Raw genomic sequence first — 72,089 nt, 5'->3', positions numbered from 1 at the left:
GGATATAAACATCATTTAAAGCATTAAGAAGTTCAGAGAATTGAGTGAAGGTATCATCAGGAACCTTATTATAAAGGAGAATAATATTCCATTCCACCCTGTGCCCCCTAAAAACCAATAAGTCACGGATAACCTTATTTGGCTTTTCCACACGTTGGAAAACTAGAGAAAAGACAGCTTTCAAGGGAGAGTCATCGAGCCACTTATGATGCCAAAAGGAAATACTACCATTCCCCAAAGACCATCGAATGTCCCTATGAATTAAGGATTTACAATAGGTAAATCCAACCCACATCTGAAATCTATCCTCCCCATACTTTGCTGCAATAACTTTGTACCATAGTTGATCTTTAAACTTAAGGCTCCTCCACCACCACTTGCACAAGAGAGCCTGGTTGATCAACTTGATTTTCCTTAAACCCAAACCACCTTCTTTTTTAGGTGTGTAAACCATAGCCCATCAAAGGAGATGGAATTTTTTGGAGTCACCCACCGAGCCCCAAAGAAAATTAAGCGTAAGAAACTCAATTTTACGAGCTACCAATGCTGGAATCTGTAAAACAACATCTGATAGATAGGAAGGTTGGATAAACAATCTTTAATAGGAAGGTTGGATAAACAAGCTTTAATCAAAGTAATCCTTCCCTCCAAAGAAAAATATTTATATTTCCATAAATCAAGCTTCGTTTGAATCATTTGAATGACCTTATCCCACATCGCCAAAGGCAACCGACCATCCAAGATAGGCAGACCAAGGTAAATTATAGGGAATTGTTCAACTTTGGACCCTAATACCTATGCCAAATCCTTAACCAATAATTCATCACAATTAATACCAATCATCACTGTTTTCTCAAATTCAACTTCATCCCCAAAAGTCACTTCACAATAATTTTAAAATAGTGCAATATTGGAAACATGATTCACCCTAGTCTCACAGAATAGTAATGTATCATCGACATATTAAAGGAGAGAGATGCATGGACCATTATTTAGCAACTGGAAGCCCACGAAATGTCCTCTAGACACAACATTGCGGATAAACATGTTAAAAACTCTGCATAGATAGTAAAGAGGAATGGGGAAAGAGGATCACCTTGTCAAATGCCCCTAGAAGCTTTAAAGACGCCCGTCGAACTACCATTATACAAAACAGAAAAATGAGCCTAGGAGAGGCAACCAAAAATCCAGTACCTCCATTTGTCCCCAAAACCCATATTCATCATAATATCTAAAAGCACACTCCATTCAACTCTATCGTATGCTTTTTCCATATCCAACTTAATCACTAAACCAGGAATTCCATTTAAAATACGAGATTGAATACATTCCTAAGCTACCATAACACTATCAGTGATCAACCTATGCTTAATAAAGGCTAATTGAGGGCCATAAATAATGTGAGGTAACACAGCCTTAAGACGCACCGCCATCACCTTGGCTACAATCTTATAGAGACTTGTCAAAAAACTAATCGGTCTGATATCACCTAAGCTAACAATAACAGATATTTTAGGAATAAGAGGAATAATCACACCTTCGAATAGCTCACCTCTCAAAAGGAAACCTCTATCCATCTCCAGCAACTCAGTACTTATAAGATTCTAGAAAGTATGGAAAAAGATCAAAGGAAACCCATCTGGCCCAGGGGCCTTATCTCATGGTAAAAAAAACATCGCTCTTTTGAGTTCTTCTATGGAGACTTCCCCTTTCAAAAAGGTAACCAAATGAGAAGGAAGAACATTGAAACCCACCCTATCAAGCTTTGGGGTGACCTTGATCTCAAAGGAAAAAGCCTTTTGAAAGTGATTAACGATAGCATTGGCCATCAGCTCACTATTCTCAGGATCAATACCCTGAATCACCAAACCATAAACATTATTCCGACGGGTATGAGCATGGTCCATAGCATGAAAAAAATCTGTATTCAAATTCCCTTCCTTCAGCCACTTAACACGGGAACGCTGCTTCCAATACACTTCTTCGACTCTCCTAAGTTCTTCTAACTCCTTACAACAACAGCCCTACCCCTTCTGACAACACTCCAGTATTTTGTACCTCCAAATCAATCAACTCAATCTTGCTAAGAGTTTCCTCAATGTTACCCCTGATATGAATACAAGTAGCAATTTTCCAGGCCAACAACCTAGTTTGATATTGAGCAACTTCTTATGAAGCTGAAAGTCAAGAGAACCAATAGAGATAGAATTCTCCCAAGTTCTCTTAACTAGTTCAATCACATCTTTTTCGTGTAGCCAACCAATCTCCATCATAAATGGAATGAGTCCGTTAAAGACCTTCTTAGTACACAAAAAGATAAGGGTATGGTCAGAAGAAAGCTGAGGCAAGGCCTTGACTATAGCTAAAGGGAGTTTTTCGGACCATTCTCCAGAAATCAGAAACCTGTCAAATTTGGACATAAAAAGATTTACCACACTCCCATTGATCCAAGTAAAAGCAGAACCATAGATTGGTAAGTCAATCAAAGCATGAGCCTCAATAAATGATTAAAGACATGCATCGAATGTGTCATCCCCCCATCGATATTACTATCATCCGGCCATATTGTAAAATTAAAATCCCCTCCAAGACAAGTAGGATATTCAAAAGGTTGAAGAACTTCTGACATTTCATTGATAAAAACATCATTAGGAACAACAACATGGGGACCATAAACATTCATCGAACCCCACTTGAAGTCAGAAAAAGGCCCCAAAAATCCCGTAAATACAAAATTCGTTTTAAGCACCACAGAAAAGGATTATAAAACTGTAGGATCCCAAAGAATCCACAGCCCCCTAAAAGCACCCACAGCATCATTCCCCACAAAATTCACCAAACTTCCTTGACACCAGACAAACTGGGACCAGGGAGTTTAGTTTCCTGGAGAATTAAGATAGAAGGTTTGTACTTATAAACTATAAATAAGGCATATTTTTTCCTTTTGAGGTCTCCCAAACCTCGAACATTCCAAGAGATAATATTCATAAGAAAGAGGGGGCAGAAGAAGAACTTGGGCCATCCTTGAACGAGCCAAAATAGGCATCTTCCAAGAGCATGGCTTCTTCAAGACTCTCACCAAACAGTCCTCCATCACCCAAACTGGTTGACAGTTACCGGAAAAACCTTTTCCGGTAAAGGCAAATCATTCTTACACTGCTTTTGTCGATGGTGGACCACCTTCCAATAATCCTCAGCAGAAGGCTTAGCAGTTTTGATGGTCATCCCACACTTCTTAGCAGAAACCTAAATCACAAAGGAATCATGGCCGACAATCAATCTAACAACTTTTAGAAGGGAAACCCCTCTTAGCTTCCATATACGGACCCTGATCATTATCAAATCAGCCCCAACAAACACATTTATATCAATATCACAGAATTCACGCAACAACTAGCCACCTTATGTATATTATCCATAATCCACACATGGAAAGGAATTCCAGAAAGATAAACCCAAAGACTCTCTTTATGAACGTAAGACGAATGAGAAGATGACTTCCAACGATCCAAAGATAAAAGCTTACCACAGATTCGAACAAAATGATTACCCAGAGCAAACTCAATATCATCATTGGAGCGTAACAAGAATACAATCCTATTATCATCCAAAATTTTAACCATAGGGGTGTAAGAAAGACCCCAACCCCATCTAGCCCAATCACTCAACCCAAAGATATCAGTTGAAGGGGGTGAGAAGGAACCCAAAACAGGGAAACGAGCATCATCAAAGAGATCAGAACTCAAATTGAAATTGACATTTACCACTGGATCATTCAAACAAACATCCACACCATCCTCTATCTCTCCCACAAACGCTTCTTCTCTACATCCCCCTCCAACCTCCACAACACCTACCTTTTCTACCTTCTCTAATGACGCGTGAGGTGCTATCTCCATACCTTGATCCTCCACCTTTCGTTAAATCATAATATACTTTATCAATCAATTTTTCCTTCTCTCTCTACTGCTCCACCATCTTGCTTTTAGATGTCTCCAAAACTCTCTCTCTCTCTAACAATCCTCCTACCTTAACTTTAATGTAATGTAACAATTCTTTCAAGTTTACTATAGAAAACCCAAAACAAAACCACAGATCGCTAAGAATCCTTGGAAAAACCCTTAAGTCACGGCTACTGTATTGAGGAAGATAACCCGAACTGCTTTGCCCAAAACAAACCCTTAAGTCATAACTACTGCATTGAGGAATATAATCCTACAGATCTACTGCTTGACCCGCTGTAAATACTCAGAATTACATGTATATCAACGAGAAGTATTTGCAGCCATAATCAAAGAAAATAACTCATTAATCTCTCTCTCTCTAGCTCTCTCTATGTTAGAGCTTCTCTTCTATCACATTTTTCCCATCCTCTTAGATCCTCTATTTGAAAACCCAGCACATTTTTTCCTTCTCTCACATTATGTATCTATTTCATCCAATTTCTTCTAGATGAAAGGGCATTTAAAGAGAGACCATCTCCAATGTAAGAAGTGGTTGGAAAAGAAAGGTTGTAATCTATCATTGGTTTGTTTTGAATCTTGTTTAGTTAATGTTCCCTCAAATACATGGTGGATTGATAATAAGCTTCCACTCTTACTTGTAACACCATGCATGTACTCATCAGTAGTCAAAGACTTATTAATAGGAAATAGAGGCTTGTGATGGTATATGGAGTCAAAAGCAGAAATAAAGGCCACAAGAGTAGTTAGATTAATTCTAGATGATGGATTTATATTAGACCTAAAGATATTATTTATGCGCCAACTGTTAGGCATAATAGTATATCAATACCAAAATTAAATATTTGTGGTATTAATTTTAATTTTGGCAATAGAAATTTCTCTGTATTTCATGATAAGCATGTTGTGCATTTTGGAAAATTATATGATGGTCTCTATAATTTGAATTTGGATTTTGTTTGTGCTTAATTTCTTTTATCCTTGCATGTGTGTGGTGTGAATCATGAAAATGTGAATGAAAATTCGTCTATTTTGTGGCATAGAAGGCCATGGCACATCTCAAGAGAAAAGCTTCAAAGATTAGTCCATGAAGGAGTATTGGATGCACAAGATTTTACATATTATGATATTTGTATAGATTGCATTAAGGGCAAAACTACAAAATCCCGAAAGAAAAGGGCAAGTAGAAGTTCTAAATTGTCAGAGCTGATTCATGCGTATATTTGTGGCCTTTTTAGTTTCACTCTAGCTTGGGGTTAACGTAAGTACTTTATTACATTTAGATGATTTTTCTCTTTTGATTATATATATCTTATTCGTGAAAAAGAAAAGCATTAAATGTATTTAAAATTCATAAGGCAAAAGTGGAAAATTAGTTGGGAAGGAAGATACGGATTGTTAGAGTTGGTAGAGATGGCAAGTATTATGGCAGAATTGATAAGTCTGGTAGGAGCCCTAGTCCTTTTGCCATCTTTTTGTAAGAACATATTATAAGTGCTCAATATACTGCCTCCAACACACTAGAGAAAAAATAGGGTAGCTGAAAGGAAAAATCAGACATTAAAAGACTTGGTAAGGAGTATGATTTGTAACTCAAATTTGTTAGTTTTTCTATGGGGAGAAGCCCTGAAAATTGTTGTTTATATATTGAATCTTATTCTTACTAAAGTTATGATAAATACCCCATTTAAGCTGTGGACTTGTAATAAGCCTAGTCTAAGATAATTGTGTGTGGGGGGATTCCCTGCAGAAGCTGAATTTTATAACCCTTTTAAAAAGAAATTAGATTCAAAGATTATAAGTTGTTACTTCATTGGCTATCTTAAGGGATCTAAGGAGTTCATATTTTATTGCCCATAGTAGAGTATTAGAATAGTACATATTTGAAATGTCATATTCTTAGAGGAGTGGGACATTAGTGGGAAAGAATAGCATAAGAAGTTTGTTTTGAGGAAGAGAGAGCTCTAATACTCATGCCAATCACACAAGATGATGTTATTATTCCCCCACTGATTGTTCAAATTGATCCATTAGTTGAAAACCCAAACATTGATAAACAAGTACAGAAGAGGTTGTAGCAAAACCTATTGGTGAATCACAGCTGAGAAGATCACATAGAGAAAGGAGATCCATATAACAATTTAGTTTATTTACAGGAGTGTGATTTTGACATTGGTTTAAAGAATGATCACATAAGTTTTGTGGATGCCTTGGATAGTTTACATTCTACTTAGTGGATGGAGGCCATGTTTGATGAGTTGAAGTCTATGAAATAAAACCAAGTGTGAGAATTAGTAGAATTGCTTGAAGGCACTAAACTAATTGGGTGCAAGCAGGTGCTAAAGACCAAATGAGACAATAAGGGTAATGTTAAGATATCCAAGGATAGATTAATCGCAAAAGACTTTACACAAAATTAAGCAATAAATTATAAGGAAACTTTCTCTTGAGTATCAAATAAGGTTCTTTTAGGATTATTATGGCACTTATAGTGTATTTTGATATTGAATTACACCAGATGGATGAAAGGACAACTTTTTTGAATGGTGAGCTTACATGAGGAATTCTACACGAAGCAACCAGAAGGGTTAGAAATAAAGGAACAAGATCGCTTAGTTTGAAGCTAAAAAAATCCATTTATGAACTCAAATAGGTGTCAAGGCAATGGTAACTAAAATTTGACTGTATTGTTCGATCTTTTGGGTTTGTGCATAATCTTGTGGACAAATGCATTTACCCCAAGTTTAGTGGGAGCAAATTCATTATTTTGGTTCTACATGTAGATGACATTCTTCTGGCTAGCAATAATATTCACATGTTGCGTGAAACAAAGATTTTTTATCTAAGATCTTTGAGATAAAAGACTTGGGTGAAGGTTCATGTGTGAATGTCATAAAAATTCTCGAGATAGACCTCGAGTTGTTTTGGTATTATCATAAAAGGCACATATAAGAGGGTGCTCAAAAGGTGTATTATGCATAATTGTTCTCTAGGTGTACCACCTATTATTAAGGGTGATAAAGTCAACAAATTATAATGTCTTAAAATAACTTAGAAATGATTAGGATGAATAATATTCATTATGCATCAACTGTGGGAAGTTTAAAGTATGCTCAGGTTTGCACCCGTCTCGATATAGGTTTTGTTGTTAGTGTATTGAGTACATCTCAGAGTTACCTCAAGCTAGAATATTAGAAAGCGGTTAAGAAAGTAATGAGGTATCTATAAGGGACAAAGAATGTTATGCTCACATATAGAAATTTTGATCATCTTGATGTGAATGGATATTCAGATCCAGATTTTGCTACATGTTTAGATAATAGGAAGTCAACATCAAGTTATATCTTCATGATGACTGATGGAGCTATTTCATGGCAGAGTAAGAAGTAGTAAGTCGTAGATTCATCAATTATAGAAGCCAAATCTATACCTTGCTATAGGGCCACCAAGTAAGCCATCTGGCTAGGGAATTTTATGTCGGGGCTTCGGGTTGTGGATTCTATTTCTAAGCCTTTGAGAATTTTTTGTGATAATTCCGCTATAGTTTTCTTCTCTAAAACAACAAGAATTTGAACAATTCCAAACATATAAAAAATAAGTTTCTTGTTGGAAGGAATAAGGTAAGGGGACTTGTACTGTTCATTGAGCACATCAGTACCAAACTGATGATTACTTATCCATTGACCAAGGGCTCGATTCCCAAATTGTTTGCAGAGCAGGTTGCTTGTATGGTTTAAGAGATATGTGGGACGCACTTGGTTTAAGAGTAAAATTGCTAGCATACAATATGTAACGCACATTTAGTTTGGTTTATATATATTTGATGCATCAAAGTTTCTGTTTTAGTATGTGTATATATAAGGATAACGGGATATAAAGTTTTGGACTGCTTTTAGTTGGGATATGGGCGTGACCATATCATAAGGTATTTATCCGCAATAAGACACCCACCATAAAGGTTACATGTTAGAGACCATAGAGAGTAATGGTGCATGTATTGTAACCATGAAACGACAATTTGTATAAAATACAATTAGCCTTCATCATTTGATATTAGTAGTTTCACTCATCAATTTCTTAATTTTGAGAGCGCGCATAAGTTGAGGATGTATTTTCAACCATAATTATTGTTAGACCAAGTGAGAGAAGTAAGAAAATATTCCTAATTTCATGATTTAACAACATATAAGGGTAATAGTGTCCACAATTTACGTGAGATAGTTATCTAATATAAAGATAAGGATCATAGGTAACTACCAACCCCCATATCTCTTAATGATAACAGTCCTATGATGTGGAACGGTTAAGAAAAGAAAAGAATTTTTTTTTTTTTTTTTGTAATGGTCTCATATCTTGCTCAAACTTCATAAGGAAGTTCCCTATCAAGCTTGAAGGAAAAAAGACGTGAAGCCCACTTTACTCGTTTAGAGATTAGGACCAATAGTCGTTTTTTTTTACTAGATCATGGCAGGTATGCTTAGATCTATTAATTTATATTCTCTTTTTTCAGTAATCATAAATAACAAGCCAAAAAAGATTTACACATTTTTCAATTTCTTAAATATGAAAATATGTGGTTTACTTTACAGAAAGAGCAAGATAGGGACACAGAGTGATAACCTAGAAAGATAAGAGTTCTAGGTTTTCTACGGGTGGAGAGAGAGAGATCTTTTATTCTTAAGAGAGATCTTATATCCTTAACAAAGTTTCTCTTCACTAAAATGGCATTTTTGTCCTAGTATTTTCCAAAAATTATTATGTGTCTTTATAGGAAAAGCATATTATTGTGGAATTTATGTTTGCTCCAAAACCTTGGGTTCCTTGTTGGGCCCGTTACAACTTGGGAGTCCAATGAACATTTCCCCTATCATATATAAAACCATTTATTTAATTTACATGGGAGGGAAAAGTTAAACAATGGATTGAATGACTGGGTTCCAACCAAGCTTAAATCTATCTTAAGTTTATTCTACTTTATAGTAATAGAGCTTAGATAGTTCAACTACCCCCCAATTATTCTCTTCAATGGGCAATCTATCAAATCTAAAAACTTTGGTCAACTTTTAATAAACCAAATCCAATCTAGGCATAACATGGAGAGAACAATGAGATGCGCTTTGATGTTTAATTATAGTTTATACCACTCTACTTTGACCCTCCTTCCCTAAACTAATCTTTCCTGTCGGGTACTCATTTTCAAATGAACCCTAGTGCTATTAAAACATGATGTAGGTTCTATAAGGCCTAGGCTTTATGAAAACAAAGTAAAACCTCATCTCGAATTATTGTCCGGAACGCACTTTGTGTATCGGATATTATATGATGGTTGTGACATCAATTACCAACACCGACTATTAAATTTGAAGCTAAAAAAATGACACATATCTTGAGGATCCGTAAACACTTATTTTTAGGCAAAATAGATGGTATATATAATTTACTGTGATATAAACTATTTTTAGGGCTCGATTCTTAATTTTTTCACACTCATTTTGGTAAAAGCCAAGATGATGGATTTGAAGGTCTTCTGGCTCAAGAACTATATTTTTTTAAGGAGTTTTAAGTTGAGGCTTTACTTCTTTTGATAGAGTTGTAACCTTATCAAAACATTTATCTTAAAAAAATGGAACCATTATTTTGAGTTTTAAGTGGCGACTTTGGAAAAATAAATATAATTCCTTTTGAAAGTTTCCTTGTAATTTCTAAAAAGTTTTTGAGGTGCATCCATATTTCTACATTTTAAAGTTGCAACCTTATATATAAATTTTTTCCTTCTAAGAATGGATAGTACAAGGTCCAACCAGTTTCCCTTGTTTTAAGATGAAGCACAATCTCTCATTTGAATGGTGACATGAGACAGTATTCATTGGGGCGTCAGGTTACCATACAATTGCCCTTAGTATTTGAAGAGCATATGGAAGCTATTAAAATAATCATAGTTTGAAGAGGCTGCTAATCTTAATGCAATCTAGCATAGTAAGATTCAACCATAAGGCTGATTATTGTGACTCAACCTATATTTTAATAATAGAGGTTAGGATATAACCCATGATTCAAGGTTCTCCGGACCCCACCACATGCTTCTTCATTTTATATAGGAGTAGGTACCATGAGGTGGATTTACGTAGGTTTTTTTCTTTTTATTGTTTTTTTATATTTGAGTTTTCCAATCATCAGAATAGTATTATATGCTATAATTAATTATTATAATAAGTTTGTACTGTTCGGGATGTGGTCATACCAGCACTAATGCATTGGATCCTATCAAAAACTCTGTAGCTGAACAAGGTGGAGTTGTACTTGGAAGGGGGATCTAGAAGGTGACATCCAATTTGGACTTAGCACAAGATTGGAAGGGAAAGTATTTTAATTAAACTCATGTTTGGAAAAAGTAAATGGGCGGTACAATAATGTTGAAATATGAAACACCAAAGTACCAAGCTAATGCTCTTGTATTTATTCATGCATTATAGTAATGGACACAAGAATGAATCATTTTTGCAATTGCAAATTGGCAATCACCTTGTCTTGTCCAAGCCATTTTCTTCAAGAGCATATAGCTTTGGTGGGGCATTCCCTAGGATTTGGGCAATCAATGATGATACTATATGCATCCCTTTTAATCAGCACCAAGCAAGCATAATGAGGGGTTGATAAGTATATTATAACCCAAGGTGGAGACCATTACAGCTATAAAAGCCAACGACCCATCCACCACTCTCAAGAAGGAATTGTTCATGATTGACTATGAATGAAATACATGGATTAGATAGAACACAAGGATGTTCCTATGGTCGAATGGGGAGAGGACAAGTGGCATCTCGATGAACGCATAAACCAGACAGTAAGCCAAATTGATGGACCTGATGTTCTGGATCCACATGTGTCATTTCGTTCCCAAAAAACTAAAAAATAATAATTAATGGATGAAGTTTCTATAGGGCATAGGTTTTATGAAAATAAAATAAAACCTCATCTCAAATCCTTGTCAGAAAAGCACTTTTGGCATTGGACATCTCTGTTATGGATCCAAAATCAATTACCAACATCGACAATAAAATTTTGAAACTAAAAAACTGGTACATATCTTGTAGATTTGTGAACACTTATTTTTTTCAGTTGAATTGACGGTCTAGATAATTTTTACAATATACACTATTTTTATAGCTTGAAATCTTAATTTTTCTTTTACAATCGTAATATTGAAGCCGAGATGAGAGATTTAAAGGTTTTCTAGTACTTGAATTGCAATTTACAATGAGTTATGAGGTGAGGATTTACTTATTTTGATAGGGTTGTAGCTCCTATCAAACCACTTTCCATGATTAATATAGAGTTGATAATCAATTCATCTGGCAATCTTGTCATTCTCACTGTTCGCATATCCTTTCAATCTGGACCGTCTATTAGCATTAAGAATAAGAGAAATGGAAAAAGCCTTGCTAGAGGTTCATCCTTTCAAGAGGGATTAGGCTTCGGCTTGAGTGGTTAGCAGATGGCGTCTTGCAGTGTGTTGCATCTCAAGTTCGATTCCTACCACTAAACAATTCAATAAAATAAAATAAATAAAGCTCACCGTTCAAGCTTAACAGCTGAGACCTATGGGCCACATCACTAAGGTCACGACATCGAATCCTAGCTTGTCCACAAAAAATAAAAAGTAGAAACCCAATCAATCAACCATGCATCACACGTGCAAAGTACAAAATCAGATGTCCAATAGATTGAGCTCTATGGAACCGGCAACAGGGTCCACACGTGTTGGCTAAGTGAGAAGGAAAGCATTCGATAGGCCCAAACACATCAAACCCAACTTTAGGATGCCTAACCATTTGTGTAAGAAACATTGTTTTTTAGTGATGGGGCCTACTACATTTGAGCCAATCTTTCCACATCTAAAAGAGGAAAGTAAAGAGATAAACAAAAGGAAAGCAAGGAAAGGGTCCAAGACAAACCCACTTCTCCCTAAAATCTCTTAAATCTCACTCACGTCTAAAAGCCCTCAAAGGAACTAGTGGACTTAAGCTTAAGTGGGCCATGCCCCAAACGTGAAAGAGAAATAAAGCCAAAAGATTATATGCTCCTGCAGGAGCATTCCACTTCCACCCCTTTCCAGAGTGAGATTCTATTTAGGAGTACTTAAGGTCTAGGCTTTATGAAAAGCCTCACTTTGAATTCTTATCTGGAAAGCATTATGGGTGTAAAAAATCTCTGTGATGGCTCTAAAATCAATTTCCAATACCGATCATGAAATTTGAAGCTCAAACAATGGTATAAATCTTGCAAACTTGTAAACACGCTGAGGCTCTAAACAAACACATTCGAACCTACCTCAAAGTTTTCATTATTACGAGATTGTTTTGATGTCCAAAAATCATCAAATTGATCATCTCGACATCAAGATGCATGAACATAGAAAAAAATTGATTTCAAGTTTTGGAAATAATGTATTTTGTAATGTATTTTTTGACCGTCAATTTTTTAGATTTTCAAGTTTTTATAAATCTGTCAATCTGCACCATTTTTGAAGCTTTAAACTTTATAAATAAGATAAAAATATGTTTTAAGGCTATCACAAAGATTCCGAGTGTTGAAACCACATTTCTCGATACTATTTAAAGTTAGGCTCTAATTTGATTGTTTAGAGTCTAGGCTCTATACAAACCACAACCTTTGTTATGATATACATTTTTTTTAGGGCTCAGAATCCTAATGTTCTTCACAACCCTAACAGTCGAGGGCAAGGTGATCGATTTGAAGGTTTTAGGTCTGTTTTAGTGAAGGGAGTAAGTATATAATTTGCACTAGCAAGAGTACACTAGCCAAGCTTCAAAGGAAAAACAAGAGAGGGAGAGAGAGAGAGAGAGAGAGGAAGCTTTTGGAAGGGACTTGAAACAATGTCGGGCCATTTTTAAAAGGTTTGAGGGGCTGGGAGGCACCTAAAAGGCCTAGGGGTTCGAGGTGGGTCCGAGCCTAGTTTCCCTAACACTAATGACAAACACCTTTTAAATAATTGAGCCACAATTATCATACCTTAGTGACATATTTTACTTAGAAAAGCAAGCATTTAGGGGGACAATTATGAAGCTTAGTGACATATTTTACTCACAAGTGAGCATTGAGGGAGGCACTTATCAAGATTTAGGAGCATAATTTACTTGCAAGTGAGGATTAAAAAAATGATATTTTATGGATGATGTGACAAAAAGTAGAGATTAAATTAGGGTTAGGGTTTAGACTTTGAGGTGATGCCATACTTAAAAGTGGGGATGACAAGAGATTTATTCTATGAGAGGGGGGGCTGCGTTTCTTCAAAGTTAGTAAGATACGGGGAGATCTTCATGGATTGGCCGTCAATCACGCAGACACGTGGGAGTCGCACGCGTCATGCTTGTGTAACACATGGGCAGGTTAGAGAGAGAAACACACTCTCTCTTTAAGAGCATGCATATTATGTTCCTGTAGGAGTATACTGTATATCTACTTCTTTGCCCCTATTTAAAAAATGAAAAAGTTTATGTACTGTCGAGGCTCCAAACAAGCAAATAAAAACCCACCTCAAAAATTTCACTAAAAGACGTTGTTTTGATAACCAAATATCATTAAATTGATCATCTCTACTTCAAGATGCATGGACATGAGAAAAAAAATTAGATATCAAATTTTGAAAAATAATGCACCTAGTAACATAACGCTCAACTTTTTAGATTTTCAAGTTTTCATAAATATGCTTCATCCATATTATTTTTAAAGCTTTAAATTTTATAAACTATATTCTAAGGCTATCACAAGGATTTTCGGTATTAAAACCACATTTCCCGACAGTATTTGAAGGTGTACATTATTTTGATTGTTTAGAGCCTTAGCTCTATATAAACCGCACCCTTTAAGAAAATCTTTTACCTAAAGTTTTGGAAACCATCCTAGAGTTTAAATGAAATTTTGAATATTGAGTTTTGTTACACTTTGATCTAGCCCTTCAAAAACTAGACGGTCTCAATTCAATTTTGATGTATTAGTTTTTTTTAATATATATTTGATAATTTTTTAATTGAGATTAATATTCTATCCCCTACTTGAAGTATTTCTAACACATATTTTACTTATGGGAGTAAATAGATAATATACTCTAGAGAGAGAAGCTCTAGAAAGAGAGAGGGTGGAGGCTTGGGAAGGTCGGTAGAGGCAGGGGCAGAGATATGGGCTCGAAGCATCGGGGTTCGTTCCGTCTGAAGGGAACAGAAAGATAGGGGGTTAAAAGATGGGTAGAGAGAGAAAGTAGAGAGAGTAAATACCAAAATTAAATATAGAGAGAGAGAATTTAGGAAGTCAAAAAAGTTAAACAAAAGATATTGATGTTATTTCTTATTATTGGCCTGGCTGGAGGGAGGGTCGGCTTGGGCTTCGGGCAATACACAGCTCTTTCACCATCTAATGCTTTTCGACAGTCTTTTCACTTTCCCAAAAGACTTCAATTTTTACGTGCCATCGTTTTAAAGGATGAGGTTTTTATAAGGCCTAGGCTTTATGAAAACAAAATAAACCCGCACATCAAATCCTCATCCAAAAAACACTTTTTGAAACAGAAATCCTCATAATAGCTTTAAAATCAATTTCTAACACCGGCAATAAAATTTGAATCTTAAAAAATGGTAACTGGCTTTGTGGCTCTACGAACACTTGTTTTTAAGGCGAAATGGATGATCTAGATAATTTGTTACGATATACATTATTTTTAGAGCTTGAAATCATCTTTGTTTTTTTGTTTTTTGTTTTCACAATCATAATGTTGAAGCCGAGAAATGTAATGGTTTTTTAATGCTTGAATTGTAATTTTTGATGAGTTATAAAGTGAGGCTTTATTGGTTTTCATAGAGCTTCAGTCCTATCAAACCATTTTCCAGTTTTAAATGAATGTTAGGTAGATGAGATTTATACATGCCACGCTTAAATATTAATTTATTTTTATTTTTTTATAAAAATTACATTGACACCAAATTTAAGGAGTCCAATTCGTTCATAGGCTCGCACCTACAAAATATTAAAAAATAAAATGATCAAAATAATTAATGGGCATTTTTATCATTTTATTTTTATAAAAATAAATTTTCAATATATTTGTAGGTGCGTCCCATCGAGATGATGATCACACTTACCAAATTCTATGTCCATCTAATTTGTAGAAAAAAAAGTAAAACTAAAATACTTTAAGCTATTCGATCTAGGTCAAATAACTAAAATCCTTTAAGCTATTCGATCTAGGTCAAATAGTCAAGGCTCACTTGTGACATTATGGTTGAAGGTATCTCAGCCATTCCTTCAGATCCAGCGGTTGGGAGAGAGTGGAAACTTTTGGTTAAGTTTTCTCTTTAAATTATTGCTTGTAAGTGTAAACTTTTAGTTAAGTATTAGGATTTTTTTGATTAATATATGCATATTATTATCATTTACTGGATATAATAATGATCGAGAACATTGATTGATTATTTTGACTAAAAGGGTTTATTCAATGCAATATTCCACAAAGAAAGAGACTTGTTATGAAGCTTAATTTTACTTAGGTTGTAAGAATTGTACCAACTTTTATTGCTTAAATAATTTTAAGAAATTAAAAAGCATTGCTTTCGGCTAAAGTTAGGAGAATTTAGAATGAAAAACTTTGTAGTATGTGATCCCATGCGTTTCTTTCCGCATCACGCCCAACAATTATCCTTCCGTCCAAATATCAAAATTTTGCAATTTTTTATAGCATTGTTTCTCCCCTTTAGACATGTGAAAGAGTTGGTATGGCGTCCTCTCATATGATCATACTGTGCATCTGCTCCTTCGATCTCTCTCCCTCCTCTGTGCGACTTCTTTGATTTTATTATTGTTAGGAAAAAGTTTATGAAGAACCGAGGCTCTAAACAATCAAATTAGAGCGCACCTCAAAAAGTTCACTGGAAGAGGTTGTTTTGATGCTTAGATATTCTCAAATTGATCATCTCGACATCAAGATGCATGGACGTGAGGAAAAAATAGATTTGAATTGAAATGAACAATTTGATGATATTGTAATGTATCTTGTAATGCATTTTTTGACCATTAATTTTCAGGATTTTCATATATCTGCTCGATCCACACTATTTTTGAAGCTTTAAACTTTATAATTAGATATGAAAATATATTTTAAGGCCATCGCCAAGATTTTTAGTATAGAAACCATATTTCTCGATACTATTTAAAGGTATACTCTAATTTGATTGTTTACAACCTCGGCTCTAGAAACCACACCCTTACTGTAAAGTTGTGCGCTGGTGACTTGACAAAAGAAAGTAGAAACGGTACCTTAGTTTTCTTCATTAGTTCCTTTTATGTGCGTAGCATTAGTATCGGTGGTTTAAAAAACGGATCGGTGACTCGGATAGGGCATTCTAAAAATCGATTTGGATTGGTGAATCAGCAATCCGGATCGGAAATTAAAAAATATTAAAAATTTATTATAAAATGTTGTTTTTTAGGAATCCAATAAGAAATGAGGGTACTATACTATTAACTTTTTATTGTTTTCATCAATTTATGAATATTGAGATGTTCTTCCATGTATGAACTTATATTGACCTGTCACGCCCCAAGAATTTACAATACTGACATTCCTGAGATGTGACAGTCAAAACATATATACATCTCATTGATAGGACAAATTTACAATGGCGAATTCTTACAAAGTAACAAAAGAAAGTTTAAGCACAACTACAGTATCTTCCAAAGTTGATCCTGACGAGCACTCAAAATCAAACCGCAGTTATTCTGAAAAAATGTTTACCATAATTTGATGAGTTTGGCTACTCAATAAGTGATCATCATAATCCTAAAAATAATCATGATTGAAAGATATCAATATTTTCAAAAAGGAGATCTATTAACAGAAATATATTAACAGTTTCACTTTAAAAAAAAATACATAATTAAGTATAATTCGAATAATTGAAATGCATATAACATTTTAACGGTAATGCATAATTTAAAGGATTTCACAAATTACCTTACTAGCGTCCCAAGTCGGTCACCTATATCCCATCAGCGTCCTGATGGGTCCACTTAATCCCTATCGGCGTCCTAGATAGGTCCACTTAATCCCTGCAGGTCCACTTATACCTCACCGGCGTACCGGATGAGTCCACTTAATCCCTACCGGCATCCCAGATAGGTCCACTTGTACCTCACCGGCGAACCGGATGAGTCCACTTGCATACTTAAAGTATTTCTAAATCTCTTTAAACATTCGAAAGCAGCAATATCATGCACTCAACATATCCTTGAAATTATTAATATGAATTTCACTGAAGCCATTAATAACAATCACTTCAATAACATTTCTAAAATAACCAGTCGAATATTTTGGGCTCAAATGAAGAAAGGTAGCAGTTCGTAAAGACATTCTAGCATAATTGCCAATCTAATATGGATAGAAAAACTCTTATAGAAATTCACGAATACAGAATTATCACAATTTATGGGATGTCAATTCGCAAATGAACATTTCACAGACAATGCTATAATCAAATGCAAAAATATCAGTTTTCAAATAATAAGGCAGTCATTTGCACATGAAATTTAAAATGTCTAAATATTAAAAAACAGTAGAAAGAAATCTCACTATTTTACTAAAAGCAGAAATATCACATTTAGTGTTAATAATTTTACAGTATCTAAACTTTTCTAACAATGGACAAGAAAAATAAATAAATTTATTTCTAAGAATTTATAACATTTAAAATATTTTACAATAGATAAAATGCCACCATTTCTACTAAAAAGATTATTCTTCAAAATAATGAGGTCGCTTGCGCATAAAATTTATCGCACCTAAAATTCATGATAATAAGCAGAAGTAATTATTTCATTTTATTTTTAAAAAGAATGGATTATTTTTCGAGACAATGAGGCCACTTACCTAAAATATTTGAGAGGGAGCTTCTGATAAAAATTAGGCTAGAGAGAGAAAGAGCTCACCGCGTTTCAACTAGAGAGAGAGATCTCAAAATTTTCTAGGGTGGGAGTCATCGCCTCTGCTATTTAAATTCTTAAGATACCTATTATATTATCTTATTAAGTTACACCTCATACATGAGGTGTAACAATTATATTACATCTGAACGTTTAAAGCTCACGTCCACTAAAGGACGTGGCAAAGCAGCAAAAACTTAAATCAAAAGCTTTTGAAAGTAGTGATGGTCTCTAAGGACCGTCATGCTCATATGGACCATCACTTATTAAAAGTTTTTTTTTTTAAAAAAAAAATTTTAGTATTATTACATGACCATTAAATTTACATCATATAAAAGAAATCATAGAATTATCATGGATTAATTATATAATCGTATATGGACTACAATAAAGAGTTGACTAAATCGATGAAAATTTGGCTACTAAAATCTCGAATTTGTGGAAAACCCTAATCCGCTAAAAAAAACCCAAATTATTACAACCTAACTAACTATAATATTATTTACCAACAATATTTTATAATTATTTTATTATATAAATAATAACAAATCCAAAATATTTTATAATATCATCGAATTTAAATATATTATTAACAACTGTTAGAAAAATAGTACACTACATGATTTATAATACAAAAATTAATAAATAAAATAAAAGATTTGGTTATCAATGTAGAAATTATTAGAATGCGTACCAATTTTCTTTAATTTTTTAGGTTCCTAGAATAAATTAATAGAAAAGATTGTTAGCAGAAAGAGAGATTTCTAATGGCCTCATTGTATGAATCCTATCTTTAAATTAATATTTACTAAATTTATGTTAAAGACCATCATGTTATAAAAATAAAAAATATAATTAGACTATTTATTCCTAGGTTGTATTAAGAAATACCTTTTATTTTTTTGACAAGAAATACTTATTGTGCTATCTTTTATTTTTTTTACAAGAAAAATATGATACTTGTTGATTATCTTCTTCCTTTTTTTTGATAAAAGAAGAAGACGTTGTAATAAATTTTTTTTTGCTTGTTGTATTACTTTTTATTTTTTTTTACAAGGAATAAAAAAAAATGATGCTGCCAAAGTACATTTTATTTTTTTATGCCTTTTGTTTTATTTTTTTGCAAGAAATACTTGTTTTATTACCTTGTATTTTTTTTTACAAGAAAAATAAAAAAACTGTTGTATTATATTTTTTATCTTTATCTTGAAAAGCCTTTTATTTTTTTATTTTTTCTAATTTTTTACAACAGTATTTTTTACCTTTGTTTATTTTTGTTGTCAAAATTTTTTTTTATGCCTTTTGTTTTATTTTTTTGCAAGATATATTTTTTATATTACCTTGTATTTTTTTTACAAGAAAAATAAAAAAGTGTTGTATTATATTTTTTATCTTTATCTGGAAAAGCTTTTTATTTTTTATTTTTTAAGCTTTTTTTACAACAAGAAAAGCTTTTTATTTTTTCTATTTTATTTCAAGTTTTTTATTCATTATCTTGAAAAGCTTTTTATTTTTTATCTTTATCTCTATTTTTTATTTTTATCTTAAAAAAAATATTGTATTATAAACGACGATGTGCGGGGTTCGAACTCAAGACGCCCGCTCGAAAATTCAAGGTTGTCAACCACCACCACCACCACATCGCTTGATGTGTTTCGTTAGTAACTATAATATAATACATATTGAATCATCATGCTTGAATGGCTTTTTGTGAGAATTATCCCACATCGAAGGATGAGAGACCCTTTGTTCTCTATAAAGTGTTGTGTACCAGTCATTCACACACGAGTGTAGAAAAGCGAGGGGGGCATACGAGCGAGGTGAATTGCTACGCGTGGAGGGTTTGGACGTGCCACGTGTCGTTCTCGTGAGGCGGCCACGTGTGAACCCAAAAATATTCAGTGAGACTCACGATTTTACTATTGGGAATCATAGTAAATCGCCAGGAATCGCCCGGTTCTCTCTGGACACAGGCGATTCCCAATTTTTTCGTGAAACCGGCTCGTTAGCCGACGATTCCTGAGTCGAACCGGATGATTCCAGCTCGACTCGGCGAGTTTTCAAATACTGGTTAGTACATAAATGGCATTTTGGTCAATATTAAATATAAAAAATTAGGTGAACGGGCTATCTGCAATGAGACTGGATATAATATTTGCTAATAAGTGTGAGTTAATTCAAGTGGAAAGCTTAAAAAGAGTAAAAATAGGCTCAAAAAAATCTGCAATGAGACTGGATATAATATTTGTTAATAAGTGTGAGTTAATTCAAGTGGAAAGCTTAAAAAGAGTAAAAATAGGCTCAAAAAAACATGTTCTATCTGGACACGGGCGATTCCCGATTTTTCATGGAACCGGCTCGATAGCCGACGATTCTCGAGTTGAACCAGGCGATTTCGGCTCGACTCGGTGAGTTTTCAAACACTGGTTAGTACATAAATGGTGTTTTGGTCAATATTAAATATAAAAAATTAGGTGAATGGACTATATGCAATGAGACCGGATATAATATTTGTTAATACGTGTAAGTTAATTCAAGTGGAAAGCTTAAAACGAATAAAAATAGGCTCAAAAAACACATGGTTTGAAGTATTGAGAAAATATATGTAGACTTATGGCATCACTATAAGTATGGCCCTTGACATCATGACGAACTAAGATTTATGTAGCTGATTTCAACTAATTAAAAAACTACTCTGATGATGATGATTCATTATATTTGTTTCTTTGTTTTTCTTTTTTTTTTTTCCGCATTTTGCTTGTTCTCTATCCCTCCGTGCATACATATTACATAAGGGTTGTTGCCAATGTTATCAAATTCACTTCACTTCAACCGAAAGGGCCAAAGCCTTTGGATTTTAGGCATAAACCAAAGAGAAGCGAATCATGGTGTTGTCTCTTCAGTCAGATTTAAATAGCTTCGGCCTACTTCAGTCAAATTCAAACTCGGCTTCAGCCAGTAAAAAAATAGTTATACAAATGTATATTTTTTACTTTTAGTTTTTAATGTTATTTATATATATTACATATATAAATATCTAATTTATTTATACTAAAGTAAATAAATAAATAAGTTTGAAATCTTCTCGCAAATCGATTGAAGCACCAAAACCAAAAAAGATTCTGAAAACGAATCTGACAACATTTCTTTGTTTTTCTTGTTATTGATTGTCAATGTACTTGATAGTGACTCTTACCTCCCTCTCTCACACACTCTCTCTCTCAATATACGAATTTTAGTAAAAGTATTAGGGTATTTTAGTTATTTTTAAATTATTTTTATTTAGTTATATTAATAAATATATACCTACAACCCATTATTTTTTATATTATTTTACTTATTTTTATTTTAGTTATATTCATAAAAATATATCTACACATCAAAATTCGGATTATATCTTATTTAAATAAAAATAAAAAACAAAATATGAATCTAATTTTGGGCCATTGGTTATAGCCTTGTGAGATCTCAACCATTGGAAGGGCCCTACACCCTTTCGGCCATCTGCATGATGTGGACTGTATACTTTTCTTAGAAATAAATCATCAAGCAAATATGATGCATAGATCCTAGAAAATTCATGTTCATATGGTTAGCATGGACATATCATCAATATGAGTATGAGTATGGATATGTATATGTATATATCTCTTGATAACACATATATCACACATCTATGTCAAATTGATGGAAAAACGGTGATAGAGAAAGCGGGACACAAATATGAACAAGTGCACTCTCTCGCCATCACGGCCAATCCATTCAAGAGGTGATGAAACTTGATGTAAATTTTGTATAGTCACGTGACCATAGTACACATCCACTTTGGCATTTTATCCACTATTTAGCCGAGCCAAATGGATGATGTCGAGCCAAGCCAAAAGCAAGCTTCTCTAGGTTTCTCATAATTTCAAATTTATTATTAAATTAAATTAAAAAAGGAAAATTATCTTCTCTTTATTAAAAAATAATAAAAAAAGAATGGGACAAGCGCAATCTAAGTGTCGAGGTACTCCACTTGTTCCGGACACGTTTATTTTCCCAATGACAAAACGTACACACTTTCACATACTCCGACCAACTCATTTCTTTATTTTCACACTCTTTTTTAATGTAATATCCGCAATATATTACACTTAATAATGAACTTTTTTTGTTTTTTTCTTTGGATGTATTTTCTATAGGAAAATTATTTGGTGCATTCGAGTCTGCACCTGATGTTATGCGGGCTTGGATATCTATCCCGTTCACCAAAACTAGGTCCCATAAATAATAATTGACAAAAAAAAAGAGTAAAATCAACAGTTCAAGTATTTTTTTTATAAAATATTTTTTTTAGTTTTTAAAATTTATTTATTTTTACAAATTAATAATCTCTAGGTTAAAGATTATATTTTCCCTAAAAATTAAAGTCAAATTCTATTTCAAATTTAATAAGGGGCCTGTATTTATACATGTGAGTCCCTGAACTCATAGAAAAGTGTCCTTTTTTATAATATCTAAGTTTTATGAAAACAAAGTAAAACCTCGCCTTACAACCTTATCCACCTTATCCAAAAAGCATTGTAGGCAATGAAGAAAGCATTGTAGGCATTGAAATTCTTCGGCTTTAAAATCAATTTACAATCTTGATTATAAAATTTGAAACTAAAAAAATAATATAGATATTGTAAATACTTATATTTAAGGTAAAATAGACAATTTAGATAATATATTATAGAAAAGTGATCGTATAGGACCCTCTTCTATCCATGTATTTAGGACTTCAAAGGATTACCATTAAATTTGACACATATCTATAGAAAAATCAAGTCCCACACCCATGTGATAACTTTTCTAAAGATCCGTATCAAATTTAACAATGATCCTTTGGAGTCTTACACATGAGTTGAAGAAGGTCCGATAAGATCATTAATCTATGTTATAATATGTGCTACTTATAGGCCTTAAAACCCTATTTCTTTTTATAACCGCCGAGGCATATAGAAGTCCAAACTATAAACTCTGGTGGCATTTGAGGTGAGGCTTTTATTTGGGTAGAGTGCAGTCCCATCGAAATATCTTCTTGTTGTTTGCCATAAAGTCTTTCGATAAACTAATTTTCTTCAAAGTCTCATTCGTACGCCACTTCCTAATTCCTTTTCCCTTTTTTTATTGCTTCTAAGGAGTTTAATATTCCCACCCCAAAAACAGGGGTTCCCACACCCTATCATTTTGTTTGAAGGTCCACGATGTTTTTGCGTGGGTTTGCAATTGAAATGGTGAGACCACGCGGTGGTCTACTAATAAAAAAATTCCAATGCAAAATAAGGAAAAAAAAAAACCATTCCATTCATACGTGTACCCTCTCACCCATAATATATAATAAATTAATAACAAATAATATTTCTCTCTTCCTCCCTCTAAAAACAATAATGTTTCTCTCTCTAAGATCTGAGCTTATATAAATGGACATCATGCACCATGCAAGTTGCACCACCCCACCCAATTGATTGAAGCTGATGGCAGAAAGCCCAGTGGTCCACTGCACCGAGGCACCACCGCACCGCCCCAAGCCCGCCTCCACGCCGCTGAAGCTCTTCGGGTTCCAAGTCTCGGAGGACGAAGAGGTCGACTCTCGGCCATCGAATTCCGGCCACCACTCGTCAGAATCCGGCGGTGTTCCGGCCACCGATGGCCGGAAATACGAGTGCCAGTACTGTTGTCGAGAATTTGCAAACTCTCAGGCCTTGGGAGGCCACCAAAATGCTCACAAAAAGGAGAGACAGCAAGTGAAGAGAGCTCAGATACAGGCGAGCAGAAACTCTGCCGCCACCAGATTGAGCGGCTACGCCTACCAGCAAATCCCTGCTGCAACAGGAATCCTGACGCCGCACGGCACGCGTGTTGCGGCCGGGGGATTTTCTGGCGAAGGTTTTCCGTCGCCGTCGCCGTCGCCGATGATGTTTTCAGACAGCAGGAGCCCGCCATCATGGGTTTACGTGTCGTCTGCCAGTGCGTTTTCCGGAAGGTCCCCCTGCGTTTTTCCTGCCGGGCCCGGGGGTGTGTATGGTTACGGCCCGGTTATGTATGGCGGGTTTCAGGAGGCAGGGTTGATACCGGAAAAGGGTGCTGTGGAGGGTTGTGTATTGTCGGAGCAGGATGGGGGTTTGGATCTGCATCTCAGTCTTGCCACACGAGGTTCCTGAACAGAGATGCTGGCTTGGCTTTTGGGTGGTGTTTACAATTGAAGGCGAGGGTGGTTTGGGCCTGTTTCGGGCCTTTCGGCTCGTGTAAATTTATTTATTATTTATTTTTTATGAAAGTAAGTTAAAGTTGTCAGCAACAACTCTCTCTCTCTCTGACAACAACTCTCTTTATCTCTCTCTCTCTTTCTTTCTCTCTATATTAGTCCTCTGTTTCTCACTGTAACTCAGATCTTTCATTGCTGGTTAGCAAAGGGATTAGATTTAAGTAATGCTTCTGAGTTTAATACAGACTGCAGGGCTGCATATGTTATGATTATAGTATATGGTGCACAATATGGCCATCCCACCATCCATCCTCATGAACGGATGATGGAGATGTGCCGGTCTTCCGCTGATGGCAAATGGTGGACTTCAATATACGAAAACTCGTTTCCACCTTCTGTTGATAGGATGGATGGCAAATAGGCCCTGTAATATACACAGAACGTGTATTAGTGTATTTCACCTTAGCTGTCTATGTTATATTTCACTTGAGTTGAAGTGGATTAGGTCAGGAGGGAAACGTCTCTTTGGAAAAGGGCAAATGTTCGATGGATCGGGCCCTCCTCCTTTTCTGCAGAGTCGACCCGTGCCCCATGAATGGAGCTGCCAACGGGCCATGGCCAGGACCGGACCTAAGCATGTATTGTATTGAAAAGTTCATTTAAACATTCATAAGTCACAACGTTGAGATTTTCATTCCCCACTAAAACTTTCAAAAAACTAACTCTTAAATTGTTTTAAAAAACAGGTAGGGACTGTCTTCTCCATTGAATTACCAAAAAAAAAGAAAAATAAAATATGGAGTATTCAACATTCTACGCGTATCTTTTGATTTAATTTCAAGACACAAATCAAATGACACATGTTTGTGAGGTGGAATAATTGTAATAGGATAAAATGTCAAATAATTTATGTTTTATAGGTATTTTAATATATTCCTATATTTTATCTATAATCATTTTATTTATTATATTAGTTCTTTATTAAATATAGATTTATATGTAGCTTACCCCGGCTAATTCTAACTGTTGGAGGGTTTTAGGATTTAAGAACCCTCTTAGAGTAGAAATTGGAAACCCTAAATTTGCATCTTACAAGGATGGTGTACATAATTAGCTAGAATCAAGTGGAAATTATAGATAACCCCCTAAATACAAAAGTTGAACTTTTTTACCAAAATACCCTCTTTTTGGCCTTGATTCCCACTCTCCCTAAGCTAGTCCAGTACAAAAGGTACTAGACCAGCACAACTTGTACAAAGTTGGTTCGACATGTTTTGTATGCCTATTCAACTTGTGCCGATAGCCGACTCCACATAATTAGGAAGGCTTGGATGATGATGATGATTCAACTTGTGTTAGACTGACACATGTTGGGTGTAATGTTTTGGAAACATAAGATGATATAAGGGGTATTTTGATCTAAAAAAATTAACTTTTTAATTCAGAAAGAGGTTGTAACGAAAAATAGTATTGAGGTTAATAGTATGGCATCAAAGTGTTGGGAGAAGATACCTAAAAAGTACAAATTGGGGGATATGAGAAATAAAACATGAAATATATATAATAAAACTACAAATATTTACTTGGTGCACCCAAAAAGATTATATGTACAGACATGATAAACTGGAATCTACTATATTAATGAGAGCTACGTCACAAATTTTGCGACAAATATTTGCCTCTCTAACATTTGACAAAATCAAGTTGAGTAATCCTTTTAAACCTCTTCTCCTAATCGATCTCCCATATCTATTCCACAACTAAACTACTATCCAAGAAAAAAACTTTAAAAGCAATTGTGATGCCCTCTTACTAAAAGGAAAAATTACCTAAAATTTCTATAAGAACCGTTTGTTTTCCAGAAACGAACCTCTCACTCTCATGAGGTACTATTACAATACTTATCTCTCTAGAAAACTCACTTCTCTCTAAAGAGGAAGTCGAGGAAGTCTTGCTACTTTATGCAGGAGGCCCTTGCCCCTCTTTACAGGAAGTCTCCTTTGCTATATGGTAACTCCAAATATTGATATTTAGTCAAATTTTAGTGATTTTACTTGCCTCTTCTGAGTTTATCTCTTTCTCCCTTGGCCTTAGAAACCATAATTTCGACATAAATCTAGCCCTAGACCCTCTAGGCCTCCTTGCAACTCTAGTGAACTCAACCCATCTTTCCTACCCTTAGACCAACTTTAAACTTTCTAAATCCTAGATACGGACCACCCTGTGTAACCCCAGACCACTGTGATCTAGCCTCGCCTTGAAGACCTCTCTGACTTCAACAAAACTCTACAATCAAGAACAATTAGCTTAGCTCTCTCAAAGACGACGAGAATGGTCATTTCTCCACAACTCTGACTCAGGCCCCAGTTCTGGGTACTAGGTCACTGGGCTCGGCTTGTCAAGTATGCCCACCACCATTCTTTTCCTTTTCTTCATTTTTTTATCATTTTCTAATTATTTAATTTTCTCTATTTCCAAGATCCTTTTTCAAAACCTTCACCTTATTTTTCAGAGTTTCCTTAACCTTTCTTTTGGTTTTTGGTGATTCTTAGCTAGCACAGCTGATGGTTTGCAAAAAAGATGCATTTTAATTTCAATAAAGAGGGCAAAAAAAGAGTCCATTTTGATCGACAAACTGGGGAAAGAAAGAGGCATTTTCGGTCAACAACATATTGCCTGTTTTGTCTCAGCTTGCGAAGAATGGTAGTTGGCCTTATTTTCTTTTATTGCATTATTTGGTCAATGTAAGTTATAATAGACGGTTAAACTCCTGGAATTATTCCGTTTTCAGTATATAATATAAAAAACATGTGTTTCTATGATATGGAACGGTTAATCTCTTGGAATTATTCCGTTTTCAGTATATAATATAAAAAACATGTGTGTTTATGATATGGAATGCAGGGGCGAATTTGGCTCCGAGCATGTTGTCCTCTAGTAAAACATTTAATTGGAGTCTTAGCATGTTTTAAATTATATTGCTCTCTTTAAAACATCAAATACCCATTTTTCTCATGGGAATTCAAATTTCGGAGCGCTAGAACGTTGGCAAATTCTTAAATTGCAATGAAGTGGTTTTGGGTTTGAAAGTAAATTTGCAAAGACGTCTTTGATGGGTGTTAATTGTGATGATTTTTTTTTTGTGAAGGTTTTGGCCGACCCCTTTGGATGTAAAGTTGATGTTTTCCCTATCACTTATTTGGGATTGCCCATCTCGAATACTTGTTTGGCTGTTTCGGTGTGGGATAAGGTCATTCAGCGTGTTGAAGTTAAGTTAGATTTATGGAAGTCGAAGTATTTGTTTTAGGTGGTAGAATAACTCTGTTAAGATCATGCATGGCAAATCTACCAATCTATCAAATGCAACTTATTAAAATGCCTGGTGGAGTTGTTGTAAAGAGAATTGACAAGATGATGTGAAACTTCTTGTGGGGGATTTTTTGGTGAGGATAAAAAATATCATCTTTTGGGATGGGATAAAAAAAAAAGGACTGAGCATTAGGAGAATTTCTCTTATGAATGAAGCTTTATTATGTAAACAGTGGTAGAGTAGCTTACATTTTAAGAATCAATTATCGTGCAAAGTTCTTTTAACAATATGGAGTTGATTGATTAATCATTTTATTAACTTTGGCTTTCAGAACTGTGATCTCAGCATCTTGACTTACAAATAACACGTTGGACATCTCCCATGGATCGCTATTAGGAAAACAGAACCGGAGAACGGCGCATACCGGGCTCGGGAGCAATTGGGACATAGTGATTATATTCACTATTTCCTAGAAGGTCATCTTGAGGGTCAGTGAGAGGAATATTGGGTACAAACAAGTCAACAAAGGGCTGACAAGAAGAATCCCAATCCATGAAGTCAACGATGGGATCGAAAAATTGTTTACCCATGAGGTGAATTGCAGAGATAATGAAAGTGTCTAAGAGAATGAAATGGTACATTTTCCTAAAAATAATCATATGGCATACATAAAATAAGTTTTTTTTTTTTTTTTGGTAAAAAAGGATCATAACATCAAAACTCTTTATGTTGAATACCATAACCTAAAAATGCATAGATGGTAGATTTTTTAGACAACTTATTTCATTCAAGTTTAGTAAAGGGAGCAAAATGTGTAGAACCATAAGCTTAAAGTGGAGAATTATCAGAACTAGATGAATAAAATCGTCAAAAGTGAGACAAGCCACCTATAAGAAATGATAGAATGCAACTGGCAACATAAACATGGGTGCATATAGTTTCTCCAAAGAACTACTGTGAAATAGAAAAGGAAAGTAACAAGGTATATGTGGTCTCACTAATAGACTATTCCTGTGTTTTGTCACAAAAATCTGCTGTGGTGTGTCAGGATAGGACAATTGAGCCAATAATTTATGAAGCTTGAGAAGCTTTGTAAAAGATCCAGAGAAATATTATCCACCATAATCATAATTTCTTTTTTAATAATTTGAAAACGGAGTATTTATCTTGGTAAAGACTTCATCATAAACTTGATAAAATTCCAACTTATAATGTAAATAGGAATACCTAAGTGTAAGGAGAAAAGTCATCAACAAATATAACAAAATAACGAGATGAAAATAAGAGCACGACCCCATATAAGATCAAGAGTTGAAGAGGAAGTAGTTTCGTTATTAGGAAATGACGGTGCAATATGCGTTGCCAACGTTTAAGTAATAGAACAGACAATTTTTTAGTTTGAACAAAGTTAAACTTGACAATTGATACTAAAATCTCAAACCTAGGAAAAATAATCTCCCAACCTTATGTCTTGACCCAATTTTATTCATCGTCAAGTGATCATGCACAACACAACTACAGGAAAAAATACAATGTCGAAACCTTGGTTGCACAATTATCCTATAAAGATTATGTTTATTGATGGTTTGGGAACCAAGAGCACACCAGGAAGGGACAATTGAGAGGATTCAACTACGCTAACTATTGCAATATGGATTAGTAATAGAGACATGGGATCCCAAGGAAATAATATGGTTAGAGACACTAGAGTTACGGAACCAATATTTGTACCTAAGGTTCTCCAGCAACTACATATGTATTACCAATACCAGAGATAACTTGTTTGAGAATACCTGAACATTTTCGGTAGTGAGATGACTTGTAGGTGACGTGGTTTGCAATGGAGTCAATGCTGTCTGGTGGAGTGAATTTCTGAACAAAGGGCTTTTTTTTTTTTTTATTAGCAGAACAATTAAACTTCATGTATTCAAGTTGTCCACAATACTTCGCATCGAACTTCGGACATGTCTGTTGTTCTTCCCAATTACAATTAAAGTAAAAGAGGTCCGTGTAGTAGTCCTAAGATGGTGAATGAGTCATAAGAATACCTTCTCCATCCAGCGGAGACTATTCAACTGTGCACTTTCATTCATGTGGTCATGTGAAACACTGGTGCGGTGAAGTAGCAAAAGTATTGGCAGAGAACATGGATATGGCCCCTTTGATCAGCTAAATAAACAATGATCAAAGCCAGAGAGAGCAAAGGAGGCAATAATTATGCCTTACTGAAAATCAAAGCTAGAGAGATCAGAGTAGCGAATTAGCAAAAGGGATCAACAGACAGAAAACACAACATCAAGTACATAGAGTATGGCAACAAACGACATAAGACTCAAATCTATGAGAGACTCAGCACAATAGGAGCCCAAATTGGTAATTATCAATAGTAAACACCAAACAGAGGCCTCTTTGGTATCGAGTTCTCGACAACCATCCGTGAGAGGCTCAGAGCAGTCATTACCTAGATCGACACTAACCTTTGGTAACGAGCGCATCAATATGCACCATATACTTCACTGATTTTCTTCAATTCTCTCTCTCTCTCTCTCTAAATGAATATTCTTCACTTTTCCCCAATAGGGCACTCTCTCTTCAACTGCAACCCTTTCTTTCACGACGAAAAGCCTCAAGATCAGAACGACACCCCTATTCTCTGTAAAACCATCCATATCCTAAACCCTCTCTCTCAGTTTTGCACAATGGACAATCCACCATACACACAAGAAAACAAAGCTCTAATTTAATCAAACAATTTAATTGAAAGACGTGCGGTACAAAACTTGAATGACAAAGGGACAATATTGATACATATTGCTACATGAACCAACGGAACAAGACAGACAACTCCCCCAAACAATATACAAATTCCCTTCAATGAGCGGCTTATGGAAGTAATTTTGAATATCGGAAAAGAAACCCATCTAAAAAAATAAAAAGGAAAAGTGCAACAAAGGCAAGGGTAAAAAAACAAATCTCCACCATTTGCGGGGGGAAGGCCTTCACATGCAAGCAAAGACTCTTGCAAGTTGGTCCCCATTCTTGCAAGTTGGTCCCCATTCTCATAGACCCAGAATTTTGCTCTCACTAAAAAACTCATTTGATTTAGCCGGACTTCTTTTCGGAGACTTTCAAATTGATATTAAACCATTTCTTCTTACTCGACTTGTCCTTCCCATCGGATCCGCTGTCCTCTGTTGTGGGGCTCTCGGCTTTGAATTCTTCAGCCATAGGCTTGCTGCTACTGGCAGGAGTTAGTGGCTTAACTGTTGTGAATGACGACTGCACACCGTCCCTTTCTTTCAGAAGCTCATCAACCTGTCAAATGAATATTCACTGAAGGTTTTAGCGCACTAAAGTGCAAAGAAAGAGATTTGAGAAGCATGATTTAGTCTGATAGGATTTCTGGAGAGCAGCAAAGAGGAAGGGTACGGAGTGATGGGGGGGACAAGGAACGAAGGTCTCACGTTCCAATAGTCATCTCTTAGGTGTGAAAATTTGTTGCTTTGAATGTTTGTCTAAAAGATACTCTTTACCAACAAGAAACAGAGAAACAACTGACGTTTGACCCGATTGGGGAATTGTATGTCGGGATTCTTAATGATTTTCCATACCGAAGCTGTAAATTTTCAAAGATCAAACAAAAAAGCGAATTCTGATGCAGTGGTTTAGTGGTCAATGTATTCCTGTGAACACTCATTACATACTTTCTTCCCTTCTATAGTTCTATATAAACAAACAGAACAGTGTATAGGAACTTACAGACTGCTTCAACTGACCATATCGGTTTGTTACTTCTTGATAGAGCGCCAAAGCCTAAATGTCAATCAACGGTGCAAAGTCATTGTTTGTCCACATGATTGTAACATGTGCACACGCGCACGCTTGCACACACACACACACACATAGAGAGAGAGAGAGAGAGAGAGAGAGAGAGAGGATTACAGGCATTTAAAATGCACAATTCACTACCATGGACTCAGTCCTAAGCACCCCCATCACGTTGTATTTTTCAATGGAATCCAGGTATTACCGACATAAAGGAAAAAAGTGCAGTACCTTGCGGTATTCTGTCTCAAACTGGCGTAGCTCGTTTCTCTTTGATAATAGCTGAGCCTCCACTTGCTTAAGCTTCTCCGTGATGTCCTCAAAAGACTTCGCACAAAGAGCCTCTATGGTGTAACTGGCACTCTTAAAAAAATTATCACCTGAAGGAACAGAGAGCAGTTTTCCAATATTATAAAAACAATAAATCACTGTCTTTCATGGGCTTCATATAAATAGCTAACCATAAGGAAAACAGAGAAAGAAGGAAAATAAACTACAAGAGCAGAAGAGCATTTGCAGACCATATACAGCAAATATGTGGGTTCCAGCTTTAATTTCAGAAACTTCACACGGTTGGAGACCTTCCAACTTCTTGAAGAATTGGGCTTCAGGGTCTTTTGCCATTGCAAGCTGCACCATGAAACATAGGTTCTTAACTTTGATTTTTTTTTTCTTTTTTAATTTATTTAGCTTTGTTACCAGTGACCATGAAAAATCCTAATCTTACAGAAAGACCACAAGGATGATAACGATAGAATAACCCTACCGCATTCATTGTATTGTTCAATCGATAGACCTGAAAGTGCAAAAAATACATCCCTGCCGATGTGACCTTGCTGGTCTTCTCACTGTCTTCCTGAACAAATCAAGTTGGGTATTCAAATTTTAGTCATTCTTAAAGATTATAGAAATTAGTGAGGTTCAGAATAATTGAAGTTATATAACTGTGCAAAACTAGAGACTGAAACATCTTTTTAATAGCTATTTGGCTTTAAGATGTACATGCCATACATCTTTAATGATTAATATTCAATGGCTTTATATTAGTTTTCTGATGAAATTTAAAGGCCTAAAACTGCAAATTAGAATATCACAGAATTAGATTCTGAATAGCACCCAAAGAATTATGAATTTGATTTGAAATAGTCAAATCTTACTAAACGAGATCTATTATAACATCAAATGGAAAACACAATTTAATGGCCAAATAAAATCTTTGAAAACAAAGTATGCTTCACCGAAGTATAAACTGCATTCCAAAGTTTCAAATTTGGAAATTATCCAAGGAAAGCAATATAACATTTTTTGCACAAATTTACAAGTTTAGTCTGAAATGGTAGGCATTTCAGATACAAGTAGGACATCTAATTATTCTTATTTGTTACAAAAAGGCAAAACCAAGTCAGTGTAACAGCTTGTACGTGTTACTGTATATTGAAAAACTTATATGCACAAGCTGAAGACCCTCAAGCAAGACCCTGATAGGAGTACTTTCAGGACCCCAATTTTTGGGGATGATCCTTTCAACCTAACAACCAACCTAAAAAGAAAAACAAATACACAAATGCACTAGGTGCTTGAAAGGAGATCATGCCCTGGGACTGAGCACAGACTGTCAAATTTTTGAAAGATTGGTCAAGGTGTATAAGAACTCAAATTCAAAAAAATAAAACATAAAACTAAAAATACCCAAGTGATTTTAAAGTAGACACCAAAATTTCAGATAAAGAAAATCCTTCTATGCGGATCTTTAGCCCAAGGGACAAATATAGCATATGTGCACTTGTGAAAGGGTATCCCAGTCACTATACCTAGAAAGTACAGTGTATAAACCCTTCAAGGGTTCATTCAAAGCAGGATTGAGACATTGGAAAGAGAAATCCAATCAACTCTGACAACTGATCTTGCAGCTTTAGTCGATGTAACTATCTTCCCCAATCCAAACACAGATAACTTGCAAGTTCACTAATAGGCCTTCAAATGGTTTGATATACCCATTTTCCACACACCTCTGAAGGTAGCCAAACAATCTCTCTCAAATTTCAGGACTTATCTCTCTTATTCTCACACTACATATTGCTCATTCTAGCTATAGGATTACTTGCTGGTGCCATCCTGTGGATGTCTAGTTATAGACAAAGCAGTCAAATTCATGAATCATAATGACTGCAAGTGAGAAGCATGGAGGCTCATCCAAACTTCATAATTCCAACTCCTTTTTTTTTTTTTTGATCAATAATCCAGGCTTTTCCAGATGAATTTTCATAACTTGGTTATCCAAGATTTTGCAAGTTTTCATGTATTTTGAGAATTCAGTTATTGTGAGTTTTATGAAAATCAAATCAGAAAACTGTAAACCAAGGATGCAAAAGCACTGACTTAAACTTCAAAGCAAATGGAGGAGCCCAAACCATGACATAGATTCTAGCAGTGTCGTCGAAAAGATTAGGACTCTGTCAGCCATGGTGGCATGACAACCATTTGCCTCAAAGATCGCACCCAGGCTGCACAGGTTTTTTATACTAAACTACTATGGAATACAATGAGTTGCATAAACACGCATCCCGTTGCATTGTTACATATGCCACCTCAGGAACAAAATCAGAACTCTCCATAAAGCAAATATTGGAGCAAACAAAATTTGTCGATAGGAACGCTTTTAAGTGGTACCAGAAACATGCAAAAAATGCAAATGAAAAGGACCAAAAACGTATGCTGATATATGAACTAACTGCTTCATATAAAATCACCTGTAAAGCCAACCCATACCCTCCATTTGCCTCTTGCTCAAAATAAAGAAGCTGTTAATAATAACAACATCATCAATTAAAGGTCAGATCATATAAAAGTGAAGATATCTGTTTCGGATAATGTTGACTGTTATATGAAGAAGATTCTCCATAAATAAAGAAAGAAATTTCTCAAGGGGGAGATCATGCTCTAAACTTCACGATAGCAGAGCATATTGGATGACCCAAACATGTCACTAGTGATAGAGCAATATCTTTGGTTATTATATATTTCACCTTGAATTTGCTCTGTGCAGCTGATGTAACTCGGACTACAATTCCTGCTTGAGCTTGTTCTTCATCAATGGTGACACCATAGAAGTGGGCACACTGTTTGTCAACCTAAACCAAAAGGACAACAAATCAGCATTTTCTTCTCAAACAACATAGATCCAATAACTCAAGAAAATTAAATAGTATGTAACTACCTTGCCACTGATAGAACTTCCAAGAGGAAGGGGCCGAACAGTCACAGTTCCATTCAAAGCCTCCTCAAGAACTGTGGCAGAAATTGTAGTCTTGATGGGCATACCAAGTTTGCTGAGAACAGTCAAGTATCAATTTAGCCCTACGAATAGATAGTAGAATAAGAGATTTCCAAAGATTGATCACACCATCACCTGAACAGTGCTGCAAACATGGTATTGACAGTCCCTAAGTTGGATAAGTCGATTTCCATATCTAAGCCATCAGCTTCTAAAGCCTGTCATAAGAATGAGAACATAAGGTAAAAATGCACAAAGCCATTATAGGCACCAATAATTTACAGCTTCCACTATGAAAAATGACATGTTTTTATAATTTTCAACAAGGTGGATCATGCAAATTTTCATTCCTAGAAATCCAGGAGACCCGCCCCTTATTATGGAAAATCCAACAGCTAGTATATGTTTCTTCTTAGACACATCTCTCAGTCCCTCCACCTTATCTTTTACGGTCCACTTGAACAACAGTAGGAACAGAGTGCTGTAATCAGCATGCAGAGCGCCTATGTAATAAACAATGTCTCAACATCACTTTGATGAGTAATCGGCTTTTTTTACATGCCAAATATTTACATTTTCTCCCGCATAGCTCGCTTTGCTAAGCACAGGATGGTTTTCAAAAGGTTAAGTTCCATGTAATATCTAGAGCCCCCGCTGCCACTGTAAATTGTGGGATATATGCTACAATTTAATGAACTATGAAAAACCAGAGTCCATTGGGCTATAATATGGTCAGTGATGGAGAGAGTAGGACACACCATTTGGGTCATCTAATCTTCAGGTGGGTCCCACTTACACTACATCAGTGAATCGTTGGATAGTGATGCCCCTGGTGGACTACAAGTATACCCCCGTCCAATCAATTATACTTTTCCATTAATACTCCACTGAAAGAGCCTTGCCTCCTGTCATTCACAATATACCCCTTGGCCCCTCTATGTTCCATCAGTCATGCATAAGGCTGCACTTTTATGATCTTGTGATTTTTACTCCTTTTCTCTCCGGGAAAGACAAAAGCATATGAAAGAAACTCCTTCCAATAAATAAATGAAAAACATTTCAAGGAATACATTTCAGGAGAAAGCAGGTTTTAGTCGAGCAATATGCCTAATACAGCCTAGAAAACACTTCATACCCAGTAGCTGATCCTTGGAAGTGACAAGTACAATGTCCATAGAAACATAATATGAAATTTCATCTTCAAATCAATCAAATACCTAATTCCCATATGGATGTGACAAGTACACTGTCCATAAAAGGAGATACTATAATCTCATGCCAAAATTGTATCATGGACCTATAATCACCTTTTAAAAACTCAGCCATGAGACAATTTCAAGCGCTTGGCCGGGTGTTACCAATTCTTTACCTAGATGTATCAATTAGACTCCGTCAGAGAATCAGGCCAAGTCCAAGTTTTAAACTTTGCCAACACGATGTTGGCACTTAACCAAAACTTTGGATGACCAAGTAATAAGGAAAAATTGGTGGTGTGACGTGAGGCAGAAGTCCTACATACAGGAAATATTAAAACAGCCACATCAATAAGTTTTTGACATATTCCCTTCCCCAGTCAAAGATCAACAATCAGAGAAATTTCAACAACTTCCCCATAGGCACAGTATTATAATCACACAAGACAACACCTCTGCCCTACTCTCACTCAATTTAATAAGTTTTTTTTGTAACCAAGGAACAAAAGAGGAGGGACTACCTCAAATCCAGCACTATCATACTGCCTTCTTTTCTCTGGGTCGGATAGAATGGTATAGGAATAAGACACCTCTTTAAAAAGTTCAGAAGCTTCTGGATTGTTTGCATTTTTGTCAGGATGATACCTGCTCATGAAATGAAAAAGATGCTGATATAATTAAAACTTGTCATGTTATATAACTTTCACCTAGTGGAAAATAATATTCAGAATTCCTAAACTATCCCTGATATCATCCACCATTTATAAAATTCAAATGATAACAAGAAACGAAACTCTCAAATGTAATCACTTGGCTTCTTAAATCATAAAATTAATCTCATTAGAAGGTACCCTGTGAAATAATGAATTAATTAACCAGACATTCCTTAGCAAAAAGATTAAATACCATAAACTAACCAGTAAACAACCTTCTTAGAGGTGTGGATTATAATAGGTTCAATACGTCAATTACTATTTGTTAACTTTGAAGATTAAGGACAAAATGATCAATCTAATTCATAAACGACAAGCAAATATACCATCAACACTGCAAGCTTGTCAAACAAAGAATTATTCTTTAACTGAGAAGAGAAAATATAGGCCAGTCATTCATTAATTAGTAATGAAATAGAATAGCATTGATGAGATTGAATTCCAAGTATCAGATACACAAGGAAGCAAATTAAGAATCCAAGTTTATATATCTACAACTTCACACAATTGACACAATAGGTCGCTACTAGAACGACCCATCCTGTCTTCAATACTCAGAAAGCAAAATAGTGGTTTTAATAGCTGAAATCCCGACTTAGAGGATGTCACGGAAATGTACAAACCATGAGTAGTACAAATATAAAAGTGATTTTCCATTGATAGTTGGAGCTCAAAATTAGCCCAATCAATGACACCATGGCTCCCTTTCCTTACCTGCAAGATGCTATACATAAAGAGCAATTCTTCTTGGCAGCTACTAGCCTACTAAATGCATATATAAGTGCAGACTCCCAGTGGCAATAGTATAACAATCTATATAGACGCCATGGCAATGACTTGCATATTTGAAATGCGTGACAAGTATGCTAGGTGGTAACATAGAGGACAATATTTGCCTAAGGTGGGCACCATGTCCTACTTAGTATTATCACTACTAACTTTTGGTCGCTTCATTTTCTTTCATTGAAGACAACTTATTACTTATTAGATGTTCATTGGCCTCAAAAGGACATAACTTCTTTCCTATTGGTTTTCCAAACACTGGTTTTAATATGGTGTCACGCTTCCAGATTCCGAGGCCTAAGCAGTCTCAATTTCCTCAATCAAAATTCCAAACTATTGGAACGCACTCCTCAATCCCGGGCCCAAGGAAACAATTTTTTTTAAGTTGCATGCCCCCTCCCCAACCAAGAACTTCATTAGAGTGTTGAGTGTAATACAACTTTGGGAATGTATTCATCCTCGAGAAGATATTCAGAGGTTTTTTTTTTTTTTTCTAAGATTTGTTGGCCCTGTAGCAGTTGCAATGTGCAATCCGTGTCCAAGATATCTCTTCCACATTCATCATGTTTCGCATGTACCATAATGTGCATAACTATCGTTCGCATGTACCATACATGTGGAAAGTCATGTTTCAAACATTTTCCAAGAATACCCCCTGTCCTAGTAACCAAAATGTTCTTCATATTCTGATAACTAAAAACTTCACCAAGATATATCCATTATTTTATTACCTTTCAAATTTATAAGTACTGGTAAGGTGATTCAACTTCTCTTTTTGTCGTGAAATACGCTAATACATATAACATATCGATATGAAGGAGATTCTGAGTGTTCATCATACCATCAGCCAAAAAAGTTCTAATTGAGTTGCTCAAGGGTCATTTCAAGTTAAATATGAAGCCAAAATCGGGGATAAACATCAGCTACTGTGGCTCAATCAATGATTCAAAAAGCGGACCGCCCAGCGCCTAGGCGGTCCGAAAGGCCTTAGCGCATCGCCTAGGACTAGGCGGTCGATCCTTGGGTGGCCGCCTAGGCGGTACGGAACCCGCGGCTGCTCAGGGGCAGAAATTGATTTCGGTAGGGGCAATTTTGGTCCCTTTTTTTTGTTTTTAAGGGCCAAAATTTAGGGTTTTAGATTCATTTGAACCCAAAAACTTGTTGGAGCCAATTTTAGAGAGAGAAAGCCCCCAAAAATCTAATTTTTGATGAATTTTTTAGGATCAAAGGGTTTCTCAAAGTTAACAAAAATTGATCAAAACATCACCCATTGATATTAAATTTACTTTTTAATGTTTTGCAAAGTTATTAGGGGGTTTTTTAGAAGATTTTGAGTATTTAGAAGCATCTTTGAAGTGAAAGTTTAAAGATTGAGCAATCAAACTCAAAGTAAGTGGCTTTTTTTTATTGCTTTAGTAATTTGCATTATTTTTTAGATGCCTTCTTCGGGATCTAATAGGAGTGATGATCCCGATTGGAAATATAGCTATAGCCCAGATCCTAATGATAAAAATTGCATAAGATGCAAGTTTTTTGAAAAAGATACAAAAAGGGGCATATACCGGCTCAAGCAACATCTTGCCGGTATCAGGGGGGATGTTGCCCCATGTAAAAAGACTCCTGATACTGTTAAAGAGGAAATAAACAATTTTTTGAACATGGTGAGCAGAGATTAGGTCTGGGGTTCGGGTCAATTTTGATGAAGATGATAGTGATGAGGAAAAGGAGGAATGTCAAGAGGTTGAGCAATCCATTATTAAGGGAAAGGGGAAGGGAGTTGTAATTGCTTCTGGTCCTGGGACTAATAAGCCACGGGTTAGAGGCCCTATGGATAGTTTTTTACCTCGGCCTGACCCTAAAGTTGCAGGAGAGAAAACAAAAAAGCAAACCACCATTGAAAATAGAATCAAGAAGAAAGATAGAGATAGTGCTGCATATTATCTTGCTACATTTATGAGGCGGGCATTCCTTTCAATACCGCTCGTTTAAGCAACTTCTATACTGCGATAGAGGCAATTGGCCAATTTGGCTCTGGGATGAAACCCCCAACCCCATATGAGCTTTCAGAGCCTTTTTTAAAAAAGGCAGTGAGTGCCACGAAGGAAGCTGTAGAACTTAAGAATGATGCATGGGCTCAGTATGGGGTTTCTATTATGACTGATGGTTGGAGTGATAGGAAGAGAAGTCAGATGAATTTGTTTGTGAATTATCCTGCAGGGACTGTCTTTTTGAAATCTATTGATGCCTCTGATCATATCCATGATGCCCATTACATATTTCAAGTGATAGAGAAGGGAATCAAGGAGGTTGGGGAGCATATTGTCTGTACAGATTGTCACAAACAATGCTGCTCCGAATGTTGCTGCTTCTAATTTGTTGCGCATAGTTTATCCTAAAATCTTTTGGACACCATTTGCAACATATTATATAAACCTCATGCTTGAGACTCTTGGCAGTTTAACCGAGATATCAGGTGCAATGAAGAAGGCCAAGTTAGTTACAAATTTCATTTATAGCCAACATCTCACCCTCAGAATGATGCGTACCTTTACAAAGAAGAAAGAGATTGTAAGGCTTGGGGTCACGAGATTTGCCACCTGGTACTTATGCCTAGATAGCATACATTCGAGGAGAGTGCAGTTGAGGCAAATGTTTATCTCAGATGAGTGGAGAGCATGCAAGTGGTCTAAGGATCAGGTTGGGAAGAAGGTGAGAGATACTATACTTCCTAAGGCTTTTTGGAGAGGGGTCTAGGGTGCTCGTGAGGTATTTTTACCTCTTGTCAAAGTCCTTTGCATGGTTGATAGTGACAAGCCTTCTATGAGCTACATATATGATGCTATGGAGAAATGCAAAAGAGAGAGAGCCCAAAATTTCAATGATGAAGAAACCCGTTACAAGCCTGTTTTTTATGAGAAGTAGGATAGGCAGCTACATCGGCCATTGCATGCAGCTGGTTATTATTTGAACCCAGCTTTTTTTTATATTAACAAGGATATACAAACAAATGACACAATTATGAATGGATTTAATGAGTGTGTAGAGGTGCTAGTCCCTAATCCTGATATGCAGGATATTATATGCGCTGATGAGCTGATAAATTACAAGTTGTCATTAAAGCCTTTTGGAAGTCCAATGGCGATGAGGCAAAGGGCCAAAATTGATCCAGGTATTAATAATATTCTTAAGTTCACCAAGTTCAAGTAATCAAGTAATTCTATTATTTATTTATGATTTTATTCTATATCTTTGCAGCCCATTGGTGGAGCCAACATGGGTTTAGTTCTCCAAATTTACAAAAGTTGGTCATTCGGATCTTAAACCTAACCACTTCTTCATCCGGTTGTGAGCACAATTGGAGTACTTTTGAAGGGGTAAGGCCGTAAGGGTAATTTGTATAATTTTATAAATAATACATGAGCCATAGATATTAGATTTTAATTAGTTTCATACTTTCATTTGATTTTGTTAGATTCATACAAAGAAAAGGAACAGGCTTGAATCAAAGAGGCTCAATGACCTAGACTATGTCAAGTACAATCGATTCTTGAAGGACAGGTTTGCTAAGAGAACCCCATCAGATCAAAAAATATGGACCATGCTATGGAGTGGTTAGTTGATGATGATGAGGTCGAGGGGCATGAAGGATTGACATTGGACATGGTCATGGATGCTTCAAGGATATCAGTTGACCCTCCTAGGGCCACTAAATCTTTTGCACAGAGAACAAGGATGGAGGAAGAGGAGGAAGAAGAAGTTGATTCAGAAGAGACAGAGGAGGACGGGGACGACCAATATGTCGAGGAGGGTGACGACTCCGTCGACTCCGATGAATATGATGCCAATGCAGCTGACCCAAGATTTTTTGATGATGAATGAATTGTGAATGTTGATTGTTGAATAATTATTAAACTTTGAAGTTTGAACTTTAAAGTATTGTATATTGAACTATTGAAGATTATTTTGAGTCTTCAAGCATTACTTTCATAGTTTCATACTTTCATAATTCAATTTTGTTTTCTTCCTCGTGGTGGTGTACTGCAGTACTGGTGTGATACTACTTAATAACTTGGTTTGATAATTTGGTTGGTTGTAAATTTTAAGTTTTATGAACCGACTTATGGATTATGGTTATGTTTATGGAGTGTGTTGCTAAATGTTAATATGTGGTATAATTTAAATTATGTATTGCAATACATATAACTGATACTGATATAACTGCACTGCAGAATCCTTATTTGGATTCAACTGGGCCGCCCAGGTTCTAGGCGCCCGCCTAGGCGCTGGACGGCCTGGACCCGCCTAGCGCTTTTTGAAACACTGGGCTCAATTAACATCAAAATTTAATCATTGGGTTCTTGACACAATGAATGGAGAGAAAAATTCATGCAGAAGTATTCGTTATCAAGCTGAAGAGGAGCCCGCATTAGTCAACACCCTTATTGTGCTTGAGGTATGACCTCCCCTAATTTTTTAATAAACCTTATGCATTATGAGTGTTCAGCTTTTGGTCTCATGATCAACCAGCATTCTTTGGCTGACACTGAATAAATGGATGTTCTTTGTTTAACATGTTGTGAGTAGACTTAAAAGAGTCCATAAGAAAACATGCATGAGAAAACTTACGAAGTGGAAGAGAGAAGTATCTTTGGACTAAAGCTTCTTCAAAAGGGGGAAGCTTGACAAGATACCATCGAATGCTAGGAGTTAGATATAGTCACTCTAGGAAATTTTTTGAGCAGGTAAAAGTCAAGTTGCATTGGGATTGCAAAAACGTGAGAAAAAAAGGACTTTTCCTCATATTGAAATCAAAATCACAAGGTGTTAATCAATAATTCATGATCTATGAAGTTAAAGATACGTAGTGAAGGAGAATCAAGCAGGTCGGACTTAAACATCATGGAACTTAAATCCAACTAGGCAGAACCCAACATGATGAGCATAGAGGCAGTAGTAAGGCAAGAAGAAGTCCAAGAACTAGAACTGACTCTACCTATAACCATCACTTTGGACACCTCATCATATACTAATATCTAGAGGTTAAGTTTTTTAGTTGGATTCCTTTGACTCCAAGATGTGTATATCTATGAGGATGTTAAAACAGGAAATCCTGTGCTACGTATCATGTAAATAGAAAACCGAAGTTCTAGACATTACGTTTTTCTTTAAGTCTATAAGGTTGTATACGGTTATAAAATTGAATATGTTGTAGACTAAGGAGAGTTTTAATTTCCGTGAGGAATTCGACAAGATGCATTTAGCCCAAGCTATCTAATCTTCAGATACTTGTGGTGAGAATGCCATGCCATAATCTATACGATAGACTCATAGGCTACAACCAAAACGCTCTATGCCTTTAGATGCTTTTATAGTATGCTTTCCATGGTCCTATTAGGAGACCAAGACCTTAGCAACCACTACCCTCCTTGCCCCAACAATCACTCTCTCACACATTATACCGTAGTAACTTCCTCTAAAATCCCTCTATCCTCACACATGACAAAGAAACCACCAAGATAGTATTAGCTTGAATGCGGTCTCTCATCCCAAACCCACCTTTTCTTTTCTTTTTCTCTTTTTAAAACTTTCTCACCCCATAACAAAAATAACTCTCCATTATACATGCTTCTATCACTCTATCTCCCAAAGAAAACAAATGAGGCATGTAACATCTTAGACTCTCCCAATCCACCAAAGAACTTTCTCATTTCTCAAGGTGCCTCATCACAGTTAGCAAATATCCTATACAGAAGCATATTGTATATTGGAGGCTAGTCAAGTAGGCATCAATCAGAATGAAGTATCCCGAAAAAAGAAGCAGAATATCTATCGCATAAGAGACTAACCCATCATGCACTCTAACCAATGAAGATAATTAATCTCCTCTATCTTCCAAGAAAAAGAAACACCCATAATTCAAAGTAATTGTTCAGGTACAGGTTTTCACGTTTTTCTTTTTTGGGTTTTCATTTCTCATAACCGTACAACAACAAAATTAAATGGTTAAAAGATAAAAAATTAGAGCAGCTAGAGAAGAAAATCAAGGTAATCAATTCCAATTTTTCACACTAATCCTACAAATCCAAAACACAAACAATTAAGATGATTACCAAAAGAAACAAAAGGCCTTATGAAAACTTACTTGAGTGCTAGCTTCCTATAAGCGGTTTTTATCTCTAGCTCTGATGCATCCTTTGAAACGTTCAGAACTTCATAAGGATCCCTTCGAACTGCAGGGGTCGACGGACCCCCAACCTTCGAAGCCATTTTCCCCTTTTTTTACTCAATTTCTGTCCATTAATGCACTGTAATTTCAACTCAAAATCAATTCCCACATAGTAAAATAACAAAATAAAAGAAAAAAACAAAGGCAAATAAATTCAACCAAGAAAACGCGACAAAAAAAGAAACCCTGGGTTTCTTTTAAAGGCCAGAAAAAGCTGAATTCCTGGGGGAGATGAATAAAGAAACTTACAGGCTGATTCTGGATCTCAAAGGGGGTCGAATAAGATTCATGGAGATTTAAGCACAACAATACAGAGATTAAAAAGAAGGGAAAAAGAGAGAAATTATACCTTGGCAAACGTTTACTAGAGGAGCTAAAGAGAGAAAAAGGAGGGGGAAGGAGAGGAGTTTCTGCGTCTCTGCAAATTCTCTCCTCCAAAGTCTAGTAGCTCTCTCTATTTCCCACAAAATGCGACTTTGCCTCCACACTTACCGTCTTCTGTCGCTCTCTCTTACCGATGCGTTACTTGTCTTGTTCGCATTTACTCTCTCTCCTACATTTAACCCATGTTCTCTCTTGATTACTTCTGTTTGTGCTTATTCAGAAAATAGGGTTGGCAATGGACCCGGACCCGGACCCGGACCCGGACCAGGACCCGGATCAGGACCCGGATCCGGACCCATACCCAGCCCTGCAGGGTATACCCGATATGGGTTTAGGAATGGGTCCAATGTTTGGACCCGGTAGGTTGGGTACAGGTTTAAAACCTGGACCCGAACACGATTTGAGTCTGGGTTCGGTTGGACCCGATCCGTATTCGTAAATTGTTGGAGATAAAATACTTTAAGCCATATTCATTTGGGTGTATTAAAGATCGTATACAATAAGACCCGTAGTCATATTTACCTATTAAATGACAAATTAGATGACTTGAAATCTAATGGCGGGTGATCATAACCTTGTTGCCTATAATACGAATATATGATAGTAAAAAACGGCAAAAGAAAAAGAAAAAAAAAGTTCATAGTGAGGGTAGTAATGGAACTGGTACCCGACGCGATAGACCAGGGACCCGAGTATAAGTATGGGTTTAATTTTTGGACCTGACGGGTCGGGTCTGGGTTCAAAATTTGGACACGAAATACTTTCGGGTCCGGGTCTGGGTCCGGGTCCGGGTCGAACGAACCTGACCCATTGCCACCCCCATACAGAAACAGTTATATTCAAATGGAAAAAGTTGATGTAAGATTGAGGCTCTAAACAATCAAATTAAAGCGCATATAAAAAAACTGAGTGGTTGTTTTGATGTCAAAAAAAACCCTCAAATTGATTAACTCGTCGAGATGAATGAACGCAAAAAAAAATAGATTTCAAATTTAAGAAATACTGCATCTTGTAATGCATTATCTAAGTCGTTGATTTTCAATATTTTTAAGTACTTATAGATTAGTCGATCTACATTATTTTTTAAGATTTAAATTTTATAATTGGGATTGTACACTACGAGACCATTTATTTTTAGTACAAGGAGGTCACAATTAATACTAACTATTAGATAGCTTGGGGTGTGTCACAATGTTTGAGAAAAAAAATTTAGAACTTCGAATTTAGTCAATGATACACTCACACCCATCCAATTTGAAATATGATGGACAAAGTGATTGTGACCTCCTTGTATTAAAAATAAATGGTGTCTTTATATACTTTTCCTTTATAATTAGATATGGAAATAATTTTTTAAGCCATCAGATAAATTTTTGTTATTAAAAAAAAATTTTGTTATTAAAAAACTATCTTTCGATACTATTTAGAGCCATGCCTTAGTTTGTTTGTTTAGGGCTTTAACCTTATATAAACCACACCCTATTCAATTTTATACTTAGAGATGAAATTCTATACAAATGCATTTTTGCTTTACATCGGGGATTTTGCATTTTAAATAATGTGTTTGTATACTATGAGACCATTTATCTTTCTTACAAAAAGGTTACAATTATTCGTAGCTATTAGATATCAAATTGGATAGCTTGGGATATGTCACGATGATCAAACAATCTTTTCTTAAAATAAAACTTTGAATCTAGTCAGTGACATACTCAACTACCCAATTTGAAATATAAATGATATAAATGATTGTGACCTCCTTGTACTAAAAGTGAATGGTCTCTTTATATTTTTTTTAAATAATAACGAGTATTTGGAGAAGTTTAAACAAACAACGATTAATATTAAAAACATAATATTTAAATATTTAAAGTTTAAATTTTAGATTCATGATCATGACGGTCAAGATTATCAGCCTAATAACTTTGGACTCAAGCTCATAAAAGATGGAATTTTGAAGCAAAATGTGTTTTGAGTGTGTATGTAACCTAAGTAAATAGAAAGTATCCATTCTGTTAGGAACAGTATAATATGGAACACACTTTCATGGAAAAATAATTGTTACGAATAATTGATCGATAATGATGGAAAAGTTGATCTAGAATTGAGTTGAGTTATTTCCAAAGTTACCACTCTATCCGTTATTTATATCAATGTTTTAAAGGTCGGACTAGTAGCTCAAACAACTACCCATTAGTCTCAAGTCAAGTCGGCCGAATCGCACTAGTATGATCAGTAACTTGGTCAGTTTTTTTAAATAAAATATTTTTAAAAAATAGCAAAAAGATTATCAAAAAACCAATGATATCAAAGATTGAAAACCAAATATTTGATTTCACATGATATTAAATCAAATCAAATAAATATTAGAATAAAAGGAGGAATTATCAAAAATGGTAAAAGCTTATATAGAGCCGAGGCTCTAAACAATCAAATTAGATCCCACCTCAAAATTTCACTAGAAGAGGCTGTTTTTTATGCCCAAATATCGTCAAATTGATCATCTCGACATTAAGATGCATGGATATGAGAAAAAAATGGATTTCAAGTTTGGAAATGTGCATCTTGTAATGTATTTTAGGACCATCAATTTTCAAGTTTTCATAGATCTACTCGATCTACACAATTTTTTAAGCTTTAAATTTTATAATTAAAGATAAAAATATATTTTAAGGCTATCACAAATATTTTCAGTAATGAAACCACATTTCTCGATACTATTTGAAGTTGTGCTTTTCTTTGATTGTTTAGAGCCTCGATTCTATACAAACTGCACCCATAAAAAATACTCATAAGAAATACAATAGTTAGTATTTTACACATTTTCAACTATTCTAACTCATGATCATGTGAATTTTTGTAGGTATTTTGAAATTAAATCAAACAATATAGGTAACATGTTAAATTCTTTATCTCTCATAGGTATTTTAATAAGTTGCCAAATAAAAAGTACTTTAATGAGAAAATGGTAGAAAAAATGACCAAGAAAAAGAATGATTTTAGAGATTTTTGGCTTGATTCAAAAATTTTGTTTGAGCTTTTGGAGAATAATGTGGTATGAACATTTCAGAACAAATTTGCATAATTTTGGTGAAAAAATGGCTGAGAAAAAAACCCTGAAATTTAAACTATCGATTTCTTCTCTTCTGTTTTTTAATACAACAATTGATATGGGGCTTGTGGGGCCTCACTACCAACAGTGAATTTTTAGATGATTTGGTTGAGAAATGCGAGAGAATGCAATTAAGTAGATTAGGTTTTAGGGGACAAAATTAGCGAAAACTTCATGAAATAAATATTGCTCAATGCAAATTTTAAACAAAAGAATGATTTTAAGGACCTGGAGAGATTGGTTTGTCTAAATCAATAAAAATGGGGGTTAGAAAAGGATTATTGATTGAGCAATAAAAACTAAAATATAAAAGTTTGGACATGGTTTCTATGAGTCCATATAGAAATGAGTCGACTCTTAAAAATCTATTTTTTAGATGGATTTTCAGACCCAAATTTTAAGGAGATGTAATCTCTTACATGGAAATCATGAATATAAAAAATAAATAAATTTTTTAAAAAATAAATAATGATTTTATGAAGAAAACATTTGGACCGTTAGTTTCAATTGTTTTTAGATGGACGACCTCCTATTTGCATCCATCTGTAAGATGAATGCTTTTTATCTTGGGACAACATATTGTAGAAATGCGGTCCAGCGTGCATGAAACAATTTTCCTAAATTTTTTTTTTTTCTTTTTACTTGTCTTTTCACTTCAAAATGGGTAGAACCGACTTGCCCAAGTTTGAGAGAGAACGAACCCCGTATCTTTTGGTCCAGGTCAACTCAAGCAATTTGTTGTCTACGATAATTTTTTATATTTGATTTTTGTAGGGTTAGGATATTTATAAAATTGAGTATTTCCTTAAGATACTCAATATTTTTGAACACTTGACACTTTTATCTTACCATATACTAACTTTTTTGTGTAGGAAGTATTTTAAGTAATTTATCAAGAATGAAATACAAATTTTTGATAGAAAGATAAACATTTATTAACTATAGTAGAAGATAACATTATCTATTTGAGACATGACATCACTCATAATAATTGCTTCTTAGCCATTAGTAAAATGCTACTAATTTCTTATAAAAACATCAACCTATTCCTAATGACAAAAAAATTTATCTCTCTTGCTTTTTTGAGGTATTTTTAAAATCGTACAAGAGTCTGATGAAACCCCGCAAACCCATCAGAGTTACAGGACTTGGGCAGAGGCTCAGTCCGGAGTCTGAGCAAAGTAATTTAATACTTTGTCCTACCCATCGTCTCTAATAAAAATAGAATGGTGCATTCCCACTTGGTTGACCACATCTCAAACACCACCCATATACGGTATACCCTTCATCTAATTCTAAGCTATAATATTTAGGGTGCGGATTCTATAAGGCATCAACCTTAAACAATCTAAATGATGTAGTTTGGTGCGGGCAAATTTTGTGAAGTCTAAAAACCTACTTTCACCCGTAATCGTGAAATTTATAGCTCTAATAATGGTGCAGATCGAATAGTTTTACAAATACTTTGAAAATTTTGAAAATAGTTGGTTCAAATAATGTGCTACTAAATACACTATTTTTAATACTTAAAATTAAGTTTTTTTCGTATCCACACATCGTGAGATCAAGATGATCAATTGCAAGGTTTGCAATATCAAAACAATATGTTTTGGTGGGTTTTTGCGAGACATTTTACTTCAAGAGTATAAAATTGACACTTAATGTAAATTTTTCTTAATAAGCTTTTTCCTAATATTTATCTATATTATAAATTTTTTTGAAGAAGGAGCCAAAGGTGCTTTCAACAAGATTATATCTAAAGCTGAAATTTTTTGCCGTTCAGGTATCAACAACTCAAATAAGCATGCTTCTAAATTATTCTTCAAGGTTGGGCTAAATATTCACACTTTTTTCTCTCCGTAGTGAAAACGAGATAGTAACAAGTATACTATTTTTTAGTACATTACTAATGTTTTTCAAAAAAAAAAAAAAAAAAAAGGCCCAACCAAAGCAACTTGTTTTGTCCATGGCTTAGGTTGGAACGACACTTCTGATACCCTACCTTCCACCTTCTCTGGCTTTGGCAAAATCTAAGACTGCAATGTGAAATGGTGAGCCACCTTTTTAGCACAAATCACAAAAATCATAAGATGAAAAAAAGCATTTGGGGCAGAGAAAGAATTTGGGAGGATAGAGAGAGAGAGAAGAATTATGGGCAGAAGAGAGAGAAAGAGAGAAGAAAAAATGGGTTTGCATTTTTACCCTCTTTTTATTTTTCAGTAACAGTACTCGGGTGAGTCTTTAAGCGCGCGTACCTCTCATATAGACACCACTGCTCACCTTGGCAGGGTGCTGAGGTCAAGTAACCCACCTGAGTCCAAGTCTACTAGGCTGAGTTTTACTAAAAACTACATTTTACTTGGGCAAATGTTTAGAAACCTTACGATCTCTGCTCAGTCATCAAAGTGATGATGAACAGATTCATAGTATACCATATACCATGCACCATAGTGTATGGTATACTTACGTCAAAAGAGATACATGACCATGCTGCTGTTCTTTCCTTTGTTGGCTTTCCACCTGATATATTTTATTTGGTGATAATTTCGTATAATATAATATCTTTTCCACCTATATTTTATAATATATGAATCTATCTTTCAATTTTTTGGGTAAGAGGCAAGGACTTTGAATCCTCCACCTCTCTCGCATCCAGTGCCACACCATTAAAACAACAGCTACCAATAAGTCAAAACTAACATTAAAATGATCAGCCCTTAATATATTTAGGGTGTGGTTCGTGTAAGGCTAAGGCCTTATACAATCAAAGTAAGGCGCTCCTTTCAAATAGTATTGAAAGATGTTGTTTCAGCGCCGAAAATCTTTATGATGAATTGAAAATTTATTTTCATCCCTTATTATGAAATTTTTAGCTTCAAAAATTGTGTATATCGAGCAGATCTATGAATACTTGAGAATCTTGAAAATTGACGGTCTAGATAATGCATTACAAGATGCACTATTTTCACGAGCTAAAGTCCATTTTTTTTATGTTTATGTATCTTAAGTTCAAGATAGTTGGATTTGAGGGTTTTTTATCAACGAAACTTCTTCTACTGATTGTTTGAGGTGTGCCTTAGTTTGATTGTTTAGGGCCTCAACCTTATATAAACTTTTATATATATTTAAGGAATGGGCTATTTTATATGGGAAAAGTTTATATAGAGCCCAGGCTCTAAACAATCAAATTTGAACCTAACTAAAATGTTTCACTAGAACAGGTTGTTTTGATGCCCAAATATCCTCAAATGGATCATCTTGACATCAAGATGTATGGACATCAGAAAAAAAAATTGGATTTCAAGTTTTGAAAATAATGTATTTTGTAACGGATTTTTTTACCGGCAAATTTTAAGATTTTCAAGTTTCCATAGTTTTGTCGACCTATGCTATTTTTGAAGCTTTAAATTTTATAAATAAAGATGAAAATGTATTTGAAAGCTATCACAAAGATTTCTAGTATTGAAACCACATTTCTAGATACTATTTAAAGGTAGGCTCTAATTTGATTGTTTAGAGCCTAGGCTCTGTACAAACCGCACCTATTATATATTGGAATTGTACATTGGTACAATGGGGTCACGATCATTTTTAGCCATTAGATATGAAATCTAAAAGATGAAAGTATGTCACAAGATTCAAAAAACTTTATTTTGGACATTGTGCCCACACATGTTACTTGAGCATGAAGAACAAACTGATGATGGTTTATAGGTTAGCCCTTGATGAGGTCGAAGAACATGACCGGATAAGTGAGCCGAGGGACGGTGTGACCCTTAGGTGTGATGGTGGTCTACTGAGACGGGGGCCAAAACCTCATCCATGTTCCATCACACGGTATGCATATTGATAGATCGTTTGGGAAAGCCAGATATCCACCTTTGGGTGAGCGTATGTATGTGCGAGAGATACCCTTATGCGTCATAGAGTTGTGGTCGCATCAGGTCGTGGTGACCTTGATTAGTCTTTAGGGGAGGACTTGTAATCCACATACTGAGATTGTGCCCTTTGATTCATCGACCTGACTTTGTTGACCCGCTAATGAGCCCCTGCTTAAACTGTGGGTCATGGGAAACGCTGAGACTGTTCGATAAATCTAGTGTGGTCTGCAGTCCACAATTGAAGGTGGCGTACCTTGTTATTATAGATTGGATTCCTAAAACCATATGGATTATTTTTCCATTATATTAATTTAATTGTGTTCATTTTATTATTGAGATGATTTTAGTTTTATTATTTGAATTTTTATGAATCTCTCAATATTTTATTTGTGACTTTGGACTTATAAAAATATAGTTATTATAAAAGTTCAAATATTTATTTTAAATTGTTTTATTCATTTTTAAAAATAATATTTTTTTATAATATTCCATGGGGGCCCATAGTGCACATGGGCCCACCATATGGCATGTGGATGGGGGTCCACATGTGCCACAAAAAGGTAGCACGCCCCACCCTCTTTGGATTCTCTTGTTTGCTTTTAAGATAAAGTAAGTTTGATTTGTGACATGTGGTCAAATTTTGGAAGGGATAAATTGTCCATAGCTTTATCTATTTTGTAGCAAGTTTGTTTTAAAGAGATATGGTCAATTTGAATTGATATGGATCTTATCTTATTTATATTTGGTAGTATTTATCTACTTGATATTATTTGACATATCCTTATGGAATATGTGACCTGGATCGTGTAATTTTATAGAATGCATGATATTTATTTTATTTAAATATATTGATAGGAAAATGGTTTAGAAAAGGGAGATAATGGTTCATGCACCTTCCATAATGTTGATGGTCTATCTATGGAATGGATGACTCAGATCTCTCACCCCACAAGTCATCCTTGATCGACGGTTTATATTCAATCGCACAAGAAGAGGTAAGCTAAGAAAAACCCTAAAAAACCCTAATTTTATTCAAAGCCTATAAAAAAAGATTGTTTCTACCCAAAAATCTCTACACCTTATTTTTTGTACCTAATTCTCATCTTTCTCTCTCATATCCCAAGAAGAGGCACGCACTACTCTCTCATGTTTGATCTCTCTCTCTCACATTGTGAAAGAACCTAAGGGTTTAGGTTATGGAGTTCTTCTCTCCTATCTCTCAAATATAGATTTACGGCTAAGGGTTTTAGGGTTTAGCAAAAAGAAAATCCATCTCTCTCAAACGATGTTGCTAAGAGAATTTACCTAGGGCTTGAGTTTGTGATTAAAGGGGTTCATGTTCCATTGGTGTGGCTTGACCGAAATTTGCTTTCCCGGTTCGAGATTGAAGCTAGACCGTTAATCTCACGCTATCGGATGGTTGTGACTCGGTGTATGGTATAATAAGCTTGGTTGAGGTAATCTCCAGCACTCTTCTTTTTTGTTTCTTACAATCTTATCTTTTATTCTCAAACATAGTGCATAGTTGTTTCAATGGCATCAAGTTGTTAAGATCTTGATTTTGTTGTTATGTTGATTTTATTTTGAAATTTATCTTATTATAATAAAGACCATCTGTAAGTGATCTTTTTGCCAAAAGAAAGAGGTGAAAAAAAAAAAAATGTATTCCCCGATAAAAGATCACATAGGTCTTTCTTTCATACCAATGGTGGCAACCTCATTGATAAAATCCCGACATCTGTATTGGACTTCTAGAGCAACTTCACGGCTACATGCCGTCCATCACAGAGCTCCCCTTTGAACACACTACCATATCCTCCTTGGCCCAGTTTTTCTTTGAAGTTCTTGGTCATTTTGCGAATTTCCGCAAACGTATATTTTGCAGTAATAGTGGATTGGTAATTCTCCAAACACATTTCTATATCTTTGTTTGTGTCTTTCGCATTCAAGCGTTTGGAAAAAGAAGCCATAACAATTTAGTGAGCTCTTTCTTCTTAAAATGAACCAAAGTATCAGCACCAGAAGGAAACAAGTCACTACAGCCATGAAAACATAAGGAGAAAAGGAAGATTGGAATGGGATGTTTCTCCAATTTTACTAGAATGTATTTAGTAGAAAATCATACTTCTCTTCTAATTCCTAAACCAAAATCCTTAAATTTTCAGTTAACCTCAAATAATTTCCATATTTGACGTTTTGAGTTTAATATATGAATTTGGAGAAGAAGTTCGATTTCAATCCTTGGGGACGATAAGTTTCTCCTATACGTTCAAGATTCAAGAATAACTACTAGCAAATCGCATTAACTGCAAAAAGAGATGGGTGTGGCTTGCATAAGTTTGCAACCTTAAATAATCAAATTAAGGCGCACCTCCAAATTCTATCATAAAATGATAGGTATAAAAAATTCTTAGGATGACATGAAAATCCATTTTTCGAGAATCCATTTTCATCTCTAATTACAAAATTCTAAGAGAAAATATCCTATTATCCTTTATTTTTAACTTCTATATCTCATTAGACCCAAAAATTAAAAATATTACTTGTAAGCAAAAGTTCTTCATCTTTTCTATCTTACAACCCTTGGACCCCTATGATTATAAATTTTTGACCCAAATAGATACTAAAATGACATTTTAAGACTCCATCTCTCTCTCTCATCACCTTCTCTCTCTCTCTCAAAACTCCATTCTCTCTCAATACTCTCTCTCATCACCCCATTCTTTCTCTTCAACCCTTCCACCTCGCTCCTCAGAACAAAGCACATGCCCTTCACAAATTCCACCTCCTTTTTCGGCAACCCACTCAGCGGAAAACTAAACCAACTGCCACAATATTCCTTCGCCCTCCCCTCCTCTTCATTCACTGACTCCACACCAATTTTATCCACTATCAGGTAAGGAAGCTCATTTCCGGCTTGGAAACTCTCTTTTTTTGTTGAAAAATTTACACCCCATCTAAGCTTCAAGGCCGCGTGTTTTCTCAGAGGGAACCCACTCCTCACCATAAAATTTTCCCCTGAAACCACCTCCTTAATATCAGGAAAACAACAACTGATGTTCCCCTTCTTGTCACTGTCTGCCTCCACCTAAAAGCCACCCGCTCCTCACCATCAAATTGACCCCTAAAACCACCTCCTTAATATCAGGAAAATCACAACTGATGTTCCCCTTCTCCTTGTCACTCTCTGCTTGCACCTGAAAAATTGCCATTTTGCTTGAAAACCACCAGATTCTTGGCCTGAAAGGACCTGACTGACTTCCTGACCATGAAATCGCCGGATTCAAGCCTAAATTGGAGGGTGAACCTAGGATTTGCTCTCCCCAACAAACTAAACTCGATAGCCATGGACATTGGGGACCTCTCAAGTGAGCCCCATAACCCTATTCCAGATTTGACAACAAATTGAAAGGGGTTCCATGAATAGTTAGGGCTAGAGAGGCTCTAATGGCAGGGCCAGTGGACCAAGCCGTTCTCAAGTTTTATAGAGAGAGAGAGAGAGAGATAGAGTTTTTTAGATAGGGTGTCACTTTAGTGTTTGTTTGGGTAAAAAATATATAGTCAAGGGGGTTATAAGATAGAAAAGATGGAGATCTTTTGCTTACAAGCAATATTTTCAATTATTGGGTCTCATGAGATATATAAGTTAAAAATAGGGAATAAGATGATATTTTCCCAAATTTTAAACTTCAAAAATGGTTCAAATCAAATTGATCTATAAATACATGAAAATCTTGAAAATGGATAGTGTCGAGATAAGGTGTCGCAAGATGCACTATTTTTTGGACTTGGAATCTTTTTTTGTTTTCATATTCATGTATCTTAATGTCGCAATAATCAATTAAAGGGTTTTTCAACATCAAAATAACTTTTTCCTATGGATTTTTGAGATGCAACCTAATTCTATATTTTGAAGTTGCTACCTAATATAAACTTTTTTCCAAAAGAGATATACAAATGATGGAAGATCATTGAAATAAGATACTAAATAATTGTAATATTTTGCATATCATCGTTATCTCTTCTTTAGGCAAAGTGATTTCGAATTCGACTTTGAGAAAAGATCAATTTTAGAGTTTTGAATGAAATTTTAATCTCAACACTTTTACGGTGTGTTGTAGTTCTCTTATCGCTTGCAATGATTTAATAAAGCAGCCATCATGTCAGCCCCAACCTTTGCAAATTTAACGGAATTGAATAAGAATTCTTACAAAACTCTTGGTGGTGAGGTTTGGCAATCAAAATTTATGTTATAAAATTTGGGGAAGCTTTACAGGCAACTCGACCCGCATATACAATATCTGTAACCCCTGGTATCAGTCATCCGATATGAATGGATAGCTAGAATTGTTCGTATTATGATGTTATCCAAAAAAAAATTTGGATTTTATGACACATTTTTTAGTGAAATTTTGAGCATTCCTTTTATTATTGGAGCACTTCTATAAAAAATAAAATAAATATTTTTAATAAAAATAAATGACCAAAAAGCCTTTGTAAGTTTTAAGGGTATTCTGATAATTTTTTATTGCCAAAAAATTTATTTTTATCATGTACAACCTATTTTACATAAAAAAAGATACACCAGTCTATTTGTGACCCGGATGCAAGTGTCAGAGAAATGAACCCCAAAATGACATTTGGACACCGCACATCCATACAATAGATAGTTGTCTATGTATATGTACATGCTTAATATGCACATCACTACATAGATAGAAATTCATATATAGTTCACATTTGCATTTACATTTTCAACAATTCATATGTCATAACAATAGCAAAGCTTCGAAGAAAAATTGAACTAAATTAATAATCCAAAAAATAATATTTTGTAAAAGTGTGGTTTGCATAAGGTTGCAACCTTAAATAATCAAAGTAAGGTGAGCCTCCAAATTTTGTCGTGAGATGTACGATTGGGATAAATTTTTTTAAGATGGTGTGAGAATCTATTTTTATCTTTAATTATACAATTTTAAACTCCAAAATAGTTCTAATCAAGCAAATCTATAAACGCTTGAAAATCTTGAAAATGGATGGTCCAGATAATGTGATGCAAGATATAGTATTTTTAGGACTTAAAATCTCTTATTTTCCTCCATATCTATACATCTCGATGTCGAGATGATCAATTCGATGTTTTTCCAAAATGAAAACAAACTTTTTCGAAAAAATTTAGAGGTGCATCTTAATTCTACATTTTAAAGAGTCGACCTTATTTAATCTTTGTCCTTTTGTAAATCAAAATATTATTAATCAAAATTTTATTATACACCACTGTTGTGCCATAAGAACATGGAAAATCTAAAAACCGTTATCTAATTGTTAATTCAAAATATAGCACCTTATTGCGTGATAATTAAATAGGTTTTAATGTATTGATCCATAACCATATGATCACACTCAATCGAAAAATAAATTTTTTTATTTTTTATTCTAAACTACTTTTATTATTCTAAAATATTGTTATATTTTTTTTAAAATATTATTCATTAAAAAATGGTGTCTACAAACAAAAAAAAGCCATAAAACCGAAATATGTCCAAAATGGGAGATGCCATTAGACACTCCGTAGCAGATTTAGAAGGCTCAACATGTTTGTCCATGTCCACCAAATGTCAGACACCCGCATCCATGTTTCATGTGTGCATCCCTGCTAGATATATACACACCCCAAATTTCACTATAAAGTGATTTACACAATAAAAATGATAATAAAACATTATGAGTAGTCTGATCAAGATATTCACTCGACATATAACTAAGCGATCCAGCTATCCATTCAGATATTGCAGCTAAAATAAATGGTTGTGAATCTTATGTGTGTAGCGCCACATGTAAAGCTTACCCTATATTTATGTCATAAACAGTAATCTGAGCTGTCTGTCTCAAAGAGCACATAGAAATTTGACATCTTTTGGTTTAAGAAAACACACAAACACATGGGAGACGCGCAGGAAGTGTATGTGTATGCATGCATCAAAGATTGGGGCTATTCATGAATGTGCATCTGTGCACACACATGCGGTGAGGAAAACAAATAGGGGTTGGTTAAAATTTTAGTATTAAGAGAACAGCAAGTAGCATTAATATTACCTATGACGGCTGTTTCTTTGATGTTGATCCCAGGACCTGCAATTTCCAATTGTAGTGCCCTAATCAGTACTTAACAGCTCAACAACTAAGATTTTAAACGATTAAAAACTCGGGATCTTCAAGACAATGGTCAAAAAAAATTTCCCTTGCAAATATGCCTCCTCAAGCATTAACTATTTATACGCATAAAATTGAAGCTAGATATACATTGTAACAACGTATTATGAAATGGACATGAACACACCACCCACACGCCACAAAGCGCATCAACCTAATATCATATATAATGATAAGTTGTGCCATGTGTTGCAGAACAATAGTTTGGTTTTGTTCCTTTCCCAGCGTCCCTAATTTTTTTTTTTTTTTTGCGACGAATCCAGCTTTTAATGACAAAATTAAACGTATTGATATTGAATATCACTTTGTTTGTGGTATGATAGAAGATACATAATTTTATTGCAGAAAATTCATATTGATGACAATCTAGCATATATATTGACTAAGCCATTGGGAGAGAGAAGTTCACTTGGTGTAGAACTTCCTCGGAGATTATGGTTACTTGATGATTAGTAATTAGTAGGCAGCAATTCTTAGAGCGGACTAGTTAGAATGAAAACATGTCTTCAAGTTAGTGAACGTTAAGTAAAAAAAGTTATGGTTTTAAGAAACTTTATATAATTGATGAGTACAATGTGCAACAACAGTTTTATGTGATCATCGCATACTAATGAAGCTGAAGGTCAAGTTTTATAGGACGGCTGTGAGACCAACTTTACTTTATGGGTGGAATCAGTGTTTTAAAAAACGGCGAGTCAAACCGGACTCGCCCGGTTCGACTCGGAAACACGCGTGCCCGTGCCGGTTCCAACCAAAAATCGGGAACCGCCCAATTCTAGAGTGGAACCGTCGGCTCCCATCCGGTTCTATCCGGTTCAGCCCGGTTCTATAGTGGAACCGCCGGTTCCCATCCGGTTCAGGCCGGTTCACACACGTAACGCATGACATGCACGTGCGAGCGTGCCCCATGCACACTCCCACCTGCACACGTGTGTCCAAGCGCACATGCGAGCGTACCCACGCACACTCCCACGTGCACACATGTGTCCAAGCGCACGTGCGAGCGTGCCCCACGCACACTCACACACGCACACATGTGTCCAAGCGCACGTGCGAGCATGCCCCCACGCACACTCACATGTGCACACATATGTCTAAGCGCACATGCGAGGTTGCCCTAATGTTCTTATATATATTTTATATTTCATATTGTATAAGTATTTATATACCAAATTTGAATACTCATCTTTCGATATGGGATAATTTCCAAACATCATTAAATGAAAAGGCAATGTAAATATAGTCTATTAATCAGCAATTTATAGTCACATGTAGTTAGATGGCTTGATGGTTATAACTTTGGTTGGGCATGTGTTGCATTTTTGTTGTGTATATAGTGATTGGTATAAATATAAATATTTTTGTTGTATTCGAATCCCTTTGAGCATGTGTTGCATTTTTGTTGTATATATAGTGGTTGGTATAAATATAAATATTTTTGTTGTGTATATAGTGGTTGGTATAAATATAAATATTTTTGTAAATAATATAAAAGACATAAGAAAATGAAAAATAAAAAAAATTAATTTTTGTTCTATATAGTGGTATAATTATTTTTGTAAATAATATGAAAGGTATAAAAAAAATAAAAATAAAAAGTTTATTCTATTTGAAATCTCCATCTTTCTACTAACAATCTCTTTCACTAAATTTATTATAGAAACCTAAAAAAATAAATTTTTGAAAAATTGAAGTGTTATTTCCAAAATTTGTACGCATTTTATTAATTTTTACATTGATAACCAAATCTTTTATTTTATTTATGAATTTTTACATTATAAATCATATAATGTACTATTTTTCTTACAGTTGTCAATAATATATTTTAAATTAGATAATATTATAAAATGTTTTTAATTTGTTATTATTTGTCTTATAAAATAATTATAAAATGTAAACTAATAATTATAATTTCAGTATATAATATTATAATTAGTGAGGTTGTAATAATTTTGGATTTTAGTTAGTTAGGCTGTAATAGTTTGGGTTTTGTTAGCGGGTTAGGGTTTTTCGCCAAAACGATATTTTAATGGCCATTCTTTCATTGATTAGTCTACTCTTTATAATAGTCCATATATAATTATATATTTTATCCATGATAATTCTATAATTTTTCTTTTATGTGATGCAAATTTAATAGTTAAAATAAATTTATACAGGGAAAGAACATCTCAATATTCACAAATTGATAAAAAAAATAAAAGTTAATAATGTAGTACCCTCATTTTTTATTGGATTCTTAAAAAACAACATTTATAATGAATTTTAATAATTTTTTCGGATTTTTTTGAAGCTTTAATCCGACCGATTCCCGATCCCGATCGTCGATTCGCCGATCCGGATCGGTTTTTGAGGTGCCCGATCCGAGTCACCGATCCGCTTTTTAAACCATTGGGTGGAATGTTTGACAGTCAAGAAGCAACATACCCATAGGATGAGTGTAGCTGAGATGATGATAGTGAGATGAATGAGTGATAAGACAATAAGTGAGAATTCGAAATGGATACATTTGAAAAAACTTAGTGTAGCACTAATAGGTGATAAGATGAGAGACAATAGAGATAGGTGGGCTGGTCATGTACAGCGCAGACCCATTATAGCACTTGTTATGAGATGTAAGTTAATTCAAGTGGAAGGCTAAAACAGGACAACGGGTAGGCTAAAAAAACATATGGTTGGAAGTAGTAACAAAAGATTTGAGGATTTATGGTCCCATTAAGTGTATGACATTTGACAATGCAGAATGACATACCAAGATTGGTATAGCCGACTCTAAATAGTTAGATAAAAGCTCTGAGGATGATGATGATAATGATGATGATGATGATGGTGATGATGGAAATCCTATATTTTGCAGGGATGAAACCGATGTTGATATACAAAAAAGGGTTACCTTGATTTAGATTGGGAAAGGGAAACCCTTTCTAACTCCTAAATAGTAAGGAGAGATAGAAGAATCTCACATGGGTCCTCTTTGGGGATTTTTTTTTATAACATAAGATTTTTGTAGGGAGAGAGAATATGAAGAAGAAAGAGTGAAAGATAGATAAGGTAACTTTTTTTTAATCCTTAGGTGGGTATTCTAATGAGAGAAAGGTAATATTTTAGGGTTCATACTTGAAAACCCTCATATTCTCTATACTTGTATGAAGAAGAAGAAGAAGAAGAAGGTGAGGGTGACTGAGTGAGGGAACTCCTTAATATGTTAGATGAATTGGATCCTTTCATAATTGGTGTGAACAATATACCATGTTTCCTTGGAAGCATAGTTTATTTCTACTCCCTTGGTTAGACGACCTTCTTAAGAGGATTTTTTCAATATGAAATTTTATTAACCACCTTATAATCAAATTTTATTAACAACCTTATAATAACTAGATGATTATTCTATTAAAAAAAAAAAAAATTTGAAATTTGAGTTTTCCAACACTGAGGATCTCACCCCATAAAATTAGATGTTTTCTAGTCAATCTTGAGACAGTCTTTTTTTTCAAATACTTAGGGGGCACAATTAGGAAATTTTTTTTTATCGAGATTAATCTATGTATTAAAGAGGTTATGTTCACCCTAGTTGTGTTTTACCTGAGGGAGTAAATGAACAATATACTCCCTATGGAGTAGAATATCTTTGGCTTTTTACTTTTCAAACCTGATTTGGTGTCCTTGACTCATGAGTTTGCTTGCTTACATGAAAAAACATGGGTGGATAGGAATGGGAAAAATATAGCATGACCCATATGTTCATACTAGCAAGCATATACTTCTAGTCTACAACGATCGGCCCTTCAATCGCCGTTCAAACCATCGTGGAATGGTGATAAACGCATTGTTATAGGGTCATGATCACCATATGGAAAATATTGTGCGGACCCTTGGGAATGCCCCTCATTTACGAATTGGAAGCTTTTTTTCTTTTCCAAATGTTGAATTGAACACTATTATATATAAGGTGTGGTTTGCATATCGTTGCAACCTTAAATAATCAAAGTTCACTTTCAAATAAGATATAATTTTGGTGTCGAAAATTTTTAGGATGGTGTAAGAATCTATTTTTGTCGCTAATTATAAAATTTTAAACTCAAAAAATGGTTCAAATCAAGCAAATTTACAAATGTATGAAATCTTGAAAATAGATGCTTTAGATAATGTACTATTTCTAGGACTTCGAATCGCTTTTTTTTTTCCATATCTATGCTTAGTGATGGGAAGATGATCAATTAGATGTTTTCCAACATCGAAACAAGCTTTTTCAAAGGATTTTAGAGGTGCATCTTAATTTTATATTTCAGGTTCCGTGTATATATATATATATATGAGGGGAAAGTCTCACGTCCATGTGGACAGTTGGTAGGATGCACAAGCACCTTTTCAAATGTTTAGATTAAAAAAAGGTTATATACAATAGTTAAAATCTACTTTTGTTTATATCTTTATTTAAATATTATATCTATCTGAAATTCAAGGTGTAAATTAATTTTTTGTAAGAAGAACTAAATAAAATATTTTAAGTAAAAAATTAATAAAACTATTTTTATTGAAAATATTCACTATTATTATTTTTTGATTTGTCATAAAAATAATTTACACCCACAATTCAGATCAAAAAAATTTTAAATAAAATAATTTCTTTTTTTTAGTCTTTGGATGAAACTAGATTCAATATGAACCGTTGAAGTGTCTATTGTATGTTCACGCCATACCAGCCTTTATATAGATGTCCATCCCCAACTTTATAAGATGGACCCGGTTTCTATGCGGCCAAGCCCGCATCTGTAGAAATGCGGGCTCTTAATAAATCTATGTTTTAGATGGATTTTAAGATTTAATTTTTAAAGACATGTAATATCTAACACGGAGATCATGAATACGAATAAATGAATAAATAAATTTTAAGAACTAGGAATTGGATTTCTAATAAGAAAACATTTGTATCGTTAATTTTCATTTTTTTTAGATGGAACACTTACTTGTATTCATCTTGAAGATGGATGCTTTACACTTTCTGGACCGCATATGTAGAAATGCCGTCTAGCCCACATGAAACAATTTTCCTTATTTAAGATGCCAAAAGCAGTTGAAAAGTAACCAGATAGAATTATGAGAAATTTCTTGTGGGGAGATGACATAAGAAGGAAAAGATTTTATTTGGTGAATTGGGAAAAAAATAGTAGACCACTGAAAGAGGGAGGAAGGGAGGATTGGGTGTTAAGAGACTAAAACATACGAACTCGGAACTTTTAGTAAAATGATGGTGGAGGATCCATACACAACTTGAGTCTTTCCGGGTACTTGTTCTGAGAGAAAATATGGAATGGATTTGAACTTTGGCCTCATTAAAAGTCCAAGAAACAAGATAAGTTTGTCCCATGTTTGGAGATGTATTGACTATGAGAAATCTGTGTATCTACGACAATTCTGAAAAATAGTGGGGAATGGAGAATCCACTCTCTTTTGGTTTGACAAAGAGATTGAAGACAACCCGTTGAGATACCTTTTTCCTTAGGTTTTTTGAAAAGCTTTAAACCCACTGACATCTGTCAAAGAGGCTAGTGGGGGTGTTTATACTAATATTGTTTGGTTCATTCCTTGCAAGTATAGGAAAAATACAGACAGATTCATTGAGGAGTATCAACTATTGTTGGATTTATTGAATGACACATAATTGACTCCAAATATGGATAATAGCTTTATTTGAGATCTTACCTCTTTGGAAGATTTTTCGGTTAAGTCAACCGACAATCCAATATTTTCTTATCGTTGAAGAGACTTGGATGCTGGTTTATTTAAGATTAAGAAATTGCATGTGCCTCTTAGAGTGCAGCTATTCTTATGAATCATGTGTCAAGATAAATTAGCAACTGTTGACAATCTGATAAAGATGGGATTTATTATCACCAATATATGGATCATATGTAAAGACAATGATGAAATTTCACAACATCTTTTCCTCTCATGCCATTTTGTTACATATCTTTATGAATGGACTCGACAGTACGTCAATCTGTCATTACCTCTGCCCCAAAATATCAGAGTTTTTTTTGACTGATGAATCACACCCGATATTTCAAAGATGAGAACTATTCTTTGAAGATCTATTTGGGTTAGACTTCTCTGGAGTGTGTGGAAGGAAAGAAATAGAAGAGTATTTGATAGTATAAGTACATATCTGTCTACATTAAAATCGAATATTTTGGCAGTTGCAGCTGATTGGTTTCTTGCATATAAGGATAGTGGTTTTATTCCTAAAAGAGTCTTATCATTAGCAATCCCTTGGCAGTGACCACTATAGGTGTTACCACCAATACTCATAGTGAGGTTGTTTGGATACCACTACCAGTGAATTCTTTTAAACTTAATTTTGATGAAAGTTCACTTGGCAATCTAGGGCCAGTTGGTTATCGTGGTCTCATCAGAAATAATTTGGGGCATATTATATTTCATTACTTGGGTACTTGTGGTATCACAACAGCAAATGAGGCGGAAGCACAACGTTTACTAAAAGGTTTGAAATTATCATGCATTTTGAAGGGGGCATGATTATCGAAGGATACTCGGCAGATGTCATTGCCTAGAGTACGAGAAATGCCCATATACCTTGGAGCAAGGACCTTTTTCCATCAAATTTAGGATATTTTGTCAACCTCTATGGCAACAGTCCAACATTGTTATAGAGAGACGAATGAAGATGTTGATGTTCTCGCTAACGAAGGATTCCATACTCCCTCTCTGTTGGTTACTATATTTATGCAATCTTGTGTCTTTGCTTGAACATCTTGTATTTTACATTTGAATCAACAATAAATCGTACGTTACCGCCAAAAAACAAAAAACAAAAATTTCCTTATATCAAAATATCTTTCCTTGTTTAGAGCACGTTGAGTTGGACTTTAGGGACTGGGATGGTAGAGTTCCAAACGATTAGTTTCAATCAAAAGATTTCCTACTTCTATAGGACTATACTATCCATTGACTCCCTAGGGCAAAATTTACTCTAACGTTATCTTTTCTATTACAAATTTTGGGGATTCAATCTCTGAAATCCGGCAAATAACCTCAGAAAAATATTTGAACTTTCACTCTTTATGCGCTTAAAAAAATATCATCCTAATATTGCATCAGAACTATCCAATTTTATGAGGAATGATCTAGATGTTTATAAACTCAAAATCCATTTTTTATTTGAAAATAATCATCTAATTATACTTAGATGGATCCCAAAACTTCAAAGAAAAAAAATCTCTAAAATTAGTGCTTTGCCCAAGGGAGTAGACATATAATATATGCTCCCAAGGGAGCATTTTATACGTGCCCAAATCATATCTTCAAATCTCCACACTATTCCCTTTGAATTGTCTAAATTATGACTCTTTCCCCACTCTCCACAGATTGACTTGAAAGGGGATCAATCTTTGTAAGTTCTTATTGTGAATCCTCCTCCTCTCTTCCTGTGTGTACTCATGCACATAATGAAAATCCATGGGATTCTTTCTCTGCATATATAATGCATATTGTAGAGAGAGAGAGAGAGACACACACACCTGAGCTCCGGCCGCCACGGCAACCACCATCGCAAACGCAAGTGACATTCTTGGTGTGAGACATAAACACGCATCGACCCCCTTTGCTCTCGCAATCTAAGGAACAATCCCATTGTAAGGAGAACCCGTCGATCAACACCGACACAAGGTCGACGGCCCCTAGCATCTCAAAGCTTAACCGTTGCAGTTGGAACACCACACAACTACAATTTGAATACCAGCTCCACTACAATCAAACTCACTGGTAGAGTGAAGTCTACAGCCACTGCAATTCCCATACTTAAACACATTGTTTCCACTCTCAATTGCCACATCTAATGGACATTTGATCATAGAGACACCAAGGGTGAGTGGGGAAAAGCTTAGGAACCTGGATCTTGGTAGAGACAGAAAATCATATGGAGGATTGCAGTCACCTAATTGCATATCACTCACCAATTTAGCATCAAAGAGCTGGAGAAAGCGGTCGGGATACGAAATAAGCTTAATTTCGTAGTCTCGATTGTCGAAATTCATGATAGAGTTGGATGAAGAATCACAAGAGAGATTGAATCTTTGAATTCCACACTGAATTGCATCCCCTGTGTTATTGGTAGAGTAAAAGGGGAAGCGTATAGTCTTATTGCCGCAACTTTGGGGTGAACACGTCCGATAATAGTAAGAATCGGCCTCCTGACTATGTGTCTGAGGAGAGAGAAGGAGGGGAGAGAGAAGGGAAATTGGAGAAATGGCCTTTAATGACTACGAGGAAGCTCATGAAAGAGAAGGGATATTCAGCTTTTGTGCTTGAGTTCCGTGTGGATGACAATGCACTTCTATGCTCTATATTGCCTGTTGGGTGGACTAAGATGTAAATTGAAAGAACTGGTTGAGGTTTGAATACGGTACAAACCTTATTTATATTATAGAAGTAAGGTGCATCTCTACATTTTGCTCAAAAATGTAGTTTTGGTGTTCAAAACCTTTCAACGGTTTCAAAATTCATGTTTAACTCTAATTATAAAATTTAAAATTCTAAAAATGATGCAGATCAAGCAGATTTGTGAACAATTGAAAATAGATGGCTCAAATAACTTGTTATAGGTTGCATTATTTTTAATACTTGGCATTCTTTCTTTTCTTTATTCCACACATCTCAACCTTGAGATGATCAATTGGAAGGCTTTCTTACTTTTGAGCGCTATTTTCTACTTGATTTTTGAGATGCACCGTATTTCTATAATATAGGGTTGCGACCTTATATGCACTTTTTTCAAAACCCCACGGAAAGTAAAGCCGCACTTCAAAATTTCATAACTAGACTAGTCATTTAGTCATAGAAAAGTAAAGCCGCACTTCAAAACCCCACAAAATTTAGTCATTTAGTCATAGTAAATTTAGTCAATTAGACAAAATTTAGTCATAGAAAAGTTCATAAGTGCACTAGTCATTTAGACATAGAAAAGTAAAGCCGCACTTCAAAACCGCAAAATTTTAACATAGCTAGTTGGTCGGTGGGTTATTTCTAGAACAACTAGCTGCAAAATGGTATAGTCATTTTTTAACAATGTATACTTATAATATGCTCCCTCATGTAAAACCCAATTTATGATTTTTTTAAAAACCTCAAATTTTGGGAATGCAACTTCTTCAACACAGCAACTAACCTACAAAGATAGATTTTCAAAATGTCTTTTTTGAGTGTGCCCGAAGAAAGTAATATCCCAAGAATAAACAGCGACCTTCCGGATTTTGGAAGGGAAGATAAAGGTGTTGAAGAACTCAAAATCTAATTTATTTTGGTTGCTGATATAGTTCTTTCACTAAGGGAGGAAACGTACAGCATGCTCCGTTGGAAGCATAACACGTGCTCAATAATCTAAATCTTTAATAGTGTTATATACAAATGATGCTCTTTATGGATGGCAAGCAACTAGGCCCAGGCCAGGCTAGCTGTGGCCCTAGCCAGGGCGTAGCCCCTATTGCCCCGAACTAAACCAACTCGAAGAAGCCCTGACTTTGTCATTATTGAAGGGGATTTCCTCAATGTTGTGAAATGGTACAAAGGAGATCAGAAACTTTCTTGGGAGTTAAAATCTTTGTTATTTCAGATTTTGGATCTCGCCTCCTATTTTTCTATCTCTTTTGTTCATGTGTATAGGGAGGCTAATGTAATAGTTGATTCTCTAGTCAAAGGAGGTTCTACCCTCTCTGAAGCCGTTATTTTGGATTCTGTAATCTCGTTCTAGATTAATAATATCTTTGAACTATCTCTCAAAAAAAAGAAGAGGCCCTGGCTTTGCCAAGGCCAACCTGTGCTAGGCCAAATATAATACAAGCGAACCAAAGTTAGAAACATACGGCACAGAAAACAAGGGTTACAAACTAGGTCGACCAAAGCTAGCGTTGTCATGGCCCTTGCCGAGGTCTAGTCCGCCCTTGCACTTAGACCATAGTAGCCTGGCCCTTGAGAAACATCTTCTAGCCCAGGCCCTAATTTTTTAGGGTTGAGCTAATTGGCCTGGTCTAGCTTAATCATGAGCAATGTATTACCTAATGCCTCTCTTTTTTTTATTTTTCTTATAATTTCTCTTAGGTCGTGTTTGTTTTTCTGAAAGTATTATTTTAGATTTATAAAAAGTTCCGCATTTGTTTCACACTTTCCATCTAAAGTTCGGAAACTAATCTTTCAATAAAATTTCTCATTCCTTTGTTAAAAAGTGAAAGAATAAGTTTATAGGGATAGGGGCTAAGAGCTTAATCTTTCAAAAAAAAAATATTCACAATGCATAATATAAATACACATAGTATTACTAATATGATATAATGTAATCTAATATTACCATAACATAATATGATATAATATAATATCATATAATATTATATTTTATAGTAATATATATATATATATATTATATGATATATAATATTTATATCATTATATTATATAATATATATTTATTATATTAAATATATATTATATATAATATAGTATAATAATATATATTTTATTACATTATATAATATTTTCATATTATATATAATATAATAATATAAATATATTATATAGTAATGATTATGTGATACCCTCACTCACTCCAAAGGTATAGGACCCCAATCCTAAGCCGTCAAATTGCAAATGGCTATCGATGCTACCTAGGGAACCCGTAGGGAATACGGGTCTAGAAAAAAAAAAAATTTTCTTGAATATCCCGTAACTTTCTACGCTCGTTAATTTTTTCGCTTTTTCTCAAGAGCTCCCCGCGGCTCCTACTCTCTTTCTCTCTAAATACCAGTTCTCCGAGCCTCTTTCTCCCTTGGTTTGCCATCTCATCTCTTCCCTTGCTTAAGTAGACTCCAGCCGCAAGTGTTTTCTCCCCATTTTTTCTGTTTCATCTCTCGCACTTCTCTTCCACTCCCTCCTCTTTCCATATATATACTAAGAGAAGATGTTGAAGCATGCCCGGCCATTCACACCTGTAATAATCGAGTATGAACTAATTGTCTCTCAAATAATCAATCAGGCAAAGTATCGTGTTTCAACAATCGGTACTCCATCTTCTTCGAGCTCAATGCTTCCTTTTTAAGCTCTGTATCATCTATATTTACCTTGTCTTCTCCATTAACACCCTTTTTCACCAAACCTATTCGACTCATTCTCAAAACCCTAATTTAAAGGCCTCTTGATGACCCTAGAAATTGAGATTTCTTCTCCTGAAAACAGAAGCAATTTGAGGTTTCCATTGATTTCTGGAAAGAAATCTCTCCCTTAAAACCCCATAAGCAATTCGAGGTTTCCTTTGATTTATGGAAAATAAATCTCCCCCTTAAAACCCCAGTTGCAACCGAACTCGTGATCGTAAAACTTCAACTTGAGGCTTGCAAAATGGAGTAAAAAATCTATTATTAAATTTGAACCGTTTCAAATGAATATCTTACCAAAATTTCCCCACATTATCCTTGATTCTCCTAATTAATGTCTTTATTTGTCCTAAAATTAAAAGAGTAATGATCATACGAAATCCTCCCACACCTATGTGTTTAGGATCCCAAAGGATCACCGTTAAATTTGATATAGATTTTTAGAAAAGTCAAGTCCGACACCCATATGATAACTTTTTTAGAGATCTGTGTCAAATTTAATGATGATCCTTTGATATCCTACACACATGGATGTGGGAGGTCTCGTAAGATCATTTCTCAAATTAAAATGACATTTTAATGTGTTCCAATTTCTCATAGAACTAAGAAATATCCAATAATAAAACCAAGATTCATTAAAACATCTAGATATCGAACACAAAACAAACTAATAACTTATTAATCCCCCATAAAAGGCCATCAAAGAATTATCATTGAGAAGTGAATGGAAGAGAAAAAGGGGAAGAGAGAAGTGCATTAAGGAGGAAAAAAACAAGTTGGTTCATTTGCAGGCATTCTAGAGAGAGATGAAAGGAGGACGAAAAGATGAGATGGAAAAGGTAAGAGAGAGAGAGGAATAGGAAAAGAGAAAAGATGGGATGAGAAAAAAAAAAACTACAGACTAAAGCATACATTTCAATTTACTGGGCGTTGTGCTCACCTGTTTACTGCCTCACCCGGTAAAATTTTTATTGAGTGGAAAGGCGATCGAAATCCAACAGCCAATGATGGGGGTCTCATGCCACTGAGGAGTGGGAGGGTCTCACACGATCATTTTTCTTATATATAATATATTTTATATTAGCATATTATAAATAATATATTTATTATATTAAATAAATATTATATAATAAAATAAATAATAATAAAAATATTATATACAAAATATATAGATATTTTATATTATATTATAAAAAATATTATATTATATGTTATATATAATACAAATATACGTTAATAAAATATATAAAATATATTATATTATATAACGTTATATATATATATATATAGAGAGAGAGAGGGAGGGAAAAACTTTATATAGAGCCGAGGCTCTAAACAATCAAATTAAAACCCACGTAAAAAATTTCACTAGAAGAGATTGTTTTGATGCCCAAATATCTTCAAATTGACCATCTCGACATCAAGATGCATGGACATGAGAAAAAAAAAAAAAAAGGATTTCAAGTTTCGAAAATAGTATATTTTGTAATGCTTTTTTGGACCGTCAATTTTCAAGATTTTCAAGTTTTCATAGATGTGTCGATCTACACTATTTTTTAAGCTTTAAACCTTATAAATAAAGATTAAAATATATTTTAGGGCTATCACAAAGATTTCCAGTGTTGAAATCACATTTCTCTATGCCATTTGAATGTAAGCTATATATATATATGGGAAAAGTTTATATAAGGTTGCAACCTTAAAATGTAGAATCACAAATACACCTCAAAAATCTATCGAAAACGTTGTTTTAATGTTGAAAAAATCTTCTAATCGATTATCTCAACATTGAGATGTATGAATATGAAAAAAAACGTTTTTGAGTCTCGAAAATAGTTGCAACAAATTATCTAGACCGTCCATTTTCAATATTTTCATATATTTATAGATCTACTTGATTTTAACCATTTTTGGAATTTAAAATTTTCTAATTAGGTATGAAAATAGATTTTAAGATAATACTAAGAATTTTTTATAACAAAATTACATGTTACGATAAAATTTTAAGGTGTGCCTTGATTGGATTGTTTAAGGTTGCATCCTTATAGAAACCGCACCATATATATATATAACTATTTCCAATGTTTATAGGCCAAAATGAACAGTGATTTCGTCTACCCTCATCACTATCCAAACTTTATCGCACGAACAGTTATCTGGTAGTGTTTCAATTTTCATTTTTTTTTCTACAAATCCAAATTATTTGAAATTTGGAATGTGTGTACATCTTACTGAGGCACACTTAATAAAAATATGAAAAAAATAATTCGTAAAATATAAATTAACCAAAGTACCCCCGAAAATTTACAGAGGTATTTTAATCAATTTATATTTCGTGAATTATTTTTTTCATATTTTTATTATGTGCACTTCACTAAGATGTACATATGCTCCAAATTTCATATCATTCTGATTAGTAAAAAAAATAAAAATTGAACTAGTACCTGACAAATGTGACCATGCGATGAAGTTTGGATGGTGATAACGGTAAGTAAAATCACTGTTCATTTTCGCCTATAGGCGTTTTGTAGTATATATATATATATATATATAGTAAACGCCCATGGCCCAAATTGAATCTGGTCCGATCTGATGATCACTAATGTCCGATAGTGTTTGAATTGTAATTTTTTTTCTACAATTCCAAATCACTTGAAATTTGGTCAATTATTTTTTCACGAATTATTTTTTTGTTATATTTTTATTAGGTGCGTCTTGATGAGAAGAACACACGCCTGAAATTTCAAGTGATTTTGATTTGTAGAAAAAAACTTAAAATTCAAACACTACCGGACATCTGTGAGCGTCAGATTGGCCACAAAATGGCCCAGATTTAATCTGGGCCATTTACGTATGGGCATACTATATATATATATATATATATATATATATATATATATATATATATATATATATATATTATCAAACACAATATCTAGAACTTTCTTAACATTTCAATAGGTTATCAAACATAATATCTAGAATTTATTTAAATCTTTCAGAATAAAACATTCAACTTTCCAAAAAGTATCTTTTAAAAAAACAAACGTACCCTTAGGGTGTGTACATTCTACTTATTAAAATATGCCTTTGATCCAATTGATTGGCTGCCTATGCAGGATATCGGCTTGCTCATTTGGCAGGCATGGACCTACCTAGACCATCAACCTATACGATTTATCCTCTTAAATAATAGTTCTTTAACTCAAAATAATTCAGTTCTTAGAATATGTATGTATGCACTAAAGGGCATGAGAAATATGATTGGCAACTTGCACGTCTGGTTACTATCCTTGTGATTTTCCTTCAAATTTATGGGGCTTGTTGAGGTACCCATTTTTGCTAACCAAACTTGTGATTAAAAAATTGTCCATCAGACTTAAAATTGCTGATCGTGATCGAGAGGTGGGCGATTCTCTATTAATTGAAAATGATCCCATGAATCGATTATTTATTAATTGAAGACCAATCCCACAAATCGAAATTAGAGCCTTGGAGCCCTTGCAATTCATGGCCCAATTCTGCTTTATTGCGAAATAGGAGATGAAATAAAACTACGATGGCAAAATCATAATCAGAACTAGCCCCTCGAGCAGTCAGATTAACAACCATGTTTTAATATTCCATACCAAAATGCAGGCGGCAATACTGTTTCGAGCCTAAATCAACACTTGCTCCCTATTAATTCTGAGAGCGCCTTGTTTGACCATAGGGGTGGCAATAGAGCCGTACCCAACCCAGATTTGGGTATAGGCTAAAAAATTAGACCCGGCGGGTCAGGTTTGGGTTCAAATCTTAGACCCAAACACTGTTTGGGTGTATTCAGGTCTGGG

The 72,089-nt window shown here is 34.8% G+C and overlaps 2 protein-coding genes and 2 long non-coding RNA genes across 8 annotated transcripts; 2 read left to right on the top strand and 2 right to left on the bottom strand.

Moving 5' to 3' along the window:
• Nucleotides 1-23,353: 23,353 nt before the first annotated feature.
• Nucleotides 23,354-24,427, top strand: LOC18432166 (zinc finger protein 6). Its single transcript, XM_020665974.2, has one exon. The coding sequence runs from the start codon at nucleotides 23,453-23,455 to the stop codon at nucleotides 24,137-24,139; it is 687 nt and encodes a 228-aa protein (XP_020521633.1). The 5' UTR covers nucleotides 23,354-23,452; the 3' UTR covers nucleotides 24,140-24,427.
• A 1,677-nt stretch (nucleotides 24,428-26,104) lies between these two features.
• LOC148779021 (uncharacterized) lies at nucleotides 26,105-28,129 on the top strand. The gene is made up of 2 exons (XR_016046848.1): nucleotides 26,105-26,585; nucleotides 27,825-28,129. It is a non-coding gene; the product is annotated as an uncharacterized LOC148779021 (long non-coding RNA).
• Nucleotides 28,130-30,229: 2,100 nt separating this feature from the next.
• Nucleotides 30,230-43,984, bottom strand: LOC18432167 (chaperone protein dnaJ 15). Of its 4 annotated transcripts, XM_006842277.4 has the most exons (12): nucleotides 43,857-43,984; nucleotides 43,424-43,586; nucleotides 36,307-36,430; nucleotides 34,728-34,810; nucleotides 34,536-34,647; nucleotides 34,345-34,449; nucleotides 34,069-34,119; nucleotides 32,085-32,174; nucleotides 31,840-31,948; nucleotides 31,550-31,698; nucleotides 31,253-31,306; nucleotides 30,230-30,808 (listed from the first exon to the last, which is right to left on the bottom strand). In XM_006842277.4, the coding sequence occupies exons 2-12, from the start codon at nucleotides 43,546-43,548 to the stop codon at nucleotides 30,596-30,598; spliced, it is 1,215 nt and encodes a 404-aa protein (XP_006842340.1). In that variant the 5' UTR covers nucleotides 43,549-43,586; nucleotides 43,857-43,984; the 3' UTR covers nucleotides 30,230-30,595. The 4 variants fall into 4 exon arrangements, with proteins under 4 accessions (XP_006842340.1, XP_088710992.1, XP_088710991.1 ...); XM_088854866.1 differs by lacking the exon at nucleotides 31,253-31,306; XM_088854865.1 differs by lacking the exon at nucleotides 34,069-34,119.
• Nucleotides 43,985-56,295: 12,311 nt separating this feature from the next.
• On the bottom strand, nucleotides 56,296-57,495 carry LOC110007072 (uncharacterized). Of its 2 annotated transcripts, XR_002280600.2 has the most exons (3): nucleotides 57,225-57,495; nucleotides 56,981-57,016; nucleotides 56,296-56,537 (listed from the first exon to the last, which is right to left on the bottom strand). It is a non-coding gene; the product is annotated as an uncharacterized LOC110007072 (long non-coding RNA). The 2 variants fall into 2 exon arrangements; XR_016046847.1 differs by having other exon boundaries at nucleotides 56,981-57,495.
• Between the last annotated feature and the right edge of the window lie 14,594 nt (nucleotides 57,496-72,089).

This window comes from Amborella trichopoda, chromosome 13, assembly GCF_054954075.1.
Source record: "Amborella trichopoda isolate Santa Cruz 75 chromosome 13, AtrichopodaSantaCruz75HAP2 v2.0, whole genome shotgun sequence".
Classification (NCBI taxonomy): Eukaryota; Viridiplantae; Streptophyta; class Magnoliopsida; order Amborellales; family Amborellaceae; genus Amborella; species Amborella trichopoda.
This window is presented reverse-complemented; position numbering and strand designations above follow the sequence as displayed.

What these genes read in the sequence shown, in the direction of transcription:
- LOC18432166 (XM_020665974.2), top strand. Translation starts at nt 23,453, where the DNA reads ATGGCAGAAAGCCCAGTGGTCCACTGCACCGAGGCACCACCGCACCGC.
- LOC18432167 (XM_006842277.4), bottom strand. Translation starts at nt 43,548, where the DNA reads ATGGCTTCGAAGGTTGGGGGTCCGTCGACCCCTGCAGTTCGAAGGGAT. An exon ending in CCACATATTTGCTGTATATG is followed by an intron (nt 31,699 to 31,839) that starts GTCTGCAAATGC and finishes CTGTTCCTTCAG; the next exon opens with GTGATAATTTTTTTAAGAGT. An exon ending in ATGGTCAGTTGAAGCAGTCT is followed by an intron (nt 30,809 to 31,252) that starts GTAAGTTCCTAT and finishes TTCATTTGACAG; the next exon opens with GTTGATGAGCTTCTGAAAGA.